This window comes from Eptesicus fuscus, chromosome 10 (genome assembly GCF_027574615.1).
Source record: "Eptesicus fuscus isolate TK198812 chromosome 10, DD_ASM_mEF_20220401, whole genome shotgun sequence".
Classification (NCBI taxonomy): Eukaryota; Metazoa; Chordata; class Mammalia; order Chiroptera; family Vespertilionidae; genus Eptesicus; species Eptesicus fuscus.
The window spans coordinates 29,723,639-29,795,727 of NC_072482.1; the positions used below are offsets into that span (position 1 = coordinate 29,723,639).

Sequence of the window (72,089 nt, forward strand, 5' to 3'; positions counted from 1 at the left end):
TGTGTATGGGAATCCCATAGGGTGATGATCTTTGTACTATACGTTAATTAAGAACCACCTCAGGCAAAGAGGGAGGAAATGAGAACATCTGTAATAGTGTCAGCAATAAGAATAAAATGAAAAAAGAAAAAAAAAAAGAATGATCATGGAAGATACACTAAACAACCAAGAAAACAGAACAACTCTACCAGCTAGCCTTTCTTATCAGTCTTCAGTTCAGGCACAAACAGAGCTAAATTGAAGCCAGCATGGTAGCAGAAATATAGATGTCACATAGACCTTATGTTTTTGGCTCTACTCAACAAAGTTTATTGAGTTATTGCTGCTGCAGGATATCCAACCTGCCCACCACACAGACCAACATTTATTCCCTGATATGGCACTGGGAGAACAACTGGACCCTATAAATCTGAATATCTTAACTAGAATCCAATATGTTCTTGCTATGAGTTGGCTTTTCTTGCTCTCAAACCTTTAGCCATCAGCAGAATCTGAGCGATTATTAAGTGTTGATTTTTCTGAGAGGATCTCATGTAACATCTCATCAGACCAAGAGATACAATTTATAGCAAAGGAAATGAGCACATGATAGTGAGAATCACTTGTCATATAAGACATGTGTCACCCAGAGGCTACTGGCTTGATAGAGAAAAGCATGGCCTCTCAAAGTGGAACTGAAGTGCCAACTTGGGGTTGATAATAAATCAATAGTTTTAACATTATGCTATGTACCCAGCAGGTAGAACACTTGAGTCTTGGAACCCAGTGGCATCATTATTAGTGTCATTGCTTACCAGCACACCTAGGTACCTGCTTAGGGAGTTTGTACTTTCCATGCCAACTCTTTGAATTTAGAAGTACTTACTGTTAAAGAGGAAGGATTTCACCAGAGGACTTAGCAATAGTTCTAATCACCAGGTTATGACTGCTGCTTGTTTAGTTAGGCTACCTGTGTCAAGAAACCATGAGGAGAGAAATTGAGTTATTCTCCTATCTAGGATAATTAAACACAATTTTCAACAAGAGGTTGGGCTATAGTTACAATTTGGGGACATGGAGGGAGTTATGTTACTCTTCAGGTAACCCTTTGGAGCATCTTTTTGTATTCCTCCATAAAATCTTGACAGTATGTGTATTATTATATTTACCATGACCTGAAAAAGGCATGGAACCATTAGAAATTAGGTTCTGGTTCATCCCTCAATAGATGTACTAGCTTAGGTTAAGAAAAATCTTGAATGAGATGTAGTTGACAGAATCAATGAATATCAGTTGAGATCAGTTGAGATCCTGGTCCATTGGCAATGGCATGGAGGAGTGGTGGGGGTGTAGTTCATCCCATTAACTTTCTTAGAAGTTTTCTCAAGAAAGGAGATCAATTAGAATATTGTGAAGCTGTTTAAACATTTTGTTATTTAAAAAAATATATATCAGGGAAGTAAAGATTGGGCTGAATAAACTATTTGTTGAGTCATACATATCTATCCTTTAGGATTAATGCATTCATTGCCCCAAATGCTGAGTATGCTGAGAAGCCTGAGAGGTCATACAGACAAGTTGCTCTCCAAAAAATGCTGCTTCCATTGAAGTGATAGGCTCTCTTCAAATGCACCTTAAATCCAATGAGTGGTTTATACAGTGGTACAAAGAATGAGCCCCTCTCTGAAAGGCAGGGTAACTTTGAAGGGACATCTTAGCTCCTGGGCTCTCCATAGTATTGGCTGAGGCCTTTGCATAATCCTTCTTCACTCTGGCACAGATGTTGGTTTCAACGGCACTCCCCTCCTATGTTGAATAAACCTCCTACATGGGCCCCTAAGCAGCTCAATCTAATTAAAGTGTCTATGAAGTCATTAAAGGTATTATGTCATCTGTAGTATATTTTTCTTTTATTGGGATCATGTAAGCATAAACTTAGTTAACTCCAAGAAATGTATTACAGATGGAGATTCTTGTATTAGATGGGAATTTGAATCTAAAGAATTAATTCATAATTTGAAAATTATTTAGAAGACATGAAATTCCAACTTTATCTAATATAAGAATCCCCATGTATAATACAGCTCTTGGAGTTAACTAAGTTTATGCTTATGTGCTTCCAGTAAAAGAAAATACATCATGACATATACCTCTAATGACTTTAACCCTTTGCACTCGCTTGCTTTTTTCTCGATTCCTTTATTCTAATGCTAACCATGTCGAGTCACACTCGACATCCGAGTGCATAAGGTTAACTTCATAGACATTTTTTATGTATGTATCCTACATAATAAAAGGCTAATATGCTAAGTGTCCAGTTGTCTGGTCAGCCATTCAACCAATCAAAGTGTAATATGCTAATGATATGCTAAGGCTGCTCAACTGCTTTCTATGACATGCACTGACCACCAGGGGGCAGACAGTCAACCAGTCGGCCAGTCGCTATGATGCTCACTGACTACCAGGGGGCAGATGCTCCAACCGGTAGATTAGCTTGCTGCTGGGGTCCATGTGATCAGAACTGAGTGAGATGGGTTGGACATGCCCTGGAGTCCTCCTGTGGATCCTCCCTGGCTGGCCAACCTCCCGTGTCTCTTCCCGGGCCCCATAGTGCACTGATGAGGTCCCTCCACCTGGCCTGCGCCCTCTAGCAATCCAGGCTGAGGGACACTCCCTGTCGCCCCGAGTGCACACATTTTGTGCACTGGGCCTCTAGTTTATATACATGACCAAATAAATGCATCTATTTTTCTGCGTGTTAAAATAAGATAACATCTCCCTATAGGCTGAGAATACCCTCTTTTTTGTTTCCAACAGTAAGGTTAAGCCTACTTATGTAAGATATATATATATATATAGTTGTGAGTTGTGAATCAGGGTTAAACAATAACTATATAATTAAAGAAAGAAATTCCAATTAAAGGCAAATTGATATGTTAGTAGACTAGTATTAAATTTTTGGTAAATCATAATCACACTAGAAGTCCGATGCACGAAATTCATGCAAGGGGCTCGGCCCTCGTAGCCCCAGCTTCATCCTGAAGGTCATCCAGACAGTCGTTCTACTATTCAGTCTAATTGGCATGTTAGCTCTTTATTATATAGGATACTTTTTTAGAAAAGTTTTTTATTAGCATTTTAAATACAGATTTACTTTTTTTTTTTATCCCTCTCTCATACTGGTGCTACTATCAGCACTTTTTTTTTTTCTCCCTAGATTGTCAGGCTTCTATAATATGGTTAACTGCTTGACTAAGAAAATAAATTAAACTTTGAAGATGGTAATTTAAACTTCAGTTTACTGGATAGAGGGGACTAAATGAAAGGAAGTGAATACGGACTTCACAGCCATGTGGTCTATTTGCTGACTCAAATCTTTTAGCTTTATGTTTTTCTAACTAAATAGTTTGTTTGTTTCCCCCCACACACATTGTGATAGGCTTGTGATTGAAAGAGCTGTAATATACAGCTCCAGAAATATTCTTACTTATAACAATCGTTTTTACTTTTCTAGCACTTACAAACACATATGTTTTGCAGAAATCATGTCCTTTAGTTCAAATCAATTTAAAAAAGTGCATGTCTGTTTATTTTCAAAACACATTTAAAATAAAGTTTAACTTTTTCTTTTTATATTTCATATTTTCATTTTGCCTTCCTTATTTTTCAAACCACTCAGCCCACATTTGATATACCACACACATGCATTATATATATGTCTATCAGAAACAAAGGAGAATTCATATTCTTCTTTGATAACCCTTCCCTTCCACTTATTTAAGAACATTTTTTGAGAGTGTACACTTGGGAATACATCCTTTGAATATAGAACTGTCTTTCCTTTCTTTTATGGAAATTAATTTAGTGAAGAACAAAGTATATAAAAAGAAAATTCAACAATATTGAAGGTATTCTGACTAGACAAATTGGTCTAATTAGTCTTTTTCTAAGATAAAATTGTTCCTTTGCATTGATGTTTTATCAGATGTGTTGAAAATATGATTCCAAGAGTTCACATGCATAAGTTTAAAAGAATTAGAAAGGTATTATCATATAATATCAGCTGTGTTAAATATAATAAATATCTCATTTCAAATTTATCCTCATTGGACATAAAGAAGACTCACTTTCTACCTATCTATACTTACGTAAAATTGTATACTAACTCTGGTCGATAATCAGTGAACTACAGTTATTTAGATTACATCTTGGCTGAGCCAGATAAATCTCTGGATTGTTTTCCAGTCTCTTTTTTCCTCTTTATGATAAGGTAAAAAGACTCATGTTACAAAGGGTGTATTTCATTCTGAAGCCCTGAATGGTTGTGGGGCACAGATGCCTATACCAACTTGGAGTGGACTTATGTGTTGAAGTGGTATCAATATTTATCACATTATACTATTGAGATTCAGGAGTTAATTGTTGCATTACCCCAAAATAACATAGTATGATTAATTATTTATCTGCACTAAGAGATATTGACCTGCAAAATTAACATTTGATTAAGATGACAAAAGCAAGCAATCAGTATAGTGAAATATTATTTCAGAAATCTTAAAAGATTTTTATTTTTGTTTCCTAGTTTCCTTTCCCTTTTGTTCTCTTCATTTAAACAGACTTGATATTTGAGTTTCTTTCTTTTGCAGAGAGATGTGGCAGGATATATCAATGCCTGCTCTTCTTTTGAGTTTATTTTGTATAGCCTACCATCTCTTAAAGGAGAAGACTACTGGGCATACATAAATGTACTATAAAATGGGATTTGAAAAATGCTTGGCTTTCTTTTGTACACTGAAAGGAGGCAGACAGAGTGGAAATGATAAGGCATTGGTATGCCTAGAAAAGGGTCTCTGTTCCTTATTCTCAGGCAGAGCCACAGGAGGCTAAAAGTAAATGAAAAAAGTTATAGAGTTAAAATAGATAAGTGGGGCCTACATACATTTCTCCACCACAGAGTATTATAGGAAGAGCAAGGTAAGCCACAAGTCCCCATGAATGGCCTTGAGATAGAAGTAAGATCCAATAGACATGAAAAGGATTAGAATATAGAATAACATCTCATGATGAATTGTCTAGACTACTATGAGCAAATGCCATATTGAATATTGGATAATCTTGGAATCACCTGTGGATTATTGACTAAAACCAGATGAAACAATTATCATTAGAAGAGAGAGTGGTCAACATCCGTAACCAGTCCTCCCAATATTTCTGTAGTTCAACTAGGCATAGAAATTGTGAAAAGAGGAAAATCCAAAAATTGACACACTGAGTTTAAAATTTTCCAACTCTAAAACTGTCATTATTTGCAGATGACATGATATTGTACATAGAAAATGCTAAAGACTCCATTAAAAAACTACTAGACTTAATAAATGAAATAGGCAATGTAGCAGGATACAAAATCAACACCCAGAAATCTATGACTTTTTTTTATATACCAATAATGCACTCACAGAAAGAGAAACTAAAAAAAAAAAAAAATCCCATTTACCATTACAACAAAAAATTAAGATATCTAGGAATAAACTTAGCGAAGGAGTTAAAAGACCTGCACTCTGAAAACTACAGGAAGTTGAAAAAAGAGATAGAGGAAGAAATAAACAAATGGGAGAATATACTCTGTTCATGGATTGGTAGAATCAAATCATTAAAATGTTTATATTACCCAAAGCAATCTATAGATTCAATGCAATCCCCATTAAAATATCAATGGCATATTTCACAGACCTAGAACAAACTCTCCAAAAATTCATATGGAATAAAAAATAAAACCTGAATAGACACAGCATTCCTGAGAAAGAAGAACAAAGTTGGAGGAATCACAATACCAGATATCAAGCTGTATTACAAAGCTACTGTTCTCAAAACTGCCTGGCACTGGCACAAGAACAAACATACAGACCAATAGAACAGAACAGAGAACCCAGAAATCGACCCAAACCACTATGCTCAATTAATATTTGATAAAAGAAGCAAGAGCATACAATGGAGTCAAGACAATCTCTTCAATAAATAATTTTGGGAAAATTGGACAGACACATGCAAAAAAAGGAAACTAGATCACCACCTTCCACCATAAACAAAAATAAACTCAAAATGGTTAAAGAACTTAAAGGTAAAATGGGAAACCATAAAAAAGAATCTTAGAAGAATCCATAGGCAGCAAAATATCAGACGTATTTCATAGCAATATCTTTACTGATACAGCTCCTAGGACACTGGAAACTAAGGATAAAATAAGCAAGTGGGACTACATCAAAATAAAAAGTTTCTGCACAGCAAAAGAAACCATCAACAAACAACAAGAAAGCCCACTGCATGGGAGAACATATTTTCCAATGCTATCTCAGATAAGGGTTTAATCTCCAAAATTTATAGGGAACTCATACAACTTAACAAAAGAAAGATAAACAATCCAATAAAAAAATGGGCAAAGGACCTAAATAGACATTTTTCAAAAGAAGACATACAGAAAACCAACAGAGATATGAAAACATGCTCAAAGTCACTAATCATCTGAGAACTGCAAATCAAAACAACAATGAGGTACTATCTCACACCTGTCAGAATGGCTATCAACAACAAATCAATAAATGACAAGTGCTGGCAAGGATGTGAAGAAAAAGAAACGATCTTGCACTGCTGGTGGGAATGCAGACTGGGGTGCAGCCACTGTGGAGAACAGTATGGAATTTCCTCAAAAAATTAAAAATGGAACTTCCATTTGACCCAGTAATCCCACTTCTGGGAATATATCCCAAGAAAACAGAAACACCAATCAGAAAGGATATATGCACCCCTATGTTCATAGCAGAACAATTTACAATAGCTAAGATTTAGAAACAGCCTAAGTGCCCATCAGCAAATGAGTGTATTAAAATAACAGTGGTACATCTACACAATGGAATACCACGCGGCTGTAAAAAGAAGGAACTCTTACCATTTGCAACATCATGAATGGAACTGGAGAACATTATGCTAAGCGAAATAAGCCAGTTGGAGAAAGATAAGTATCACATGATCTCACTCATTTGTGAAATATAATGAACAACATAAGCTGATGAACAAAAATAGATCTAGAGACATAGAAGCATCAAACAGACTGTCTAACCTATGAGGGAAGGTGTGGGGGTGGGATGGGGTGGAATAAGAGATCAACCAAAGAAATTGTATGGATGCATATAAGCATAACCAATGGACATAGACAGTAGAGGGGTGAAGGCATGTGCTGGGGAGTGGGTGCACCTGGGGAGAGGTCAATGGGGAAAAAGGAGACATATGTAATATTTTAAACAATAAAGAATTTAAATTAAAAAAAATTTCCAACTCTGGAAGACTATGGGTTCAAAATATTTTAAGATACACTTATATACTACAGTTATGGGCTGAAGTTCCAACCCTGTTATAATAACAAAGAAAGAAAGTGAAAACAAAAATTGCAACCTAAGATTACAAATCACTCTATGATTTATCTATAACTTACATATAGCTAAATATTTTAAAATGTCCAAAGTTCAGAGTTAAAGGTATTCTGTAAAAGATGTGTGGACTTTCCATCCAAAGAAATATTCTCCATTTTTATATATTATTTTGTAATTCAAATGGAATAAAAGTCAAGATAAATAAAACATTATTTCAATCTAACCAAAGTTTAGCAACAATAGTCAAAACTAAGTAATAAATAGTTTAGGCTTTATGAACCATATGATGTATTTGCAACTACTTCATTCTACTATTATTGCATGAAATCAGCTACAGGTAATTTAAAAATGAATGACTTTGGTGGTGCTCTGATATCTATCTATAGAAACAGGCAATAAGCTGGATTTGGCCAATGAGCCATAGTTTTCCTACCCCACCCCATCCATACTACTGTTAAATTATATAGAGTTAAAATCAGACTCAAAGCATAGATGTGTAGGGTTTTTTTTTAAACCTTGGGGTACTTCTTTCTTTATTAAAAAACATTTTAATAGACCATCCTTTCATGTATTTTTTAAAAATAAAAAGTGATTTGGCTTCTTTGTCTATTGACAAATAATTCTAAATACTAGCTAAAGTTTAGAGAAATGACTTTATAATTGGGAAACTGGAATGAATGATGAGTGCATGTGTTTTGAAGGGGATTGGAGACTGACAGGCAACTTCTATAAATTGGCAGTCAGAAAAAAAGTAACAGAAAAAGAAAATATGTCACATTGTGGTATCTTATAAAATATGTTGAAACGTATGGCATTTTTTGTCATTTTTAACCCTGTATGTCTGCTTTTTCATTATTGCTAGTCAGGAATATTTAGTCTTCCTGAAATGCTGAATCTGGCACAAACTTCAAATACATTTTATGAGTAAGGTTCTACTGTGCAAAAATATATTTCCTTTACACAGTAACAGCATTCCTAATGAACTGTTAATGAGCTGTCAATTTTCAATATATGCTAAAGAGCTAAAGCAGTCACTGAAATATGTTTTATCCAAAAAAAACATGATCAAATAAATCATTCCAAGATTTATATTACTCTTAAATTATACTGACTTTTTGCATCATTTCTAAATTGCTGGTTTTTGAAGATCAACTTGTGATTATAAGTATTTTTCATTGCAAAGTGTGACTATTTCTTATGATTTATTATTTAAAGTATTATTAAATAGTATTTATTAGGAAACTACTTTGTGTCAGCCATTGTATTCCCAGAAATTATAATCTATTAGAGAATATGCTGAGATATACAATTATTTTAATAATTAGAGGCCCAATGCACGAAATTCGTGCAAGGGGCTCGGCCCTCGCAGCCCCGGCTTCGTCCAGAAGGTCGTCCTGATGGTCGTTCCACTGTTCAGCTGTTTGGTCGATTTGCATATTATGCTTTTATTATTATACATAATAAATAATAACGTGATAACACTTAGGGTGATAGGCAAACCTATCTTAAGTAAACTACCCTGACTTACCTTAGGGATCCATAGAAAACTGTTTGAAACAAATCTATTATCATTTATTTTTTTCTAATTCAGACTTGCAAATAAAACACAATATATATTATTTACTAGAGGCCCGGTGCACAAAATTCGTACACTGGGGGGGGGGGTTGTCCCTCAGCCCAGCTTGCACCCTCTCCAATATGGGACCCCTCAGGGGATGTCCGACTGTCAGTTTAGGCCCGATCCCTATACCAGCAGTCGGACATCCCTCTCACAATCTGGGACTGCTGGCTCCCAACTGCTCGCCTGCCTACCAGCCTGATCACCCCCTAACCACTCCCCTGCCAGTCTGATCGATGCCTAACTACTCCCCTGCCAACCTGATAGCCCCCAACTGCCCTCCCCTGCTGGTCTGATTGCCCACAACTGTCTTCCCTGCTGGCCATCTTGTGGTTGCCATCTTTGACCACATGGGGGTGGCCATCTTTGACCACATGGGGGTGGCCATCTTGTGAGAGGGTGTGAGGGTCAATTTGCATATTACCTCTTTATTATATAGGATTTAATGTGGCAAGACCACATGATCACCCCCTAGTTTATATAATGGATGAAAGGAAGAGCATGATAGGAAGGCGAGTCTCTTTAAAAGAGCTGCTAATTCTTGAAATGGAGCTATTCACTAATCTCCCAGAGAGGGAGTAAAATTGTGGTTGACTGACACATTCTTCCAATACATAAAAGTTGAAACTTTTATTTATTTATTTACTTATTTTTTTATTGTTTTAAATATATTTTATTGATTTTTTTTTTTTTTTTTTTTTTTTTTTACAGAGAGGAAGGGAGAGGGATAGAGAGTTAGAAACATCAATGAGAGAGAAACATCTATCAGCTGCCTCATGCACACTCCCTACTGGGGATGTGCCCGTAACCAAGGTAAATGCCCTTGATCGGAATCAAACCTGGGACCTTTCAGTCCACAGGTTGATGCTCTATCCACTGAGCCAAACCAGTTAGGGCAAAAGTTGAAACTTTTAAAAGTAGAGCAAGAGGCAGGGGAGAAACTGTAGAGTTTTTCAGTGAGTGGACTTACCATTAAGTCTTGTTGCATTTCTGCAACAGGCCTGCATGTATAGGTAGATTTTCCTGAAACTTGAATCAAGAAGACACAAGATTGGCCTGGCTGGTGTTCCTCAGTGGTTGAGCATCAGCCCATGAACCTGGAGGTCATAGTTTGATTCTGTGATGACCAGTAGGGGGAGTGTGGGAGGCAGCTGGTCGATGTTTCTCTCTCATTGATGTTTTTATCTCTCTCTTCCTCTCTTCCTCTCTTTAAAATCAATATATATATATGAAAAAGAAGACACAAGATTTAAACTGTTTTTCCAATAACCCTTTTAAGAGATTTAGAAACCCCAACCTTTTATGTAGCTAGCCATGAGGTTTAGACCACTTTAGAGGAGGAAAAATGGGGCAGGAGAATAGCCTCACAGGACTCCTACAAAAGCCCTTGCATGACCATTCCCTTAAGCATTAAGTCCTCAGGAGATTGAGGTTCTGGTAGGCATCAAGTAATCTTAGGGAAAATGCCTGGGGTCTGTTGATCATAGAGAATATATGACAAACTAGAGTTTTGGACAAACTAGAGATGACAACTAGGCCTCAGTTGTGTTTCAGCTCCAGACTTAGAAAAGCAGCAAAATAAGATGAAACAACAACACAGCTGGCATCAGGACCAGCTGTGATGACTAATGACCCTACCAATCAGCAGAGACCATGACCCTGAAGGGACATACCTGGAAAACTTGATGAATATTCTATTGAGATCCTCCCTGTGACCTCTCCTAAAATCGCCACCTCTGGAAACCAGATAAAAACCCTCAAGACAAGGACCCAGTACCTGCTCTCTCTCTCTAGGACACCTTTCCCCATCCCCTTCTTTCCTCAGGTGGCTTATTCTCTCTAGAGCACACCCATGCCTTTCCTTCCCCCTTTCTTCCCCCAGGCTTATAACTTTGCTTTCTTTCTCCTAAGCTCTAAGGGCCCTTCTTTTGCCTCTGTAACTCATTTCCCAAGTCCACATAGCCCAGCTGGCTCACTTCTACCTTTGTGACTTTCTAAAGAATGTTTTGCTTGTATTTGAATTCTTGGCTCTGAATTATTTCTTAGCCAAACTCAAGGACTGAGGTCTGACTTCCCTGGTACCATCTGGTGCCATTTGCCATTAACAAAGCTACAAAAGTAGGTAACTCAGAGACTATCAAAGATAAGAAAGCCTGAGGATTAATTCACAATCTAAGTTACAAAGCCAAAAAATAAATAAACCCCATGAGATACAGTTGTAGACAAACCAAATATGGGATTTGACATTGAAGACACAGGTAAGTATAGCCCTATAGTTTGGCTCAGTGGCTAGAGCATCAACCTGCGGACTCAAGGGTCCCAAGTTCGATTCCAGTCAAGGGCATGTACCTTGGTTGCAGGCACATACCCAGTAGGGAGTGTGCAGGAGGCAGCTGACGGATGTTTCTCTCTCATTGATGTTTCTAACTCTCTATCCCTCTCCCTCCCTCTCTGTAAAAATTCAATAAAATATATATATATATTTTAAAAAATAGGTAGTATAATAACATAAGCGATACTTTAAAAAATGCATATTAATGTGCTCAAAGAGCTTAATTTAACAATAGCATTAATAAAACAAGAATACTGCATTTTGAAAAAGCACATGAATTTGAAAAAGAACAAAACAGCGATCCTTATAAAATTCTAACAATTGAAATACGTGTTAAACATTGATGGGGTAATTGTAGACAAAATAGAAAAGAAACTACCCAAAGGTGTCTCAGGAGCTAACATGCATGACCAAGTTACTTAATGATGGTTTTTAAATTCCAATATAAGTCTTAGAAGTTAAATGTAAAATACAGATACAGTTCCTGGCACACAAATGTACAAGAATTACAGGTGTTATTATTATGTGTTTTTAATATCAAAATGTACTGCAAAAGAAAAAAGGCTGATAATGAAAGATAGAATGAGAAGGTCCTGCATTAACCTATAATGAGTTCCATTAAGACACAATAGATAAAAAGAGGCACAAGGCAATATTTGAAGTAATTATGGCTGGTAATTTTTCAGAATAAATGATATATGTTCTAAGATTGAAGAAGCACTAAATTAGACAAATTATAGTGTTATTATAGAATATCAAAGAGAAAGAAAAAACTGTTCTAAAGTACAGGGATACTAAGTTCAAAGGAATTGTAACAGAGTTCGCATCTGCTTTTTGAATGCAAAAGGGCAGTGAGATTTTTTAATTGATAAAAAAATTAAATTACATTTTTTCTATTGTGTTTTAAATTTTACTTGTTTATCTTTTTAGACTCATAAAAGTGTCTGATTTTTAATCATCTAGGTCAATTATTATACTTTTCACTTCCCTGAGGAAAATATTTCAACCTTGGCTTAGTTATCTGTTTTGTAATTCCATTATTTGAGTTTTCTATGGATCTTTTTCTGTCATTTATTGTTTCTGCTAGCTTCTCTTCAGTCTTTCTTATCTCTTTTGTTATTTGAAAAATTATATGTAGAAAAAAATTGAACTCCAGGATTTTATCTTCTCTATTAGATGCTTTTTATTTGTTCCCTCCCAGGGGCTTAGAGGCACTAGCGATGCTGGATCAACTCAACAGTGTGTTTGTGTGTAGTTTACTTGGAGAAAGCACGATTTATATCTATTTTCCTCTATTCTATCGGGCTTAGTATTTGCACCATTTTAATTTTTTACAAATAAATAATTATAAAAAATGTTACATTAGAATAAGCCAGGATGGTTTGGGTAAACCGCTACTCTTATTGATGCTCCATAAGGGCCTGATGGTTTTAAATACTGAGAAGTTTAGGCAGATTCTCCTAAGAGTGCAATAGAGTTAAATGCAAATGACATGTTCCCATTCCTAAAATCTTTGTTGGAAGCACAGAAGGAGACTTAGGAACTATCTAGTTCAATACTACATGTATCTGTAGCTGGTAACAGCAGAGCTAAGTTAAATGTGAATCCAATGAATTTTTGATCCTGTAAGTTGCTAAGTTATGAATTACATAAGTAGAATTCACAGCATTGCTGGGACACATGTGCAAAATCTGGGGGCACTGAGCAGAAAGCATTGGGTCTGTGATAGTAGAAAGGATTGTCGTATGTGAAATGGAAACATGCGAGATGGAGGGGGACCTGGATGCATTGAGGCTCCTCGAAAGTTGGACCAGCTGCTCCTTCTTACATTGTGTCTGTTAATGCTTTCCCTGAACATCTCACTGGAGGAAGTTATCCAGGGAGGTGAAGCCAATTAAACTCAGACCTCACCCATGACTGATCTCAGTCTCTCAAATTTTTAATTAGAGTCAGTTCCCAGCACAGTGGACATTGCATGCTCTCACCTCGGGTGTATGCACACCAACTCTCTCTCTCTGCTATTATATGGGCCTCAGAGTTCTTGATCATCTGACGCTACAACAGAATAAGTTGCTGACCCATTGGAGTGACAAGCTTGTGCTGCCACGTCTCAAAGTGAAGGGCATACCAGATGCCTAATAAACGTGTGTGCCACGGTGTGGGACAAAAATCCCAGAAAAACAAAATGGCTTATTTTGTTAGTGAAATTTCTGAGGGCCTATGGCTTATTGAGATAGCTCTTGCAAAATGTAAGAGGAAAAAATACTACACTGTGCATAGTTCCACTTTAATGAGAATTGTTACGATCTATTTAGTTGGTGTCATTGAAGGCTGCTTTGTTGATAGGGACCTAAATTTATAAAAGTTCCTCTAGGCTGCAGGGCGAGGCATTCTGCAACTAGACAACTTGGAAACATGGCATTAAGACCCGCAGAACCAGTGCAGGGTGGTGTGCCTTCCTTACAGATGTCATGTGCTGAGCCAGTATAAAATGATGATAATGATTCCTTCATATGTTTTTTGTTGGGGGAGGATCCCATACACTCATGCACTCTTCAGCAAAGAACTATTTTTAGTGTGTATTTGAGTACATATGTAAAGATACTAATTAAAATCCTACCTTATAATAGAGAAACATGCAAATTGACCGCACCTCCGCTATGCCCATGATTGGGCCTGCGAGAGGCTGGGGGCGGGACTCCGGGTGGCCTATCCAGCCGTTGGGAAGACCAAGATGGCGGCGCACAATCCTCTTAGTTCAGGGGGTCCCAGGGTGATCGCCAACCGGGGGGGGCATTGCCGGGCCGAGCCAGGCGCTCCCGGGGGGTCCCAGGGGCGATTGCCACCCGTGGGGGCGTGGCCGGGCAAGCCAGGCGCTCCCGGGGGTCCCGGGGGTGATTGCCACCCTGGGGGGGCGTGGTCGGGCCCAGCCAGCTGCTCCCTGGGGGTCCCGGGGGCAATTGCCACCCTGGGGGGCATGGCCGGGCCGAGCCAGGTGCTCCCTGGGGGTCCCGGGGGAGATTGCCACCCAGGGGGGGCATGGCCGGGCCGAGTCAGGCGCTCCCCTGGGGTCACGGGGGCGATCGCCACCCTGGAGGGGCGTGGCGGGGCCCAGCCAGGCGCTCCCCGGGAGTCCTGGGGGCGATCGCCACCCTGGCCTAAATGGCTGGTGCTGAGAGGGATCAATGGGGCCGGGGGAAGGAGCGGGTGGTAGTTGACCACCAAGGGCATCTGCAGCAGCTGGATGCAGAGCTCGGGTCCGCGTTCTCCAGGTTGGCCTCCGTGGGGTCCGCGTCGCACCCATAGTGGCCGAGTGGGGACACTGGCATCGTAGCCCCGGCACGAGGCCAGCTTGCCAAGCCAGGCTGCGGAGGGAGGGAGGGCCTCTGGGCTGGGAGCACTCCCCCACCCCAGTGGACAGGGCACAGCGAGATCGCAGCAGAGAGCTACTAGAGGTGGTGGGTGTGGTAGCCTGGCTTCCAAGAGGCTAGCTTCAGCTGCTGTGGCCTGCGCTGAGGTGGCTGGTGGTGGGGGCAACTGCGGGGGTGCATCCGAGGCTGGGGCACTGGGAGACGTGGGACTGCAGCCCAGAAAGCGAGGCTCCGGAGGACCTGGTCACCGACCCCCGGCATTGAAGCCGCCTCCTACAAGATGGATCCTAGCCTAGGTGTGTGGGAAGCAGGTTCAGGAACCTCTCCCCTTGCGGCGCCAGAGCCCAGGCCTGCCAGCGCCCCAGAGGAGACCCCCGCCAGGATCAGGGGCTTGACCAGTCTCTAAACCAGGGCGGCCATTAACCCAGGCCTGCCAGCACCCCAGAGGAGACCCCCACCAGGATCGGGGGCGTGACCGGCCTCCAAACCGCCAGTGACCCTAACCCAGGCCTGCCAGCGCCCCAGAGGAGATCCCCACCAGGATCGGGGGCGTGACCAGCCTCCAAACCAGGGCGGCCATTAGCCCAGGCCTGCCAGCACCCCAGAGGAGACCCCTGCCAGTATTGGGGTCATGGCCAGCCTTCAAACTGTGGTGGCCCCTAGCCCAAGGAGGCCTACTGGCCGAGGACGCCTGAGTCTGTTCTTGACCTAGGGCTGGGCTCTCCCCGCAAGGGACTCAGAAGCCACCAGAGTCTAACTGCCAGTCTCTGGGAGTGCATCCACTGTCCACCAAAAAGTAGGGCCATCAAACCATTCAGTCTCAGTGCAGGCACAGGTCCGTGGCTGACGGGGTGGAGGCCAGACCAAAACAAAACAGCAGAAACACCCTGCCCACCTGGGCGGGTACTGCTGTAGTCCATGTGGCCTGGGCAGTGTAGAAAGCGCTACCTTCTCCCAGGTCCTGTGCTGGCACCGCCGCCTCGCTCACCCTCAAGCCCCCCTGAGTCCTGACAGCAAAGTGTGTGGGGCATTCTGCAGGAGTTGTACCGTTCTGAGTGCTTTTGCCCAAAGACACACTTTGGGATGAATTCAGAGTCACATCTCATTTCCCATGAGACTGGAAGAACCATGTAAAAGGATTTTGACAAAAGCTTTCCACATCTCTGTTTATTCTTTTGAATCCATAAAACGACCTTAAAAAAAGCATTCGGGCCACCTAAGAAAGAATGCACTTTCTGGCCAGAGCACGCAGGATTCTTTTGCCCAACAGGTTAAAGGGAGCAGAGTTGGCACAGTGGGAATGGCCCTGGTGCCCTATGAGGAGACCGGGGGGATGGGGTTGCCGAAATTCCATAAGCCTCTTGCCACCTTCTCCTTTGCAAACCACACCATCCAGATCCACCAGGACTGGAGGCAACTGGGAATCACAGCCATGATTTGGGATAAGCAAATCTTGAGGGGCCTCTGAAAACATCTGCAACTGATTATAAGACTGGTCTTTATTTAAAAAGAAATAAAAGAACAGCTTTGTTGAGATATAACCCATATACTGTACATGTCACCTAAAGTGTACAATGAACTGGTTTTTTAAAGTAAATTCAGAGTGGTACAACCATCACCATGCTCAATTTTTAAATATCTTCATGACCCATCCCCTCCAAAAAAAACTTCTACCCACTGGAATCACTTTCCTGATCATCTTCCCCAAAATAGATTGCACTTTAAAGGTGGGTAAAGGAAAGTTGAGGGAAGTTAAAACACTGCACAAAGGATATTGTAAGATGACAAAGCCCAAAGTGAAGATCATGTGTTTTCTTTAAAAAATATGTATTTTTAAAATTTCAGAAAGGGAGAGGGAGAGAGAGATAGAAACATCAATGATAATAATCACTGATCAGCCGAAACCGGTTTGGCTCAGTGGATAGAGCGTCAGTCTGCTGACTGGAAGGTCCCAGGTTCGATTCCGGTTAAGGGCATGTACATTGGTTGCTGGCACATACCCCGGTGGGGGGTGTGCAGGAAGCAGCTGGTCAATGTTTCTCTCTCATCGATGTTTCTAGCTCTGCATCCCTCTCCCTTCCTCTCTGTGAAAAATCAATAAAATATATTAAAAAAAAAAAAAGAGAATCACTGATCAGCTGCTGCCCACAGGCCCCCTACTGGGGATTGAGCCCGAAACCCAGGCATGTATGCCCCTGATCAGAATCAAACCTGGACTCTTCAGTCCACAGGCTGATGCTCTCTCCATTAAGCCAAACTGACCAGGGCCATGTGTTTTCTTCAAGTTCTGCGTGGTTGTAATGGTCCCCAAATCTATACTAATAAAAGGGTAATATGCTAATTAGAGTGGTTGTCTTCCGGACATCTTTCCAGACAAAGCCGCAGTGGCTACAAAGGCCAAGGCTCAGGCAGCCATAACCAGCTACAGTGGCAGCAGCATTGGGGTTATGGGGGTGGTGCCTCCAGAGGGAGGCCAGACTGGGGGCCAAGGCACAGGCAGTTTGGGGTGATCAGGCTGATAGGGGAGGGCAAGGTAAGGGCAATCAGGCTGGCAGGAGATCAAGGTAGGGGCGAGCAGGCAGGCAGGCAGTGGAGTTAGGGACAATCAGGCAGGCAGGCAGGTGAGTGGTTAGGAGCCAGCGGTTCCGGATTTTGAGAGGGATGTCCGACTGCTGGAAGTTGGACATCCCCTGAGGGGTCCCAGATTGAAGAGTGTGCAGATTGGGCTGAGGGGCACACCCCCCCACCCCCACTCCCCCCAGTGCACGAATTTCGTGCACTGGGCCTCTAGTTTATTAATAATATTCAAATTTGAAACATCCTAAGTATATAAAGTTTCTGTATCACTGTAGTATAGGATAATAATCTGAATACTTGTAATTTATGTATCTCTATGTATTCATCTTTCTATCACCAAATCTTATCAAATCACATAGGATAATAGTTCTGAATTTTAGGCAAAACATGCTACATAATGATATTCAATATAGAATGACATCAATTTTATAGAGTACCTGGCACATATTAGATATTCAATAATATTTACCTAATTGATGAATAAAACATCAACATTTTTATTGTACTAAAACAATCAAAAGATACATTCTTACTTAAATATAAATTTTCCTCACTGTCACCCTAGTTTTCCTTTTCCAGAGAACAAATTTTGGTGTGTGTGTGTGTGTGTGTGTGTGTGTGCATTTTTTTAAATATGAGAGCATATTTTCTGTCTTATGTTCCTCACATCATATTTGCTCTTTCCACCCACTGCAATCTGGTTTCACTCCTATATTCCACTGAAATATGCTGGAAAAGATGTAGAATGATCTTTCAGTGACTACATCCAAGGCATTCTTAGCAGTCTCCACAAATACTGCCTGTTCCATTTCTCTCTGTGGCTCCCCCCAGTCTCTCCCTTTGTTTTTTCAGACAGCACCAAATGTTTGTTTTCTTACCTCCAAGACCATCTCTGCTCCAACTTTTGTGTTTTTCCTTCTTTCTTAATGTTAGTAACTTTCTTCTTGTCTTCCTCCAAGGTTTTATCACTCCTATAGCTACCATTTCAAACACTGGGTAATCTTCAAATTACCCTCAATGGTGGGCTCACTCTTCAGAGTTCTGATATAATCTATTTACTTCATTATCTTTCTCTCTTCCCCTAATCTGGCTCCATCTTCTGCATTTATTTATTTACTAGAAGTCCTGCACGCAAAATCGTGCGGCCCTGCCCACCCGCATGGCCTTGCTGTGCTCACAGCCCCGCCCACCCGTGCCAGTCTTTGGTCATTATGGTGTTAGGGCCACGGGCTTTCTATATATATATAAAAATTTTTGGTACAGTAACAATATGTTTTATTTTTCAGTTTTTATAATTTAATATTTTTTTCAATTACAGTTGACATACAATGTTATATAGTTCCAGTAGTATAACTTAGTGATTAGACATTTATTTAATTCACAAAGTGATCACCCTGATAAGTCCAGGACACATCTGACATCATACATAGTTATTATGGTACATCTTCTGCATTCCTAATCTTAGTTCATGACGTCTTCTTCCCCTCACATGCCAATCAGAAACAAAAAAGTAATCTCACTCTCTCACCTTCTCTCTAATATCACACAAAGCATTTTTATTTCGCTTCATTAACACGTCTCCTTTTCTCTCCTCTTCTCCCCTGCCACAGTTGCTCCCTTACATTTAAATCCTGTCGTCTATAACCGGGGAACTTATATGCATATGGGCATAGCCCATGGACACAGACAGTGGTGAGGTGAAGGCCTGGGGGAGGAGATAAGGAGTGGAGGGGTTCAATGGGGGAAAAATCAGGGGACACCTATAGTACTTCAACAATAAAGATAATTTTTTTAAAAAAAAATCCTGTCATTCTTTCTCTGGATTATTGCAATGGCCTCCTGATTGGAAGAGTCACCTTCTATTTTACTAGTCTGGAATTTATGCTACAGTTACTACCATAGAAACATCCCAAATGTTCAATGACCTTGACATTAATCTGAGAATGCTGTTACTGATTTTTAAAAAGGCTTAACTTTCTTTTTAAACAGAATTCACAAGAATCTGTCTACCTTTCCAGGTTTAACTTCACAACGCCCTTTTCCAAACTGCTTATTTCTCACACAGAATTATTTTTCACACTGCCCTGTCTCTCTATGCTAAACCATCTGCTAAAAAACAACAAACAAACAAACAAACACTAACCTTCTCTTTTCTTTCTCTACATTGTCTTTATAGTGGCACTTTTCCTATCACAGGAAATTGTCTTTTTCATATTATTTTATATGTGCTTATTTTTGTTGATGTTAGGGGTTGAATGTTTCCTCATGATATTTAAAACTCATCTTAGCTTCCCAGAAAAATATCCCTGAATCACATACAGAATAAATTTTTAGGCTATTTCTCATCCATAATAACTATATTAGTTGATCTTAAGAAGTGGGCATGTTTTTCCTCGTGCCTCTTTACCTGTTTTTTGTTTGTTCATTAGTTTGTTTTGATTAATTCTGAATTCAACTTTAAATTAGTATCCTTTCCTCCTGAACTTATAGTAGAAATTCTGTGTTGCTGAAACCAGCTTATCATAGCCTAGTAATGAAAATGATCAACTATTTCCTCTTTGATATATACAAATACATATACACCAACAACCTAACACACACACACACACACACACACACACACACACACACACACACATTCAATAGAAAACTATGTGGTTTAAGATTTGTTGTAAAATTGAAAAGAGAAAATAATGCCTTTTGTTGTACTCAGTGAGAATAAAACAAAACAATTAGAGATCATTTTAAAGTATCCTGTAAGGAGTCCTGTTTTCTTATTTGTCAATGTTCCAAATTAGAAACTCAGATAAGATCTCTCCATCCTAGTCTATATGCATAGAGATCCTAGAAAGAATTTTTTAAATCCTAAATTTTATAGAGACATAATAAAACTTCTTGAAGATGACTGAAAACACCCTAAAATAAAATTACCTATCTTATACTAGTATAATAAAAGACTAATAAGCAAATAGACTGAATGGCAGAACAACCGGAACAACCGAACAACTGAACAACCGAACAACCAAACAACCTGTTGCTATGATGTGTGCTGACCACCAGGGAATATGCGCTGAACATGGTGGGCATCAGCAGCAGGTGGCAGAGAGCAGAACACGGTGGGCGTCAGCCGCAGCAGGATGGTGGAGCAGGTGAGCGGGGGCGCCAGACCAAGGCGGGGCACCAGTTGCTGTCATTGGAGCGAGCCTCTGGTGGTTACTGAAAATTCTTTGCTCACGCCTGCTGCCAGCGCCGGTCCTGCTTGCATCGGCTGCCAGCACTTGGTACCGGCCCCAATCACTCAGTTCTTTCAGTGGGTGAGAGTGGCAGCTGCTGCCCCCGATTGCCCCTGAGGGCTTCTCCACCTCCCTCTGCTCCTGAGGGGTGATCAGGGCAGCAGCCACCACTTGCACCTGCTGACGGCACCAGCCCCAATTGCTCCATGCCGTCAGTGGGTGTGAGTGGGGTCAGCGCCATCAGCGCATGGGGCTGCAGGCAGCGAGGGGACTAGGGGTCACGGTGGGAGGGTCCAGATGGGGGCATGGGGGATGAGCTGAGACCCGCCCCTGTGCCCACTGCAGCCTTGTGGCCCACAGTTCTTTCAAGGTGCAGGAATTCATGCACTGAACCCCTAGTTTTATTATATAAACTTGTGAGGTTAAAAGTCTCTAGAAGATGACAGCTTAAACTTAAATTATAGTATTCTGTACTGAACTTAATAAAACTTTCACAGAATGTCAAAAATATTTGGACACATTCTGAAACAAGGTTAATGTGGCCTCATTTCTAAACATAAGACAAGGAATAGGATGATGTGCCACCACAGAAATAATCCCATATACTCCTTTCTCTTGGCTCACTAAATGAGCCCATACATTTACAAAAGACACATGCAGTACTTCTATTTCTATTATCTTCTTGATAAAACGATTAAGGCCAGTCATAAAACTGCCCCTCCTTCCTGAGAGCACCCAATCCAGTTCACACCCTCTCTTCTTAAGCCCTCCCTCAATCACCCAGGACAATCTCAAATACTATAGCAAGCCTTTCACAGGTTCTTCCTCCTGAGAATCTCTAAAATTCCCCAGAGTGTGGTGTTCTCGATGAATCGATGCATAAATCCATATCATTAGGTGATAGGCAGGTTCTAGGTGTTTTGATTCACTGGGATTAATTAATAACAATATAATGTAGTATAACTGGATTTATTTTAAAATATTAAATATTAATATTAAATATTTCTAATGATAAAGTCTAGCCACTTTGTTGGCAGCAACTTTGATGGCCCATTAAAATCACCTGAGAGCCCTAGCCAGTTTGGCTCCGTGGATAGAATGAAGGGTCCCAGGTTTGATTCCGGTCAAGGGCATGTACCTTGGCTGCAGGCACATCCCTAGTGGGGGGTGTGCAGGAGGCATCTGATCGATGTTTCTCTCTCATAGATGTTTCTAACTCCCTATCTTTCTCCCTTCCTCTCTGTAAAAAATCAATAAAATATATTTTAAAAAATCACCTGGGAATTATAATTTGTGTTAGGTGAGGCTTAATTGTGGTCACTTTTGAATTTTTTTAGGTAATACAACTGTATAGAAAAGAACAATTACCTGGTTTAAAGACAATGATCCTAGTTTGGTTTATATCATTACTCTTTCAGGATTTGCCTTCCAATTCTGTATATCCCCTGACAACTTGCACTGGGATGTAAGGTTCTTGCTGTTCGGCTTCTTCACCAAAGGCACAAAGCTTCCTCTGTGCAATTGCCGAAAAGCTTTCAAAGGAGTCTTTGCACACTGCGTCTCCATCAGATGGTTTCTATAGAAGGCTTGGCTTCCCTTCAATATTGTCCTTAAAATTCTGAAGGCAAACTTTAATAGAATTACAAATGGTCTCTTCCTGTTAATCTGTCTCTTCATTGTTGGCTGCATTATTTCTGGTCCCCTCAGCATTCCTTGTGCCCTCTAGGCATAGGAGGAGTACTTTTACCACAATTTGTGTGAAGAGTAATTTCCTGAAAATATTTTTCTTCCTGTTTGGGCCCATTTAACTCTCCTATGTTCAGTCATTAAACATCCCCCAGTCCCAGTAATCTGGAGGCCTTTCTGTGTAATGAGCTGGTGCCTGATGAATTTTACTCTGTGGATGCTCTTCAGTTTGCCGTTACTGTCTGTGCTACAGCAGCTTCAGACTTTTGGCTTTCATGAACCAATATCATCTTATAGGGGCGGGGGGAGGCGCAGAATAGGGAACTGACAACTTACTACCTTTTAAAAATATAATTAGCTTTTTCATTAAAAACCTTCTCTATTTTATTTTGTCTCTTTCCTTGTCCCACCCCAGCCTGTAATATTTTACCAAAATTTAAGTGACTAATATATAGAACCCACATATATATTTGCTACTAGAACAGTCAAATTCCAGCTATAAACATTAAACATATGTATGGAAAATGATCTCATTAACTGAACTAAAACCACATACACACACTATCACAACTCTTTATATACTTTGAGTAATATTCGGGCAAAATTTAAGCCAGGGCTCAGATCTTCTGACTGTTTGTTTTTTTTAATATATATTTTTATTGATTTTATAGAGGAGAGGAGAGAGAGAGAGAGATAGAAACATCAATGATGAGAGGGAATCATTGATTGGCTGCCTCCTGCACGCCCCCTACTGGGGATTGAGCCTGAAACCCAGGCATGTGCCCTTGGCTGGAATCAAACCTAGGACCCTTCAGTCTGCAGGCTGATGTTCTGTCTACTGAGCCAAACAAGCTAGGGCTGTTTTTTATTTTTATTTTTATTATTCAAGATATATTTTCAGTCACTGTCACTCTTGTTTTCATTGGACACTCCTTAGGAGAGTACAGCAATCAGATATTCTTTCTTCCATTTATCTCAACATAAATCACATACATAGTCTTCAAGGTTGTATAAATAGGTTGAAATGACATAGTTTTAAAAATCAAAGTATGCATATGTGTGCTTATATGGGAGAAATGAATCTCACCTTTTCACTCTCTACACAACTCATTGTAGATCGACTATATATATAATAAATATAAATGTAAATGCAAAAACATTTGTATTTCTAAAACCATAGGAGGCTATAATTGCATTTTAAGCAAATAGCCAAAAATGCAAAAAATATTGCTCAATGTCCTACTAGGTATCAGAAAAATACCAATCGAATTCCATTGAAATATTTTAATATCACCAGAATAATTTTAAAGGATGGAAGTAGCAAAACAAAACACACACACACACACAGAGAATTCCAACATAATAACTCACCAAATATATAAAGAATACTTGAAAACATTTTACTTAGCATATTGTGATAACCATGTGGCCACACTAGAGCAAAATCACTTTTTTTTTATTACATAGTGGATAAACATGAAAATTTTGGGAGGAAATCAAAGAAGTAATTCTATCTAGTAGTCATGCATGGCTTTCAGTCTTCAGAGGCTTCTAATATGTTTAAAAGCTGCTAAATCTAGATTGTCCATGGGAAAATGAGAACTTTCAATGAAAAAAAAAAAAGGTGGAATGACTATACTATAAAATCTTCAGTTTTTTTTTTTTTGGCATAGCAGAGGGATAGAAGAGTAATTCTGTGAGTCATTGGGATTCCAAGTAGTACTCTTTTAAACTTAGAAGGGAGTAACTTAATAAGCATGAAGCTGTCATTCAAAAACTGCCAATGCAAATTATATAAGTAAAGGATTTTTCTCACTCATGTCAAGTCACATATGCATGCCTAAGGACAATGTATTTATAGACTAATTCTTGACATATATATTTGCAGAGATTACTCATAGGGAGAGAGGCAATTAAACTGTACCTATGCAATTTAAGATGGGGCAAATGAAGAAGTGAGTGAGGAAGAACTTTTTTTTCTAGATTTAGTAAACCCTACTGATAGTGAGTTTTGGTTTTCAAATATAAGAATAAAAATGTGAACACTATGCCCTTCCTGGATGTCCCAAATGGGTTGGAGCATTGTCCCATACAAGAAAAGGTTGTGGGTTCCATTCCCAGTGAAGGTACATATCTCGGTTGGGGGTTCAATCCCCAGTGGGATTTGTGTGGGAGGCAAGTGATCAATGTTTCTTTCTCACATATATGTTTCTTTCTCTCTCGCTCCCTGTCTAAAAATTCAATTAAGAAAAAAACCCACATCTCCTAAGGTGAAGATTAAAAAAAATTGCAAACAGTAATTCTCTGTTACGTGGAGCTAATGTCTTAATGAAAATTGCTTAATAAGTGCTATTATTTGTAGGGCAGAGATAGTAGTAACAATAGTATTGGTAGAAGTAGTAAATCACAGATTTGTGGCTGACTTAAACAGGCTAAATGTAAGTAAAGCACATGGCAAGGCAGCACCTCTGCTGTTTCTGCTAGCTGGCATATCATTGTAGCCATAAAAATGCAGACACTTAGAACACAAATATACAGGCAATCATTTTTAGTTGTTACTTTAAAGTGTTTTCTATGAAACTGGAAATTAAATGATGATAAATGGGTGTCATGAATGTTCTTTTTCCAGTATTTCTCTATATTCCTTTGCTTCTTTTCCAATACCAAAAAATTTTTTTTCTTCTTTGCCATTCTTAACTTTCACTCTACTTTTCTCTTCTTTCTTAGTATTTTAAACTATGTTTCTTTTTAACTACTTATTTTTCTCCTTATCTTTATTATTCATTTGTGTTTATTTGACACTACCTAAAATTCCTAGCACTTTATTCAAGAGGAACTGATTTCAATTATGAACATGTAGCCTAGAGAATAACATATTCAAGTGCAGTGCACAATCTGTATAGAGGATTGCCCAAGATTTGACAAAGTTTGGGATTCTGCATCTCCAAAGCCCATACTCTTATAAAGGCATCAGGAGCAAAATCAAATATTCATGAATCTAATTATTTCATCTAGTTAGGAAAACAAAGTAGCTACTAATATTTTGAAGTGCAAGTGAGCATGATTTGCCTCTAATAAGCATAGTTTTATTGTGAATCTTAGTTCTGTTATTTCATAGAAATTTTACTTCAGAGAGTTTTCTTAATCTCTCTGAACTTAAAAAAATATTATCTATAAAACTGGGAATATGATATTTCCCTATTCACCACTTAAAATTGTTTTGGAAGATAGGAGAGGTAATGCATGGGAAAGTACTTTATAATCTGAAAAGCACTCTACCAATAGACAAAGTAGGTAAAAAGAAATGAAATTGTAAGAAATTCTTTGGTGCTCTATACATATTTTCAAGGTAAGTATAAAGTAATATATTACTCTAACTGCAAAATATTTTGTTGGACTTATGATTTTAAAGCTATGTCAATTCTACATTCAATAAAGTGAAGAGTTTTGAACTAGATAACAGCATTCTATTGGCCTTTTGGTGTATTTTACTTAATGTAAAGTTTTCGCTTACCATCATTGAATTTGTTTTAAAATTGAGAATCTATCTTTTTGATAGCAGATATTTTGAAAGTTCAAATTATGTATGTATACATATGTATATACTTATATATACACACATATGTATATACACACATGCATACACAATTTATACAATATCTTCTTAATAATAAAACTAGATATATAAATGTTTTATATAATATGTAGGTATACTGGAAAGAATGCGTTATTAGTATGTAGTTTTATTTTTGTTGTTCAGTAGTAGTAATGGGTTGAAAAAAAGCCATTCATGTTTGTGTTATCCAATCCTTTACACATCTGCAAGGTGACAAACTAGTCTGTGGATTGAAATAGAATTTTTCTCTTCTTGATGCTTATTGTTTTGTTCATGCATTGAAATAATGAACTATGATGCACAAAGTTCCCTGTGTTATTATAAACAAGTAAGTGAAGTAAATGACCACTTTGTAATTGTGAATAAGGGATTTGTATACATACATATGTAATATTGTATAATATTATATACACAAATATGGTGGTTTTTCAAAGTTTTAGCCTTTTCCATGTTGGCTATCCCCCTCCCATGCCAGTGAAGAGGACGGATCACTTGTCCTTTAGAAGGTTGCACAATTGCAATCTTCATTTGCTCCTTCTCAGTGGCTCGTCTCATTATCCTTTGCTGTGACTTACTGTCTCCTTAGAACATGTGATGCAGTAATGGCCTCTTTATTCATGAGAATGATACAATGCAATGCTAGGCAATGACATCTAGAAGGAAAGGCAATTTCACAGATTTTTTTAAAAATTAAAAATGTGAAAATTGTCAAAATTAAACCTTGTTTCTACTAGTTTTATACAGAAAACCTTTCCATGGCTTGATCTTGAAAATCCTTGGTATACCCCGTGAGAAAGTCCTAACCTCCTTTTCTATACTACAAATACTAATACTAAGTGACAAGGATAATAATTATATTATTATCAGGATGTTCAGCTCAATACAGCACCAGTTCCAGACCAGTGTAATTTTCTTTATAAATCTACTCATTTATGAGGGTATGTATAATGGCTTTCTTCCAAGGAATACAAAATCCCACATTTAACTCCTCATTTATTTCCAAAAATGTGCCTTCAAAATTATGTCATGACCAGAAGTGAAAACAAAAATAGAAAGTTTATTTATTTATCAGCTAAGTGAAATGTATTGTTTTGACATGCTGGTGTCTGCAGCCACCAGATTACCTTTCTGTGGTAGGAATAAAAGAAGCAATGCAGTGTATTTGTCCTCTAAGCTGTTATTGCTGATTTTTGCATTGCTACACAATTATATATATTTAAATGTTGCCCACTAAATATATGATGATAATAAGGAATAACACAACACAAGTAATCTCTGTAAGATTAAAAATGCTATTTGGATATTTTAATACAGGTAAGCAGTTTGGTGCTGCTCCTGTTAGTTCTGCTGGTTTCAAATTATATAATTCAGAGCCATTATTATATAAAACCACTAAATTTTCAAAAAACGTATGCCTTTTAATAATATTTAATGTCTTCACTATATTAATGATGAGGAGTCTTTAGAGGACTGATCAAGGACAAAGTGGGTAGAAGAGTTTTATCTGACAAGGAGGTTTTGAATTTTTTTTCTGTCAGCATTCAATAAAAAATAGATTAAGCTGAACTTCCAGAAGCTTTTATATAGAATTGAAATAAGTTCCCAACTCCCTCCCAGATCTTTTTGTGGTCAGTAGAGTTTCCCCTGCTAATATATCTAGATATTGGCTGATATCTGCCAGGAGGGTAGTTAAACTCCTGGAGCAGCTTCTCAGTGGGGCTATGATTTTTAAGTTACTGTGTAATGGAGTGTGTTACCATTTACCATATGATGAGATAGCCTGTCTGTCAGCCAGGGAGCTATTTAAAGTTATATATAGGTCAAATGAGCCAAAGAGAGCAAAGGAAGATCAAGAATATTGAATATCTCAAAAACAGGATGATCAAAATATTTTAGGAACCAGTGTTTGTACTTAATTAACTGATTAAAGGGATTGTAAATAATTAAATGCCTTAATAAAAATGTATTTCAAGGTCAGGCATTTTCCCTCTTGAATCAACCATCTGGCGTACAGATCCTATTTCTACAAATGGTTTTATATATTACTATTCCTGCTTACTGGTGAAAGGTGTCTTAACATTTCCAATTCCACTTCTGGGATCAAATTATGTTTTCATCTCATTAAGAATTACTAACTGCTGTTTTCTGAGTTATTTTTTTGTAGCTGAAACTATAAGTCATTTACCATTTGCTGTTTAAAGATGCTAAATAAATTATATTAAATCATGAAAAACAACATATTTCATCTGTCTTTCCAAAGGCACCTTTACTACTAGGAGATTTGCTGTAGCTTGCAAAACATGGTAGTGTTTGAAGGATTTAAAACAAAAAGTACATGTTTTAAAATTCTATAATTAATTAATATTAAAGTGAGAAACAGGATTGTGCATTTAAAAAATTATTTAAATAACTCTAACTCCAAATCTTATGAACATTGGTATTTAAGATATTATAAATATGTCTTTAATCAGATATTTTCTATTTACCTTGTTATACTTTACCAAAATAAATATTATTCAATGTTATTTTCATATTTGTTTATACAGCTTATTTTATTATTAATCATTCTATCAAAACTATTTATAACAGTGAATGTTTTATAGGAGGCCAACTAGTAAATATTTAAAATGAAAAAAATATTAGAAGAGTCTACATATGAAAAACAGAATACTTAGCAAGTTTCAGGTAAAATCTGATGTTTTAAGGATAAGACTGTTTTCCAGCAGGGGGTGAGAAATCCTGTGTCAGGGAAATAACAGACTGGTGACCAGCATTTTGAAGACCAGTTTTAAACCAGCTGTATGTATACTCTTTTAACTTCAACTTATTGCTATCTCTATTTCCAACTAAAATGCTTCAAATTTTTACTACGCAAACAATACAGCCTATGAAAACTATTCCTATCTTACACAACTTAAGTTCTTACTGCATCTACAAAAACAGCATTCCTAGTGACCCCTATGTCCCTGGCATATATTCTGCATAATCTCGTTCTGGAGAAGCAGTAGTATAAACAGTGGATTAACAAATGGATTATATCAATTATTCAACAATTATCAAACATACTTAATTCCTCCCTATCAAATACTTTACCTATTTTTTGTCTGCTATATTCCCGTGAGTCTGGAATATAAATTTAATGAGGGAAGAGACTACTATACCTAGAAATGTAGAACCAAAGAGGAGTTGCTTAATAAATATGTATGGATGAGTGTATACCTACCCATAATCCTCAGGATAAAATCCCATCTGGATAGCTCTAAGGCCCTTAGCGAGATGGCCATTAATTATGCTGATGCCTAATCTCTCACATTTGTTTTTGTATGTTCCAAACACAAGGAAATATTCCCAGGTCACATCAGTTCTATGTATATGCCCTTTGCCTATCCTTAAACACTCCTCAACTCTGCACTCATACATACTAGGTGTACCAGTTAATAATGCGGAGTTTTTTCAATAGATGGAGTTACACATATGTTGATATATATGCGATTTGATATGTATGCTATTTTGTTGTATTGACAACAAGCTTCAAAACTTCATGTGTCAAATTTGCTGAAGTTGTTAACATCATAGGAATTTTTGCACTTAAAAATTTCAAATTTTGTGCCAAAAAAGACCATTTGCGGGAAGTTTTAATTCATTATTTTGAAGAAAAGTGCTGCTGAATACTTTGGGAAGCTTATGGTGAACATGCTCCATCTCAAGATACTTGTGAACGCTGGTTGAAATGCTTTAAAAATGATGATTTCGATGTGAAAGACAAAGAACGTCCAGGTCAACCGAAAAAGTTTGAAGACAATTGCAAGCATTATTGGATGAAGATATGTGACAAACTCAAAAATAACTTGCAGAAAGATTAAACGTTGCTCAGCAAACAATTTATGATCATTTACAAGCAATGGGAAATATTTTAAAGGAAGGAAAATGGATGCCACATCAACTGAACGAAAGACGAATGGAAAACCGAAAAGTCATAAGTAAAATGTTGTTTCAAAGGCACGAAAGAAAGTCTTTTTTGCATAGAATTGTGACTGGCGATGAAAAGTGGATTTATTTTGAGAATCCCAAATGCACAAAATCATGGGTTGATCCAGGCCAACCATCAACATCGACTGCAAGGCCAAATCGCTTCAGAAAGAAGACTATGCTCTGTGTTTGGTGGGATCAGGAAGGTGTGGTGTATTACGAGCCTCTAAAACCAGGTGAAACCATTAACACTGATTACTACTGACAACAAATAATCAATTTGAACCATGCTTTGATCGTGAAATGACCAGAATATGCCAGAAGACACGGCAAAGTAATTTTGCTTCATGATGACACACCATCACACACTTCAAAACCAGTTAAAGACAGGTTAAAAGATCTTGCCTGGGAAGTATTAACCCACCGCCTTATTCACCAGACCTTGCTCCTTCAGATTACCACTTGTTCTGCTCGATGGCACATGCACTTTCTGAGCAGCACTTCAAAACGTACAAAGAGCCCTAACTGATTTGGCTCAGTGGATAGAGCGTCGGCCTGCAGACTGTAAGGGTCCCAGGTTCAATTCTGGTCAAGGGCAGGTACCTTGGTTGCGGGCACATACACAGTAGGGGATGTGCAGGAGGCAGCTGATCAATGTTTCTCTCTCATGGATGTTTCAAGCTCTCTATCCCTCTCCCTTCCTCTCTGTAAGAAAATAAATAAAATATATTAAAAAAACAAAACAAACAAACAAAAAAGTACGAAGAAGTGGAAAATTGGGTATCTGAATGGTTTGCCTCAAAAGAAGAACAGTTCTATTGGGACGGTATCCACAAATTACCTGAAAGATGGGGGAAATGTGTAGCTAGCGATGGACATTACTTTGAATAAAGCACTTTTGATGTTTCTCTTGAAATTATTATGCTTTCTTTGCTTACAAAATCCGCCATTATTAACCAGTAGTACACAGCCAAGGCAATCCATCTGTAATACTATGAGTAAACTCATTCATCTACCTACTTATTTCTTGACTCTCCAAACTTAAGTTAGGGACTCCTTCTTTATGTAGCTATAGCAAGCACCCTGTGCTCATTGCCTTAAGTATTTACACAATGAATAGAAATTGCCTGTTTGATTATCTTCCCGCTAAATTGAGCTTGTCTGTGCCAGGGCCTATATTTTTTGTTCACTCTTATATTCCAAGGACATAGCACAGTGACTTGAATAGTAAATATTTAACACCTATATGATGAATAAATGAAAATAAATGTTTATTGAGTACCCAGTAGATTTGGTGAGAAAAAAATGACCAATTATCCTGCACTTAAGAAATTTATAATGTAACCTAATTTTTTAGACTTAATATATGAAATCTATATTGTATCTATATTACATTTTATTATAAAAATTAAGCCAATGTCATTCCAAGAGGTTAGAAGTGATTGGATTTTTTGTAATATAGAAATGAGGTGTTAATTCTTGGTCACTTAGTTGGTGATTAGATTATCTAAATTTATAAAATGCACAAATTTAAAGAGTCAGCTTTTATGAGGAACTATAAGTTGATTTGTCTACTTTAACAGTTTGTAGATGTTATTTTACACCTGAGATATATCCTTCCTGTTTAATATTTTATTACTCATCTTTATTGCCCTCTCACATAACATTACAGACAATTTTCATCTGTTAGGATGATTTTTATGTGACATTCTGAGTCTAACTGGTCTCTTGCTCTTCAGATATATGAAAATAAAGCAACCTGCTAAAATACCAAATAAATTGGTATTGATATTTATTTTTATTACCTTTTACAACAGCATCTCTTCTCTTTGTCATGATTATGTGGAGATCAGTTTGCTTAACTCAGACTGTCTGTTGAGGCAAGGAGCTTACTAGAATTTAATAGAGATAAAAATGTCCCATTTGTATATATTTTTTAAATATGTTTTTTATTGATTTTTTTAAGAGTGAGAGGAAGGATGAAGTATAGAGAGACAGAAACATCAATGAGAGAGAAACATCATAGATTGGCTGACTTTTGTACCCACCCCCCACTGGGGATCAAGCCTGCAACCCTGGCATGTGCCCTGACCAGGAATCAAACCTGCAATCTCTTGGGTCCTGGGTTGGTGTTCAACCACTGAACCACACTGGCCAGGCAGATTTGTATTTTTTTAATGAAGTTTTCCTTTAGTTATATAGCAAAACAAAGCATATTCTATATTTCTAATAATATAGCAAAGTATCGATGAATAAAATCTTTTGCTCAGTCCTATAATATGTATAAAATTGTTTCATATTTCTTTGCCTAGAGCACTACAAAAGATAAACCTACTAAATATATTCCAACATTTATATGCAACTTCCAGCACCACTAAAGCCTTAGCGTATATTATGAAATATTATATTCCTAATTTACTTTCATTCTTTTCTTTCTTCTTCCACTGTTACCTTTTCCTTCCCTTCCTCCCTACCTCCCCCTCTTTCTTTCACTCCCTCCCTCCATTCTTCCCTGGCCCTCTCCTCCTCTTCTCTCCTTTCTTTTTTCTCCCTTCAGTATGATTATGGTATTCATTTGAAATTCATCTGGATACATTTATTTGTTTGCTTTCATTTCTACATGTTTGTCCTTTGGATTTTTATTGCATTAATTTAATTTTTATTAAAAATTTAGAACATTAACATGCTTATATAAGTCAATGCCAAATAAAAATAAGGTATTTCTTTTACCTAATTTCTCCCAACCTTGTAGTGAACCAATTTAAGGCCTGTTTTGTCCCTCCTGTATTTCTTTTTTGTTTTATTTATTTATTTATTTTGTTAATCCTCATCCGAGCATATTTTTCTATTAAATTTTAGAGAGGGTGGAAGGGATGGAGAGAGACAGGAAGAGAGAAACATCAATGTGAGAGAGGCACATAGATTGGTTGCCTCCTGTCTGAATGAAACTTGCAACTGAGGTTCTTGCCCTTGACCTGAATTGAACCCAGGACCTTTTAGTCTGCATGCTGATGCTCTATCCACTGAGCCAAACCGGCTAGTGCCCTCCTGTATTTCTTTAATAAAAATAGCATATATGTGTATGCTACCTTATTATTCTTGCCTTTTTATACAAAGGAGACTTTATATATATATCAAACATATAGTAATTGTTCATTTCAAATTGTGTGTATATACCATAGTATATTCACCCAATCTCCTATGATTATTTTAAAATATTTTTCTGCTACAAATAATGCTTTATTGAATAACCTTATGCATGTTAATATTTGTATTGTTGTTGTGTTATCAAAATGCTTTCCTAGGAGTGGGGTTGCTGAGTAGAAAGGTAAATGCTTACGTAGTTTTGCTAGATATTGCAAAATGGTCTCCAAAGGGATTGTATCAATTTCTATTCCCATCACACAAAGTTCATGAGTGCCTGATTTCTCAGAGCTTTCCCAGTTCTCAAGCTTCTGCTCACCTGGTGGATAAGAAATAGAATTGCAATGTCCTTTTCATTGCATTTTTTTTCTTTATGGGTGAAGCTGAATTTCATTTCAAATATTTAAAGACATATTTTATGTTTGTTTTTGTGGGTTGTCTATTTATGTCTTTTTCATATTTTTAGATTTTGGGACCTTTAATCCCAATTTTTAAATGTCATTTATATAATAGCTATAGTAATCCTGTATCTGTGATATACCTTGAAAACATTTTCTTTTGATTTGTTATTTGTCTTTTGATTTTGTTTCTTATACTTTATGCCATGGGTTTGTTGTTTGTTTTTTGACTTTTTTTGTTTGTTTGTTTTTCGATAATCCTTTTTTTTCTGGAATTTTAGCAATAATTATAAAGCCTTTTCCTATACCCAGGTTACCTAAACAAAAATATGCTTATATAACTGATCCATTGGTTTGTTTATTCTTGTGTGTGGTGTGAAAATTTTTAAGTTTTTCCAAAAATATTCAATGGTTTCAACATTATTAATTTTCCAAAGAATTACCTTTGTCCCAGTGATTTGAGATATAACCAGTTAGCATATAGCAGATTTTTAAAAATCTGCTGTTGGCTTTACTTCTAGATTGTATTTTCAATTGACTTTTCTGTCTATTGATGCATCTGTTTTAGTTGTAGTAATTTATAACATACTTTAATACCTGGCAGAACTGATTATCCCTCATAGTTGTTTCTAATTATTTTTCTAGGTATTACTATTTTCCTAGTTATTCTGAAATCACAATCTTTAAACTTGCACATAAATAAATGTTACTTTCATTTATGATAATATTTCCTAATGGCTATATGTCACATGGTCAATGTTAATTTTTTAAACATTTCTTCAGCCCTTCAATCTAGACGATGCCTAAAAGGTGTGCTATTTTATTATGTCTTGTTATTTCCATTCATAATATATATCCACATACATAACTATATGCTTATTTTTGAGACCATATGGTTAGCTTCCAACTTCTTGTAGGCAGAAGGGCCTTGGTGATGGTTGTCATGCTGCAGGAGAGACAGAGTACAAAAGGCAGGACAGGAAAGGGGCCACACACAGCTGAAAAGCCCTGCTTATGAGCACATACGGAGAACCCCTATGACACTTCCATAAATGATTTATGGACTTTGTGGGGGAATAAGGGTTTTGCAATAGCCAGTAAGGGAAAGAGTCAATGAAACATGCAGTAAGATTTACAGAACTGAACTTTCTGTCACTTATATGCAATAAAATATTCATAAGGGAAGAGTAGAGAATGGGTCCCAAGTCCCTACTGAGTTGATGAATATCCAGGAAGTTAGATGGCGAATAGTATGGAGAGTGAAATGAGGTGTGAATTTTTGAGTTATTGCCAGCACCAGAAATATCCAATGCAGCTCTATACACTGCATCCTTTCCAACTTTAACTTGGTCACTGCCTCTGATATATTTTAAGAGTGCAATACTATAAAACAAAACCACAGTTATAATATCATTAAAAATCTTAATGACAAAAACATAATGTCTCTAAGAAAAAATAAGTCCAATAGAAAAATAAATGATTTGGAAAAAATATTAATATCAATATAAGCACTAATGTGTCTGGTGGTCATTGCAGGACACAGGTGTCAGATTTGAATTGTATAAAATAGGCTTTACAGCGGTGCTTATATTTATATCTCAGATATTAACATTTTTCTTTGAAAAATATTAAGGGTATTCTCTTTTGAAATATATCAGAACTCATTCCCCAGAATTAGCTGAATGGATAGAATACATCTATTCTACTTGGTGTTTCTAACATAGCAAACTCGAAATGTCTGTTTAATTACTTGATACAGTAATCCACAAAGTAGCATGATTGATTTGACTGTCTTGCACAGAGGAAGTCATTTAGTACTTGGCAGATTAAAAGATTTAGAAATTTCCTAAAGAGTAGTATAACAAGTATATGTCTATCTATTAGTTCCATATGACTGAAAGAATTTGAACAAGGCCAATTAAATAGATTGGTGTGGACATCCATGAGTAGCTTTAAAACAATCAAAATAAAGTTCTGCATTGACCAAGAACAAGGTATAAGTCAAATAGACTGTGATTAAGTACACTGGAAAAATGATTTAATGCATCTGATAAACTCTACAGTTATTTCAGCTGTGTATATCTGACATTTGTTCTAGGCAGTAGATTTTGCTTTGGGAGGACCAGGCTCATTAACTGCTAAACACTTTGGGGTAAAATTCCAATGCTTCATTACTTATGACAAAATTAATAAAAGATATAAATTAACACAGCATTAATCTATTCTAGTGACAAGGATTGAAATATAAATGAGAACTGAAAAAGGCTCCCTACTTGTTACTGCCTTCCAATTATAATTCAATACTACTTTATTTTTACATGTCTAAATGTAAAATCACACATCCTGTGGATTTTTATGACATATTATATTCATATATTTACTCTTAAATGAATTTGTTACTTTCTTGGAGCTAATTTTCTTTATATAACCACATGGCTCCATTTGCAACACATTAGATATCAAACCAATAGGAACATAGAATTGGCAATGAGGGAAGGAGGAAGCGGAAGCAGTAGAAGGAGAGTAAAGGTTAACATGGTTGCAGGATAAGTGAATAAATTAGGATGAGTTTAGGAAGGTGTGAGAATAAGTGTCTCTGACTGATTCCATAGTGTCCTAATAATATAACTGTGTTTTATCTAGAATTTTTTTTTTTTTAGATATTTTCAGTTTATATAAAAAAAAAATAGTATAAGGATCTTCTGGGATTTTTTTCATCTTGTGTTCTAAACATATCAAATGGCATTTAAATACACGTAAGAATCTTAAAGTCTGTAATCCAGCAGGGAGAGGTGGGTTTGGATGAGCAATATTGAAAATAAAGAAATATTGATATAGAAATACTTTTAATAATTATAAGTAAACTTATGAAGCATTATGTCCTGCCAATATGAACAAAGTCTAAATCAATACTTGTTTAGTATTACAAATTATTACATTTACCCTTCAAAAATTATTTGATTTAAAGCTCAATTATATTTCTTAGATTGCCATATGCTATCATAAATTTAAATGTTCAATTAATTATGACCCTTTTTATGCAAACATTACAGTTTCCTTATACTGTAATTCATTCAAAACATAATTATGTTAGATTTTTCTTGAATGATTAACATTGAATGCATATCATAAAACCAAAAATGTCAAGGTTATTCTAGTTCAGAACTCACATAAATCTATGTTTTAAAATATTTTAATTCAATTTTATCAGTGCCAGGTATGCCTCTGAAGTTTTCCATTAACTAAATCAGACATGGATTGCTACCTCTAAGTTTCTAATGCCTTTATAAGTTCCCTAAAACTCTATGTAGTATTATGGAGGTCTTTTACATACACAAGCAAAGATAGATGATTTAATCTAATTCTCTTATTCTAAGGACAAGAAACAAAATAATGTCAGTATGTAAAGTACAGCATAGAAAATATAGTCAATAATATAATAACTATGTATGATACCAGGTAGGTACTAGACCTATCAGTGGATAATTTCTTAAGTTATATATATGCCTAACCAATATGGTGCCTAAATGAAACTAATATAATATCGGATGGCAGCTATAATTGAAAAATTAAAAAAATATAGGCTCATTAAGAACATTTCTTATCCTCTGAATAATAGTGGTTCATAAATGCTTTTATCATAATAAGAAGCAAAAAAATAAAGGCAAAAGTAATAGAATAATAAGAAAAATTGGGACTAATATGAAATATCCAATGCTTCTGATTATAACTCAATATTACTGTATTTTTACATGTCTAAATATAAAATCATATATCCTGTGGATTTTTACAATGTATTTAGTTAGTGAAGGAAAATACATTTTTGTAATGTATTTAGTTAGTGAACTAAAATAAGCATAGTACTCATAGTTGTTTTTGATAGATCCTCCCTTCCCCCAACTGATGGACCGAGTATGACGTAAACTCCACCTGCAGCCTGATATTCCTGAACACCTTATATGGACTGTACATTGAACCACCAATCAGCACCTGCCATATACCCTAAGCCCCCAATTCCTAAATCCCTAGGGGGGGAGGAGGTTGGGAAAATCCCTGAAGCCTACCGGTTAGAAGGAAGCGAAGAGATTCCCACGTGTCCTGGTATGGCAGGGTTTGAGAAGTGTTCTGAGCAGGCCAATCGACTCAGAACCATGCCACCGAGCAGAGCCAGAGCAGGAGTTAGAAGCTCGGGGCTAGGTTACCACCCAGCAGAGCCAGATCAGGAGTCAGAAGCTTGGGGCTAGGTTCGAGGATAGTCCATGCTCACCCAGTTTCAGCACCATGATGAAAGATGAAACAGAGGGCCGGAGACCATGAGATACCAGGACACAGGCTTTATTGGCGATCACCCTGCCGGCCGCCTTCCAGAGGGGAAAAGGGAAGAGAGAGAGAGAGAGTGCCGGGGTGAGAGTGCCTTTTAAGGGGAGGAAAAGAGAGGACTGGGCTTAGGGCACTCAGCACATGCTGATTGGTGGTTTCATGTAAGGTACATGGTTAGGGGCCTAGGGATTTAGGAATTGGGGGCTTAGGGTATATGGCAGGTGCTGATTGGTGGTTCAATGTACAGTCCATATAAGGTGTTCAGGAATGTCCGGCTGCAGGTGGAGTTACATCATACTCCGTCCATCAGTTGGGGGAAGGGAGGATCTATCAGTTTTGGCCTTTTGGTATATAGGAAAAATCCAGGGAGATTTAATAGCATATGTTTAAACACACGGGGAAAGGAAAATGTGAAAATTTGAGCTTTTCTTAGAGAACTTTTTGGTCTATATAATTCCAAAGTACAGTAAAATTATTTGACTAAACAAGAGACTTAATAGCAGAGGAAATCATTTAAAAACTTTTGTATATTTTCAATGATATGAAATGAATTCCTTAGTTGGCATCCTGGCTTAACTCTGCATGACAATATTTTAGCGGCTTTTCTAGCACATCTCTCAATCCCCCACCCACCTCAAGCCAAATAATTGGATATTTTGATTCTATCATTATTCACACTATTTTGTCAACCTAACATATTCTTCTTTTGATTTATTATTTTTTGTTTTCCTTTCCTACAAAGTTAGAATTAGACCTTTTTAATCAATCTTCTTTTCCCCTAAATTTCAAAGGGAAAATTAGCCTTTCTTTAATCTAGAATCTCATATTTTGCATTTTTATTATAGTATCTATTTCATTCTGCCTTGATTTATAGCTAGTTATATACAGAATTTTCTTCTCCATTTGTCTTTAAAATTAGCGACATTAAAATTTCCATTTAAAAAACTCAGGCATCTTGTCTTTATATTGCTCACAACACTTAGCAACAGTTATGAGGATTATGACAATGACAATGGTATCTAACTCTTACATAATACTCCACAGTTCCAGGCACTGTGCCAAGGATCTTACATATATCATCTAATTTAAAACTCATTTAATTCCATTTAACATCATTAGTAGTTGGCTTTAGATAAATCATATTAGCCATCTGACTTAAAATATAAACTAAAGTTGAGGTTGTATTTGTCAGTCATGAAAATCTAACCTTTAATCTATAATAATAAAAGGGTAATATGCTAAATTAGACTGGATGTCTTCCGGACCGGAGGGAAGCCAGCCCGGGTCCTGGGTGCCTGCAGGCAGCTGGAGAAGGGAAGCCTGGGTCCTGGGTGCCAGAGGGAACCCGGTACCAGCAGCGGGGGGAAGGAAGGCCTACTCTTGCACAAATTTTCGTGCATCGGGCCTCTAGTCTATAATGATAAAATGTAATATGCTAATTAGACCAGATGTCCTTCCAGACTTCCTTCCAAATGACCTTCCAGGTGAAACTGGGGCTGTGAGGGCCGAGGCAAGCCACTGCAGTGGTGAGGGCTGAGCCCCTTGCACGAATTTCGTGCATCGGGCCTCTAGTCAGATATATTAGAGGAGACCATATTCCTGGTGGATTAGAATATAGCCTTTTGGGAGAGTCAGGGAACATCTTACCCAATAATAAACCAAAGTTCTTTAAATGCTAAGAAGTTATTTAATTTACAGTTTCCTAATCTGTTAAATGTGAAAAAATACTTTCCTTATGTGCCTATAAAGAAGAGAAAGTTTATATATGTGAGTCTCTTTAAATATGTTGTGAAAAAGTTATATATTCTAAAAGTTACATCTGTTTGTACCGTTAAAGCTGTTATTTTTATTGTTGTTAATTCTCACCTGAGGATATTTTTCCATTGATTTTTAGAGAGTGGAAGGGAGGGAGAGAGACAAAGAGAGAAACGGCCATGTGAGAAAGATACATTGATTGGTTGCCTCCTGCATGCCCCTGGACCTGGGCTAAGGATCCAGCCTGCAACTGTGACATGACCTTGACCAGAATTGAACCTCAGACCCTGCAGTCTGCGGGCCACTTTATCCACTGAGCCATCCAGGTAGGGCAAAGCTTTTATTTTTAATAATTCCTTTTTCTAGAGAGACCTGAGGAAAACGTTAAGGACAATAATGAATACGAGGAAAAAAGGAAGCCTTTAATTTGTCTATGTTTTTCATATAGAACCACTCTTTAAAATATATTATGTATTAAGATATTTATATTTTTAAATTGTGAAATTTCAAACATTGAGACTAGTAGAGATAATAATACTTCATCCAGATTACTCAGTTTGCCATATTTAATTCCAGGTAACTATTAGTAAGTAGATATTGCATCTTATAGACAGCCTCACCCAAGCAATCCCTACCCCTTTTCAGAAGTAACCCTATACAAAAATTGGCATCTGTTCTCTATTGATGTTTTTATATTCTGACTAAATATGTAAATACATGCAATGTATTTAAATATGTACATTATAAAATTCAGTTTACTTATGATTTTCAAATATCCCTTCAAGACCAGAAGAGAAATGTGTATATCACAACACAGTCTTGATATTTTCAATTGGTTTTTCAAAATGAAAGGAAAAACATATACTCTTCTCTCAATGTATGAAGGCTCTAGATTTCCCATATATTCCAAAACATTTGACCATGGACAGCTTTAATTTTGCCAGTCTATTGGATGTGAAATGTTATGCTGTGCTCAAAATGAGAATTAACCAAATTGCCTTCTGCATTTCTGTCATTATTGATATATTTTGGTGATATTTCTATCTAGTTGTTTTACTTTTCACTTATTTTGATAATTTTATACATTTATTAATATACTAATCTTTTGTCAGTTTTATATGAGCACCATCTTAGTATTTAACTTGTCTTTTTAACTTCATTTAAAATACAAGTTGCCTTATATTTATTTTTGTTTGATGAACTCAAAATCATCAGTAATTTTTTTTGTGCTTTTGTTTCTTCATGGCTAACTTAGGAGAACTTAATTCGGGACTTAGCACCCTCCAGAACTCCCACTACCTTTCTCCAACTCAATTTACTTTCCCAATCTTTAAATGATTTTAGATGGTCTTCCCACTCATCACACCTCAACTCCCAAACTTGCATTCTTAGATGTTGATTTTTTCATTTCAATAAATAAATGCTAACTTTATTTACGAACCAATGCATTAGCTTACCTTACCTACCTGCCTCAATATCCCATCAAAAGCCAACAATTTCACTTGTGCACTGGATTTCATTCCATCTCCTTCTCCTCAAGGGTTACCCCTGAGTTTGTTCCTTTTATCTTCTTTGTCGTTTGTCTTTCTGGTTTTGGCTCATTCTACTGGACTATTCCCATCAGCACCAAAACATTGTTAAAAGGATTCTCCCTTAATTGTGTATCTTTTTTTCCAGCAACTGCTTTATCTCACAGCCCCCCTTTGTACCAAAATGCCTTGCACATTATCTATACTTAGCATTGCAACTTCTGTATGTGATTTCTTTTTCTCAACAGACTAAAAATATCCCACTAAAACAGTATCTGCCATTGTCACATAAGCTCTTAATCTTGACAAGCTGATGGCCAAGCCCATCTTCATTTCACTTCACCTCTAAGCACTGTTTGATACTGTTGAAGCTTAAGCTCCTTGAAATATAAGTTTTATTTTTTTATGTAATCATTACATTTCACTAGGTGTTTCTTAGTTAATAAGCAGACTCATATATTTTTTAAAATGGAATGATTTCTCTTTTATCTTGTAACTACACCTCTGACATATGGTTAAGTACCAAAACACTTAGATGATTTCAAATTTATATATTGGTCTTTGTGTCTAGATTCATCCAACCCTATTTGTTACATCGCCACTTGGATGTCTAATAAGCATTTCAAATGCAAAACATCCAAGAATAAACCTTACATTTTCCTCTCTCAAACGTACTCCTTCCTTTCCCAATCTGTATTAACCCAGTAAATTCACCACTATCTTTCCCAACTGTTTAGGTTCCATATCTGATTTAAACACTAATGTTTTCTTATTCTCATATCACCAGAAATTCATTTATATAAACAAATTTAATTGGCTTTATGTGAAAATTTATCCTAAATCTAACCATTTACTATTTCCACATCCTAGTCAAGCCACTGTATTCTCTAGTCTTGACAGCTGCAGTGATCTCTAAACTAGTCTTCCTGATACCATACTTTGCCTCTGTTGTTGGTTCTCCAACCAGAGTAATGTTTTGAAATGGAAATCAGATCATGATTCATTTGCACAGAACTTTCCAAACTTTTCTCATGACAAATAGGATAAAATCCAGGCTCATTACCATGATCTTCAAAAGCTTCCAAGATAACCCATGCTTAACCTAATGTTTTAATTACTATAGCTGCAAAATAAATCTTGATATATGGGTGGGTGCTCATGCATATTGTTCTTATTCAAATTCTCCTGAATATTCTCCAATGTATGCAGGCATTTGGATCATATTGTTCAGTTACACAAAACTCATCTTGGGATTTTGATTGCAACTTAATTGAATTTCAGACATCTTAGATAGTTTTCCAGTGGATATGCTTCAAATTTTTCAGTATAGTAAGAAATAAAAAATCATTCATTCATGAATAAAGAGCTACATTAACAAAAAATAAGAATAATTTATTAAGAATAACATAAAACTCTGATAAAGCATGCAAATACCTTTTTAAATAAGTAAAATTTAACTCTAACAGAGAAAAAATATTATAAGCAATGCAGATAAAAGAGATAATCTATTTTAAACAAGACAAATATAAGCACCATGATGTAAAACCAAGAACACAGTAAATCATTGTGTACAGATAAACTAAGATTTAAAAAATAATGTTAAGATTTTAATGATAAGGACCATTTTAACTTAACATTTGAAATAAAAACTTTTTAAAAAATATATTTTTGTTAATTTTTAGAGAGAGAGGAAGGGAGAGGGAGAGAAAGATAGAAACATCAATGATGATAGAGAATCATTGATCAGCTGCCCCCTGCACACCCCCTACTGGTAATTGAGACAGCAACCTGGGCATGTGCCCTTGACTGGAATCAAACCCAGAACCCTTCAGTCTGCAAGCTGACGCTCTATCCACTGGGCAAACCAGCTAGGTCAAGATATATAAACAATTATGTAATGAAAGTCAGTGGTGAAAGAATATATATTTATAATAATAATAATACAAGTGTAATATGCTAATTAGACCAGACATCCTTCCAGACGTGCTTCTGGACAAAGCCAGGGCTGCCAGGGAAGCCCAAGTCCCGGGTGCCTGCCAGCGGCCGGAGAGAAGCCCAGGTCTCGGGTGGCAGAGGGAAGCCACTGCCAGCAGCTGGGGAATGGAAGGCCTACTCTTGCACGAATTTCATGCATCAGGCCTCTAAAATATATATATATATACATATATATATATATATATATATATATATATGTATATATATATATATTTTAGAGGCCTGATGCATGAAATATATGTGTGTGTGTGTGTGTGTGTGTGTGTGTGTGTGTGTGTGTGTCTTATAAGGAGAAATTTTTTAAATTTCTGATTGCAATAGAATGGGCATCAAATCACTTCAGAAAATTAAATAATACTAAATTTTTGTAATAGTTTTTGAATAAAGATATTTTCTTGAACATAATTTCATGTAGGTTCATCCCTAATTTCCTGAAGTTAGGCTTAAGATGGAGAGCCAGATGCAGCCCTTCAGTTCTGCACTCATTTTACAGTCTCCATGTTCAGCAGGCCATTCAGGGACACTCCCTTGCTCTTAGGTACCCAGAGCCTGCAGAGAGCTCCCCTACTAGCAGTCAATTGGTTATTCTACAATTAGCATGATTTTAGATTGTGAATAAACTCATTGTTAAGAAAAACATTTCTCTGAAATGAGTAGCATTTTTTATTAGTATAATAATGAATTTCAATTGTAATTTTAATGAGAAAAATAGAGATAATAAGATTTGTTAGAAACAGGAAGTGAAATTGAAGCTGTAAGATCATGAAATAGAGTTGGGTCCATGAAGATCTATGACTAGAATGAAAAGATACTAGTAAATAGAAGACACATGGAAATGAAGTGACCAGTAAATACCAAGAAAGGCAGGCATCAGAGAAACAGATATATGGATAGTAATTGAGACAAGATTAAGGACAAAGTAACTGCTTTTGAGATTGCTAGCATTTCTAGCAGTTGCTGTTCTACATAATGTCTCTGCAACACAATAGTTTTTATTTTATTTCTTTGAGGTTATGTGTGGGGTTTTTTCTATTTGTATATTTATGCCAAACTTTAATTACTTAAACTAGCTCAAAGGAGTTTATCTTTATAAATTACCATGCCAGGCAAAAAAAAAAAAATACTTGCAAAGAATTGGAGTAAAATTGTCTTTGAAGAAAGTAAGAAGCCAATAAAGAATTATAAATGGACTTATTTGAATGATTATTAGAATTAATAATCAGAATTAAGATTAATTATTAGAATTAGTGTGATTACAATGCATTTATGGTGAAAGTGTAAAGGGAAAATATATGCTCTTAAAAGCATATGGATAAAAATATTTTTGGCCATTTGCTTTACACTTTTAATTTTTTAAATAATTTTTATTGTACAAGTTTAATGCAATTTTACACACCATACAAGGCAAATAATAATGAAGCTGTTATTATCAAACAAAACATGATTTATACTATAATAAGGATAACAGCATATGAAATTTCATTTAAAAAGTAAAGGACAGGCCATTGGTGTTTTGAGATGCAGAAAATCTACAGAAAATGCATATGGTTGTGGCATTAGCTTTTATAAATATAAATCCCTTTTAATAAAAAAACAATATCTTTTAGGTTGCACTTGGTTTTTCTAGTTATTAAGTTTAACTTCTTTTTATAATTATTGCTAATAATTTTCTTTTCATGGTCTAAATTTCTTTTCATGGTCTTCTTTACAACAATCATAAATTATTTGAGTTAATTTCTGATTTTTCTTTTGCTCAAATTAGACTTGACTTTTAATATTTCCAACCCACATTGTGTTTGGAAATTTCATTATGTTTTATCTCCAGTAATAGCCATCTTTTCCTCTATTGTTTAAATTCTAACATTTTTATTTTTAATTAGCTAGAAAACATCGACAAATTATACTCTTTCACTGCAAAAAACACACAAAATAGTAGAAATAAATATAAAGTTATGATCATAGTAGAAATGAGTAGCAATACAATTAATAGTAAAATTAATAGCAAACAAATAAATACAATTATAATCATGCATGTTTTTTTAATTGGTAGAACACTTTGGCTATTCCTGTCTAAGAGTAGTTCTTATATTTAAAAATGCACCCTTGTTGTTTGCATATTTTAAAAAATGTGCCATGGTAGTTTTTACATTTTTTGAGAACAGAGACTGATTGTGTCATAGTGTTTCATTATAGCAGCATGCAAAAGTTCAGAAAAATAAATTTGAATCATTTGAACACATTTTGTTATTGATGTTATACATATTTATTTTGTAATTTTATGTATATTGTGTGTGAAAAGAGCAATGCTATCAATAAATGCCATTATCTTAATAACTTTCAAATGTGTCCATGCCATTTTCACATTTAGACTGCTTGCTCTACCCCCATATTATAATTCGGGTCCCTAAGCAGAGGCCGGAGCTCCTTTTAGAAAGAATGTTCTCAGTAATATGTTTTAGAGTTCTGTAGTTTTTTCCCCCCTTAGAATTTTAGCAGACATTAAAGAATAAGAAATAGTCCCACTGAAAATGTTAGCCATTGATACCATCTTTAAAGGTTGGAGAAGAAAAATTTAATCTTTATTTTAATATTTTATCTGAACCACATCATTCTCTGAACACTCTTTACTCCCTCTAGGCACCAACCTGATTTATGTGACATAGGATGGAAGTCTTCACTCACTAATGGAAACTTTTATTGATTTTCACCTCCCTTGGCTAGAGTCTGTATTATGCAATTTCCTCTTCCCAATTGCAGCAGGTATTTGCACTGAAACATACAAGTTGTTACTAGAATCACCTTAATTCCACACCTCAAATGTAACTCCTGTTAATCTATTTAACAAAACTATTATTGTGTTGATAAAGCTTTGAGAAATTTTAACAGAATTTCTGCCTTAATTATTTTATTTTTATGAAAATACTATGCCTCATAGCAAGGCTTTCAATGTAGATACCGTGCACACCTGCACAACTGTCAAGTTATGGAAGAATCGCTCTTCTTGTATTTTTAATCAACTTGCTTTGAAGAAAGTAAGAAATTAGGAGAAGAATCATACAATATAATAGTGCTGATACTGATTAGAATTAAGAACATAATAATAAAATGGTCAAGGTACATTTCATTTTAGTCAAATTGCAAGGTGAAAACATTTATATGTTCTCAAAAACAAATGAACAAAATATGTTTGACCATTTAATTTATAATTTTAAGTGATAATTTATGTCTGTATATGCCATATACAATAATTGATATATCATTAATATATGTTTTATATTTATATATAGCATATACATCTATGCTCACACATATTTTAACACAGAAGTAAATTTTCTATCCCTTCACTATACTTAGTAAAAATATTTGCTTTCAGTTCCTCTCATCTCTGCAATTTCTCACTAAACTAACTTATATCTTTTATTCCCTAGACATTATGTAAGCCAGTTCTTGGAGCAATGATACTTTTACCCTTGTCGATGTCCCTTTCCCCAACCTTCATGCTTAGCTGTCTGGAATCTTTATCATTCACCTCTGCTCTCTCCACAAAGCTCCTTGCTGCTTCTTCCCCTTAATTGAGCTCTGTCACATAGAGCTTCTGTAGCCCCGTGACTTTGCACCACATAAAGCTTCTAGGCTGCTTCCAATGTTTTTGTGAGCCTAGAAAGTATACAAAAAAGTACATTTGTTTAAACATAATAATAGTCAATGTAAGACAGTTTTCTAGATTTTTTTGAGCAGTAGAGATCAGTTTTCTATATTCCAAGTGGTTTTCCTTGCGTATGTTTACTTCCTCATGTTCACATAATTCCATCTTTGCTCTTGTACTTTACTTAGCTTTCAAATAGAAAGAAATAAGTAACAACAACAAAGAAATATCTCTCAGTTAGTATTCAAAATCAGTTTGTTATTCAAGGTAAATTTGATATATTTTTTATTTGGTAGAAAGTATTAATGCTTAAGTTATGAAAGAAAGAATTGAAAAGAGTAATTTAAGATCCCATAGTAATTTAAACAGTTAAATGCAGTTTAAAGGTGGTTATTTAAATAGTTAAAATTGTGAATAAACATATGTTGATAACAAAGGTGTGGGTGCTTTTTTTTCTTTACAGATTTGAAATCAATTTTCCCAGAATCTGTTTATCTTGGCCCTTTTTGGCCTCTATAATATGAGTATGTGTGTTTTTTCCTCAAATTTGACAATTCTATTCAGCCAACAGCTTGATTTGAACATTGTTTTGCCCTGCATTTGAAAATAGTGGACAAGGGAGTTTGTACTCAGGATGCTGCCTCCACATTGCGTGACTGTATTATCACTATTTCCCAGTTACCATTAATCATGTTAACATTACTCATTACTGATTATGTGACAGGTCTCCATGTAAATTATCTAATTTAATCTCTGCACTATTCAGGTGGCTATTATTAATTTACTTAATTCAGAAGAATTAATTTAATATTTATAAAAGTTAAATAACATGCCTGACCTCGACAACTGGAGCCTTAAAGTTTGGGATTTGAACCCAGATCCTGGGACCTTAGATCTTCTGATTTTAATCATTATGCCATGGAGTCACACACATAATGAATATTTTATTAATCAATAATTCAAAATAAAAACGTTCTTTATTCAACATCTATACTATTTTCCTCCCCAGCTTTTTAGTATTGATTTGTTGATCTATTGTAGCAATCCAAGTTGTGTTAGAAGGTAGTATGGACTGGTATGGCATTAAGCAATATTTTCTGAAAATAAATTAACAAAAAAAGCACACATCTGAGTCCTAAATATTTTTTTTGTTAATTATAGTAAGGACTAGATGAGTCTTAAATATTTTTTGTTAATTATATTAAGAACTAGATGAATGTCAATGAGAGTTGTTGCTAATTTTAAAATTATTATTATTGCTTTTTTACTTCCCATCTCAAATTGCATTTTTTGTTGTTGTTTCAAGTAGGGAAGGGCATGTAAAGGTAATCCAGAGTCCAAAAAATCACTCTTTATTGCTCTATTTGAAAGAAACATGACTTTGAAATCATTCAGAGGTGAATTAAACTAATTTCTCTGGTAGATTTTAACTGATTTACAAAACAAAGAGAAATAACATTGAGTTTATACTTTAGGCATTCATGATATACATAAAAATAGTGTAGATTCTGACATTATGCCACATGATCAATGAATAATTTTTTCAATAGGTATTTCTTCTCTGTTCCCTTCTCCCAAATAAAATATACAAAGGCTAAGATTTCTGATCAGTCCAAAATATTTTCTATGTATATATTCATTTGTTGATAAAATTACTAATTCAACATATTTATTAAAAATATCTCCCTGTTGCCCTAGCCAGCTTGGCTCAGTAGATAGAGTGTCGGCCTGAGGACTGAAAGGTTGCAGGCTCAATTCCCATCAAGGGCACATGTCTGGGTTGCGGGCTCGATCCCTGGTCGGGGACATGCAGGAGGCAGCTGATCAATGATTCTCTCTCATCATTGATGTTTCTCTCTCTCTCTCTCCCTTTCCCTTCTTCTCTGAAATCAATAAAAATATGTTTAAATAAATATATATATGCATATATATATATATATACACACACACATATGTATGTTTAAATATATATATCACTGTATATTGAAGCTGTATTCATGGGACATAGGCAGATGAACACTTGATGATAACAAATCTCTGAATGAGATTTTTTTTTAATTGGATAAAGTTGTTATTCAAGTTGTTGATGGAAACATTAAACCGCAAATATAAAACTTCCTCAATGTTTTATTAAAACAAAATTTCAGTAAATTTAATTTTAATAAAAGTCAGGCAACTTTTAGAAAACCCTTTTGAAAAAAAAAATGGAAGATTTAACTTAAGAACTTTTTAAAAAATAATATAAAAATATGGAAACAGGAGGAACCAAGATGGCAGCAAAGTTAAACAACTAAACTGCCACCTTGCACAACAATTTCAAAAATACAACTAAAAAACAAAACGTCTACCACCCAGAACCACAGGAAAGCTGGCTGAGTGGTAGATTTACAACTAAGAAGAGAAGGGAGCGCAAATGCTGGAGAGCTGAGGCACGGAGGCGCGCGCGAAGCGGGCTGGCGGCGGGCGACTGGGCATGCGGCTTTTCTTCAAACTGAAGGGAGACAAACTCCCGATCACTCTGAACTCCAGTTTCTGGAGACACGTGGGGACCCAGACACCTACGGGGAGAAGCTGGACTCCCGGCCATCGGTCGGAGAGTGACAGTGACTTTTCTGCAGAGGTGCGCCCAGCAATCAGGGTTTGCTGCACTGGAGCGCAGGACGCGGAGACTTGGAAACGTGGAAAGGCAGAGACTGCTGACGGCAGCCATCGCCGTTGGCCACGCCCCAGCCTAGTGATGCCCTGAGACCCCCACCCTGCCCTGAGACCCCACCCCGCACATTCTACAAACCCGCCCAGGCTCCACACAGCGCCTTTTACATATAAATGGCCTGTTCTGTGGCAGCTCAACCAAATTAACTGCAGCTCCAGTCAGACTGCTCCAAAACTGCCCAAGCAAAGAGGAGAAAACTGTAGCTCTTGCTGTAGCTCCTGCTGGGAGGCCTCATACCTGCACCCCATTGGAGATACAGACACTAGGGTACTAATGGTTGGTGTGGACGACACCAGATTTCAACCACTCTCATAAGGGACACATTCAAGAGGCAGACTCAGTGAGCACCAAAGCCCTACTGTGTCTCCAGCACAGCAATTCTTCCGTTATAGACACAGCAGGTCCTCACAGCCAATTAGCCTGGTGGTCAATTCCTCCCAGTGTACCAACAGCAATCAAGGCTTTTAACTACACCAAGACTTTCCACTCAGCCCACAAAGGGGTGTACCAAGAGCGACCACCTAGAGTGATTGGGGAAGCTGAGCTACCGGCCCCTATAGGTCACTGACCACACAAAGCCACTCAATCAACATAGGGAGGCAGCCAAAATGCGGAGACACTGAAGTATGTCACGAGTAGGAGAGATGGAGGAAAGCAAACTAATGGATGACACAGTGTTCAGAACCACATTTATAAGGTTACTCAAGAATCTTCTAAAAACCGCTGAGAAACTTGAAGAGACCTTCAAGGACCTTAATGAGAATACCAAAAAAATGGAAAAGGACCAGTCAGAAATTATGCATACACTGTCTGAAATAAAGAATATACAGACACTCAACTGTAGACCACCGTACCCGAAGAGTCAAACCAAAGATCTGGAATATGAGGAAGAAAAAAACACCCAACAAGAGAGGCGGAAAGAAAGAAGAATCCAAAAGTGTGAGGATAGCGTAAGGAGTCTCTGGGATGGCTTTAAGCATACCAATATCCGAATTGTTGGGGTGCCAGAAGAAGAGAGAGAGCAAGATACTGAAAACCTATTTGAAGAAATAATGACAGAAAACTTCCCCCACCTGGTGAAAGAAATAGACTTACAAGTTCAGGAAGTGCACAGAACCCCAAACAAGAGGAATCCAAAGAGGACCACACCAAGACACATCATAATTAACATGCCAAGGCCAAAAGACAAAGAGAGAATCTTACAAGCAGCAAGAGAAAAAACAGTTAGTTACTTACAAGGGAGCACCCATACGACTGTCAGCTGATTTCTCAACAGAAACTTACAGGCCAGACGGGAATGGCAAGAAATATTCAAAGTGATGAATAGCAAGAACCTACAACCAAGACTACTCTACCCAGCAAAGTTATCATTCAGAATTGAAGGGCAGATAAAGAGCTTCACAGATAAGAAAAAGCTAAAGGACTTCATCACCACCAAACCAGTATTATATGAAATGCCGAAAGGTATTCTTTAAAAAGAGGAAAAAGAAGAAAAAGGTAAAGATAAAAATTATGAACAACAAATACATATCTATTAACAAGTGATCCTAAAAATCAAGTGAATTAAACATCTGAGGAACAGAATAAACTGGTGAACATAACAGAATCAGAGGCATAGAATGGGAGTGGATTGATAATTATCAGGGGGAAAGGGGTGTCTATGTGGGGGGTACGGGAAGAGCCTGGACAAAAATCATACACTTATGGATAAGGACAACGGCGGGGAGGTAACAGCAGAGGGGGGGTGGGAACCGGGTGGTGGGGATATATGGGGGGAAAAAAGGAGAAACAATTGTAATAATCTGAACAATAAAGATTTATTTAAAAAATAAATAAATAAAAATATGTAAACAATAAAAACTACAATAGTGAATAAAGTGAACATTTGATATGTAAAAGGCATTTCTAAACTTTAAACCTAGGTCAGAAACCACTCAAAAAAATATTGATTCAAAGTCTAAATGGTAGTCCAACCAAAAAACCACTATAAACAAAATTTAAAGGTAGGAAAAAATTAAAAAATATATAATATATATGTATATATATATGTGTGTGTGTATAATTAATATATACATATGTGCTTACTTAAATGAAAAATATTTGACTGCTAAAATAGAGCACAATATTGGAACAGACAATTATCGAAGGAATCTATGAATCAATAAACATGTAAAGCCTTTAAACATGCTGTTAATATTTACAAAGACTTCATAGCATTACCAGGAAAACAAGGTTCATTATTAAATGAACAAACATACAAATGGAATACATAGGGAAACCTGAAAACACCCTTCCCTTTTCCCCTTATGTCAGTTCACAGAGCATGCTGAGGGGCTCTCTCTTCTTTATCTTCCTCATGTTTCTGTGGCAAAATTAACTCCTTCTCCAGTCTTACTGGATGCATTTCCAGGATGTGGCACTAAACACGGCATTTCCAACAGAAATTAAGGCAGAAATACAAGATTACATATGCAATGAAAAAGGAAACTGTGGGCCCTAAAGGTCAGGACAAATACAACTTGGATGCAAAGGTTTTAATGGTGAAGTTTCTACAGTTCTACTTGAGCCCTTGGCAAATGAACAATTAGCAGTTTACAAGACAGAAAGGAGTTAAAGCTAGATATAGGATATGGGAAATGGGTTAGACTGGGACTGAGAAATGCATTCTCTTATTTTGCCAACTGTTTCTTAAGACTGGACTGAAAAAAGAATAAGAACAGAGAGAGAAAGATCATTCATGTAGGAACAAAGGAAGACAAAGTGAAGAAATAGCTACGGAATTTCCTATCCCTTCACCATACTTAATAAAAGATTTAAAAGGTATTTGTGGGTTGTGAAATTGACAATATTGAGTAAAGGGTAACTTGTTAAATGAAGGAAAATATCAATGACTTATCAACATCTGTATCTTCTGATTCTTGAAGCAGCTGATAAGGTCCTCTTGGGAAGACTTGCTGGGACTAGGAATCTGGGAGGCCTGATCCCTCCTGAATCCCTACACAATCCTAGTTCTGATTCAGAAGTTTTAAAAAGCAAATATGTTGGTAACAGAGAAGTCTGAAAAAAAAAAAAAAACCTTCAAAGAATAAGCAGTATTCACAGCTACCACAGAATAATAAAAATCAAAAGACTGAAAGAGGAGAAAACAGGATTCTGTGAGGAATTTCTAGATTGCTTAGTGAAGGCTGTAGAAAATAAATTGACTTCCATTAACAAGCAAACTTGAAATAAGGTTACATATTTGAAGAGACCAAAAGTGTTTTGTATAAATGATGGTAGAATGATTTGAGAATGGTATCAAATAGAGTCTTCAAGTAGCATTGTTTACCCTGACTGAATGAAGATGTTAATTACAAGTCAAGAAATACCCTGGCCCCAAAACAAATCTCTGGTATGAAAATTCATCTTAATTTTATTTATTAGGGAGAAGAACGGATGTATGCTGAATAAATATTTGACCATGTTTACAACAGATCCAAACAAAAACCCCAATATAAAAACAACTTTTTATTTTGTCATAACTCTGTTTCATGCCTGTAAAGCATACTGGATCATATCTGCAGAATCACCCATAAGTACATCTCTCTGTTACTTCTCTGTGGTTATCATTGCAATTAACACCAAACAAGAAATCAGGCATGGCATGATTTCACCTAGGCATTAATTTGGATATCTCAAAAAATGTAGATTTATTAGTAGCTATATTTCTGTGTTAATTTTTAGGAATAAAATCTTCTAGATTTAAGACCAACATGTTTGGAAATTATTCATAAACATATAATAGTGATCTAAATATAAGCCTAATGTTTTGTAAGACCTGTAGAAGCATGTGGAAGCAACTCTATATAATAATATAAATGTCGTATGAACTACTTAAATTGACCAATTAAATTGTTTTATTGAGCACTTTGGGTAGAAGTTTACAATTTGGTTGCATTCCCTGGCATTGTTTATTGGTAGTTGATAGCAAGACAGATACAATTCTAGGATAACTGCATATCTATACTTCACCTAAAGAACTTTTAAAATTGAGAGTTTAACACTGAATGCGCCTGGGATAAAAGGTAAATTATGAAACTAAGGCCCCCTGGATATACAAAACTTTAGAGAATTTTAGTTAAAACATCAATATTACACATTCATTGATACCAGTTTTATCTAAGATATGAGACATCATGGCATGTGTATTTTAATGGTAATTTGGAAAGGGGACTGAGACTTTTCATTCTTTCCAGAAAGTTGGTGCTAAAATTAACATGACAAGGAAGAAGATCAAAGTGGAAAGTTAGAAGCCAATTTCTGAATATTAAACCTAAAGGACAATGCAATGAAACAAATTTGAGAAAACATTGCAATTTGAACTCGTTCTTGGTTCTATTATATATATCAGGGATATCAAAGCTAGTAAAAAGAGGGGAATTTAGAGGAGCACACTCTCTTCTGAGACTAAAGATCAAAGACATGTTTGGGAATAATAGTAGATTCCCTTACAATTTCAAGGGCAAACAAAGACTTTTCTATCACATAGCTGTAGTAATAAAAGCTCCCACTCTGAAAGGAAGTGTTTCATATAGAAGTTTATTAGGCAGTCCTGCGTGGTGGGGTGTACCTTTGAGGAGGTGTGGGAGGCAGGATTGGGAAGAGCAAAAAGCTGACTACTAATGTGGTTGCATGCAAGTCCTCAGCCAATTGTACAGGGAACCTTGGAGCCAGGTAGCCATTCAGTTCCTGGCCTTTGAATTCCTGCATCACTGGACTTTTGGTTTAGTGCTGGGTGGAGCTGTAACTTTAAGTTAGGTAGATCCCTAAGGCCAAAGCAATAAATTCCCATTGACATTTGAAATTATATTCCATCAGCAGCCCAGCTTCCTATCAGATAGGGGATGAGTGTCTGCCCTGAAGAGGGGATTGGGCAGTACACCTGCAGTATCCTCTGCAGAACATATGTGTGCTGACGGTGATAAATCTTTCAGAGAGAAATGAAGTGGGGCAAGAAGTCTCTTGTGATAGCAACAGTCAGGTTGTGGTGGAACAAGATTTAATTGCAAAATAGTTTTATGACTACATTTACTCTTTGAATGCTAGACATAGCATAATACGTTTTCAAGAAGAGACTACCATAAGGTTACATGGCACAGGATAGTTCCCAGCATACAAGTTGATGCTTATTCTATAATTTTTATCAAAATGCGCAGGAGAATTGGAAATATGACCCAAAGAAATACCCAGGGCACAGCTTTTAAAAATGGGCATGGCATTTTCTTTTTGCTAACAAACTTTCTTTCTTTCTTTCTTTCTTTCTTTCTTTCTTTCTTTCTTTCTTTCTTTCTTTCTTTCTTTCTTTCCTTCCTTCCTTCCTTCCTTGCTTGCTTGCTTCCTTGCTTCCTTCCTTCTTTCTTTCTTTCTTTCTTTCTTTCTTTCTTTCTTTCTTTCCTTCTTCCTTTTTTTTTCTTTTTTTCAAAATATATTTTATTGATTTTTTTACAGAGAGAAAGGGAGAGGGATAGAGAGTTAGAAACATCTATCAGTTGCCTCCTGCACACCTGCTACTGGGTATGTGCCTGCAACCAAGGTACATGCTCATGACTGGAATCAAACCTGGGACTCTTGAGTCCTCAGGCCAACACTCTACCAGTGATGGCGAACCTATGACACGCCTGTCAGCACTGACACGCATAGCCATTTCTGATGACACGCGGCCGCTAAGGTGGCCGCATGCCGAGGATGAAACATTTGCTGCTCCTGAGGATGAAACATTTGCGAAATGTTTTTTCCTCAAAGTGACACACTTCCCGAGTTATGCTCAGTTTTTTTGGTGAAGTTTGACACACCAAGCTCAAAAGGTAGCCCATCACTGCGGCACTGAGCCAAACCGGTTAGGGCTGTACCAACATTTCTGAGCGGTCTGCCTCCTGGTGCCTAACTCAATTCTTGCCTTTTGCTTTCTGGTGAGTTTTCATAAGAATCGTTCTAACAAAGTCTAACAAAGTCTAGCACACTTTTTGGAATTAGGCTTCTTTTGGATCTCAAATCCCCAGTGTGATATTGGGAAGGATCTTAAACCTTTAATCCTCAATTGTTTTCTTTGTAAATAATGACAACGCTCATCACACAGGGTAGTTTTACTGATAAAACAAGCACAGGTATGTCAAGTACTTAGCACTGTACATCACATATACTAAGTATTGAATAAACCATGTATTTGTTTTAATAGTGATGATTAGGTAAGAACAGCTATATTGATCAGACCGTCAAACCTCAGAGGAAAGGTAGGGGAGGGTGGGGGTAAGGGGGAGAGATCAACCAGAGGACTTGTATGTATACATATAAGCCTAACCAGTGGACTCAGACACCAGGGGGGTGAGAGCATGAGTCAGGGGATGGGGGGCAATGGGGGGATAAGGACACATATGTAATACCTTAATCAATAAAGAAAAAACAAAGGAGAAAAAGAAAAAAAAAAGAGCAGCTATATCAGTAGCAATGATTGCCCAGATTCACTGGTAAGCAAGGTCTTCCAGCAGACCTACTTGTTCTACTAACTTTATGTGATAAGTTCACCATTACAGGACTGAATTAAACTGATGAGCATATATGTCTTTAACATTTTGCCGGATGCTAAACTACACAACACTAGCAATTGTCTTTTTTTTTTTTCTAACACACACATTACTATGAGCTCAGTAATCTTATGCATGCATGTGAGCAAATCAGTAATTCAATTATTGAATTTAGTTTTAATCTGAACTTGATGAATTTTACCAAATGTACCACAGGTGATATAAAGTTTTTTAAAAGCAAATATACATATGGAAGATATTAAGGAACACATTTTAAATATGAGCAAGACAGGTGATGCATGCCTGTTACCATGACAACCCTGTAAGAAGACTTTATTTCAGTGCTTAGCACCACACCAAGGAAAAGTTTCTTGCTAAGTCAATGCTTCTCTGATAGAGGCACCCACAGAGCCTATCATTTGAATTTAAGGAATGAGAAAAAATTTGATTTTGCTTTCTCGAGTGAAATTCTTACCTTATTACCTGAAGAGAAATAAAGTGGTTCTTATGAATAATTTATTTTGAACAAGTCATTGCAATATAAATGGGATCATCTTTGGGAAATGAAGGGAACCTGGGCAATAATCTGTTGAAGTGAAAAAGAACAAATGTAAGTAGGCCCTTTTTCTCTAGTCATTTAGAGTCAAGGGAAATAATCATTGCCTCTAAAAGGAAACTTTACATTTTATTTAATGTATTTATTTATTTATTAAGGAATTACATATGTGTCCTTATCCCCCTATTGCCCCCCCCCCCCCCCACTCATGCCCTCACCTCCCTCATGTCTGTGTCCATTGGTTAGGCTTGTATGCATGCATACTAGTCCTTTGGTTGATCTCTCCCCCTTACCCTCAGCCTCCCTTACCTTCCCTCTGAGGTTTGATGGTCTGATTGATGATTCTCTGGCTCTGGATCTGTTTTTGTTCATCAGATTATGTTGTTAATTATATTCCACAAATAAGTGATATTTATCTTTCTCTGACTGGCTTATTTCACTTAGCATAATGCTCTCCATTTCCATCCATGCTGTTGCAAATGGTAAGAATTCCTTCTTTTTTTACCACAGCATAGTATTCCATTGTGTAGATGCACCACCGTTTTGAATCCACTCATCTACTGATGGGCATTTAGGCTGTTTCCAAATCTTAGCTATTGGTGAATTGTGCTGCTATGAAATAGGGGTGCATATATCCTTTATGACTGGTGTTTCTAGTTTCTTGGGATATATTCCTAGAAGTGGGATCACTGGGTCAAATTTTCCCAACACCATTTATTGAAGAGACTATCTTAACTCCATTGTATGTTCATGCCTCCTTTGTCAAATATTAATTGAGCATAGTGGTTTGGGTTGATTTCTGGGTTCTCTATTCTATTCCATTGGTCTATATGTCAGTTCTTGTGCCAGTGCCAGGCTGTTTTGAGAACTGTGGTTTTGTAATACAGCTGGTATTGAGATCCCACCTACTTTGTTCTTCTTTCTCAGGATTGCTGCAGCTATTTAGGGTCTTTTTTTATTCCAGATGAATAAAATAATTTTTAATCATCCAAATCAATAAAAGTTTCAGTAAATTCTATTGAACAAAATAATTGTACGAATGCAACATACTTATTATAAAACATTTTGCCTAATAAGAGAAACCAGAGCAAAATAAAATAGATCTTATTTAGAGAGCAAAACATTAAAAAGTTTATACCTACATGTTTTTTTTAATGCAGCACAGTTATAATTTAATTTTACAATAATGACAAAATCTCTTACTTTTTCAACTTGAAAGACATCAAAGAGCATAATTTACATATGTATCTAGGTGATGTTTAATGACTAGTTTCAGTAATTGAGTAAAATAAATAATAAATAATAAATAAATAAATAAATAATCTAGACTATAAATAATCTACAGACCAACTATTGCTCTATTTGTCTTCAGTAATCCACTTCATTTTTGTTTCTATGAGCTTTTCCCAACACTAAATTAAAGCCACTTCATGGTGGTAACCATCTGGATAGCAGCTTTATAGCTATTTCATTTTCCCAGTTCAGTTTTCTACTCTTACCATCACCTCTATCAGTTTGACTGTAATCTCTGCTAAAATTTTTGTTCTATTTTTTTTTTCATTTTGGGCATCAACAATGGAATAGATTAATAAGTACAAAGATTATGCTCTCTCTTTTTAATCCTCCACAATACCTAGTTTTTCCCCATCAAATAAGACCCTGAATTTCTTTTTTTTTAAATATTTTTTTATTGATTGATTTCAGAAAAAAAGAAGGGAGAGGGAAAGAGGGATTAAAACATTAGTGATGAGAGAGAATCATTGATTGACTGCCTCCTGGACACCCACTACTGGGATCAAGCCCACAAACTGGGCATGTGCCCTGACCAGGAATCAAACCCTGACATCTTGGTTCATGAGTCAATGCTCAACCACTGAAGCACAGTGGCCAGGCAAGACCCTTCATTTCTATAACTATTGAGAATAAGTGTCCTGCAAAAGTTGCCTGTTTTCAGATGCAGGTAACTCAACCATCAAACTTGTTAGGCAGTCTCAGAAGCTCATGCTGACAGTTCTCATATTGTTTCCTTTAATATATTTCTCTCTACAGTCCTTCATATTTATATCTGAATTCATGAGTACACTAATTGCAGTAGATAGACAAAACACCAGCATAACCTATTTCTTGAGACTGTATATTATTGTGTTGAAGTCTAAAGAAAGGGGGTGGGGGATACTGATGCTCATCCACTTGACCTATTTGTGAAAGTCATTTAGAGATTACTTTTGCCCCATGAAATAAAATCATGTAATTTTTTCCCTGGTAAGCAAATAAGCCTGTGCGTCTGTGTAAGATTGATTTGTCCAACATGCCCTAGATTCCAAGTTCAGTTTTCATGGTATTTGTTAGCTCAAGCTCCAAAAGTACATTGTAGGCAGGGTAGCCCATAAAAGGAAATATATATTCATCAATATTGAATGTGCTATCAAAATGGGATTTGATGCCTGAGGTCAGCAGAAGAGTTATACTTCATATCTCTTGCTGTTAATAATAGTTTCTGGTCTTCCCAGATATTCTGTGTCATCTTTTCTATAGATATCTTCTTTCTGTGCTCAGGATGACATTTTGAAGTTGAGTGAATTCACAGCTACTCTTTCCTGTTTTTATTCTTCAAGTCATCATATTATATATGTGATTTTCTCCATCTCAGAAACTCTAAGCACTTCGACTGTTTCTCAGAAAAAGATACTAGTCAGTGCTCATTCTATTCTTGCTTTTATGTGCCCATTCTGTTCTTTTTTATGGGAATAATAACATATTTTTTAGACTTGTTTTCTTAGTATTTCTATTTGTACTGTAGCTTCCCTGGTGCAAAGATTATTATTTATATAATAAAATAGGGTTGTAGCAAGTTTAAATTGATAAGAAATAATGGATTATTTTATGGTTCCAGTGTTGTCTGTATCCAAACTTAGGCCACAGACAATTACTTATTTTTCCCTTTCTTTTTCCCTTTCAAAAACATATATTTCTGGGCCACTCTTGTCATGGACTAACCACGTACATAGTTATATATTTTCAAAGTTTGTTATATTCTCTATGACATTTTCCATGATAATAGCTATCATTTCCATGATAATAGCTATCATTTAATAGCTATTCAGTACATTTTAGTTGTGCTTAAATAAATATGTTAAATTTTATCTTGATAGACATAATTGAAACATCTACAATTTTTTCCACCTTAAGAGAAATTTGCAATTTCACATACAGAAAATGCAAATTCATATTGTTCTTCCTTTGCCCATTGGTAACTTTTGTGGAATTGGCATTGCCTCCTCCTATCAGCCTAGTATTAAGAAAATCAACCGGGAGAAAATATTGCACAGAAACAGACAACTGTATTTCCTTGAACACTAAGTTAAAAAAAAAAAAAAAAGCTGGCATGTTTTGCTTTTTGTTTTTTGGTGTGTGTGTGTTTTTTTTTCTTCAGTCCACCCACAAAGCAGGCATATTTCTACTTAAGAAACTTTGCCTCAGCAGGTCAGAGATGAAAACCTGACTTTCCATTATAGGGCGTGAGACTCAATGTCATCTCCTTGGAAAGTCCTGCCTGCTTGTTGTCAAATCTCTCTCTCTCTCTCTCTCTCTCTCTCTCCCACACAACAAGGTTTAATTTTAATTCTATTGTTTTGTTTCCTCCCAAGAAGGTCAGCCTGTATAGCTTCAACAAATAGAGTATTGTGTGCACCCAGGAGGCAACCAATAAAAGCGTGTTTAATGAATAAATGAGTGAGGCTGATCTTCATGTATGAAATGTAGATAAGATGCTCTCCTATAAGCATTAATAAATATTGGATGAAAATGATATTTCTGTGATATGTATAATATCTGTGTACACATTTGCATTGTATAGTGTATATACAGCATGTCCTCAAATAATGTCATTTTATTATAATGTTGATGAGAAAAATAAAATAGAATTCTGGCCAGAGCCACTGTTTTTGTGGAGCTTGCACATTTCCCCCATGTCTACATGGCTTTTCTCTGGGACTCGGGTTTCCTCCCGCATCCCAAAGATGTGCACCTGTCGTGGATTGGCGGGCGTGTCTGAATTGTCCAAGTCTGAGTGGGTGTGGGGTAGGTGTGAATGGCCCTGCCATGGAAGGGCCAGGGTGTCCTGACCAGTGAGGAGAGGTTCTGGCCACCCATCATCCTGAACTGGAATAAGCAGGTTGGAAAATCATTATTTTACTTGTTTTTATTACTCTTTCTTAAATGTGTACATAGCTCATATTTATTTCAATGTTTAATATTAGAAGTGATTGGCTGATGTTTTTGTGACCAGAAATATGCTGTTGGAACTTAACTCCTGTTTAGGGCAATTAGCCTGTGGTAAAATTGGTTTTGTTACAGGTCGTTTCACTTAAAGTTGCAGTTTCCAAGAACCTATTGAAGATGTTAAGTTAGGACTTACTGTATATATACACATTTATAAATAGACACATATTATACATCTTACACATCTTTCTATATATCTATCTACTAAAGGCCCAGTGCATGAAATTTGTGCCCTCAGCGTGGTCCCTCAGCCCAGCCTGCAGGGAATGGGCCTAAGCTGGCAGTTGGACATCCTTAGGACTGCTGCGGAGGTGGGAGAGGCTACTGCCACCACCGCCGTGCTCCCCAGCCATGAGCCCGGCTTCTGGCTGAGTGATGCTTCCCCTGTGGGAGCGCACTGACCACCAGGTGGCAGCTCCTGCATTGAGTGCCTGCCCCCTAGTGGTCAGTGCACATCATAGCAACAGGTTGTTCCACCATTCAGTTGATTAGCATATTAGCCTTTTATTATATAGGATAGATCTATCATTTAGATAGTTTATTTTAGAAGGATTGTTTTTTTATTTTCAAAAAAATACTTTTTATTTTTCAAAGATCTGAAAATTATTTGTGCTTGGGAAGTCACTTTCTGAGTCTTGATACATCCAACTCTAAATAATACCTACTTGCTTTTCTTATGAGGCTTTTATTAGATAATGCATATAAAATGTTTTCCTTATAGAATATGATAAAATAATTTCAACCTGCAGTTAACTATAATTGTTTTACCAATAAACAATTACTATACAGTAATAAAAAATACATGACACTCCCTTTGTATTAAATTATGTCTTCAGACAAGCTACTGAATAATATGATCATTTTCTTGTATGAACATTCATTGGACATTAAATACTTTACATATCCAGAATCAGACATTAAAAGAAATCTCAAATAGGGTTCTCAAAATTGAAATTTTTAAATTAATGAGTAAGATTTATTGTCGTTTTTCTTTAGAATTTTCTCTGATTTAATGAATATAGGCACTATTAAAAGTGAGAAATATTTTAGGCCAAATTCTCAGATATATTTATTTTCTCAGAGTCAGACAGTCTCTTAAGAATATTGATTGTAGTAAACACCTAATTTTCATAAACTAGCTATTTGGGTTGGTTATATATGAATGTGGTTTATATTGCTAAGAAGTAGTGGTTTCTACAGATGATTAGCTAAAAGACTAAAGAGGTGTGTTTGTTTTTCCTGTGAGTGTCTGAAACTTTATGACTTTCATTTGTTCCATGATAACTTTGATCACATTTTCACATTTCAGGTATTATAATGTACTATCTGTCACCTATCATTCATATAATTTATTTATGCACTAGAAGAAATATCATTTTATATATAAGATCAGACTATAGTTAGATTTAAAAACTATATGATCTTTGGCAAGTTACTTCATGCTTTCTAATTTTCTCCCTCCATCTGTAAAATGTGGGTAAAAATAGAAACCACTTCCGTGAATTATTGTGAAGTTTCAATTAGTTAATATATATAAGCATTGTATTGGATACATAGTAAAAGCTACACATGATGACTACTATTATTTAGAAATAAAATTTGAACTATATCTTTGGCTATATTAAATATGGTACATAAATCACCAAAGAGATGGGCCATTGGCTTGAGCACTGATTATAAAATCCAGTGTGCCAAACAATATACAAAGATGGTGATTAAAATCCAGATCCCCACAATCCTCTTTAGAGAGGTTAATAGCCTGGGGTGAGGTCAAGGCTTCAGTAATTTAAACAAGACTAACAGATAATTCCAATGGACATCACATGGAGCAAAGAGAGAATAATTGATTTAACCATAAATAAACAAAATTATGGACTCCTGTAAGATCATGATCTTCATGGATCTCAAAATTTACTGAGGAATATAGCCAGTATCACACTGTAATTCAAATAGGATTCTCATACCTGTTATATGAAGACTTTTAAATAGTCCTGTGTATTTATAGAGGAGAAAGAGATACATTTTAGCGGCATTGGAAAAGACTTCTAATTAATTGGAGGTGAAACTTGAAGAATAAATGAGATTTCAATAAGTCAATGAAGTAATCAGTGAAGGAGAGAAGATGAGACTATAGAGAGGATGAAAATAAAAAGACATAGTGTGAAGTAGTTTATCACTGTGGCTTAAATTAGCATTTTCCTCATGACTCGGAATCTTGCTATCTTTTCATGTAGTCATTAGCCACTTTTATATCTTCATTCATGAAATGTGTGTTCAAAATTTACCTATTTTTATTGCTTTATTTTCTCCTTTGTTTATATAATTTTATATATTCTAGATACAGTGACAGCTATTTAAATATTTCCTTTAGCAGCAAATCAAATATTATACTGATGTATTGGATTTTTTTAAACATCCAAAAGTTTATGGCTATGCATGTAAAACAAAGTGGAAAATCACAATGAAAAATTCAAAAAGAATAAAATAATAGGGAGACTGTAAAATACTAAACTAATTCTTATGTGAGATGTACACCAAATCTTATTAAAAATAGAAGATTTAAGAGTTACTTCTGGTGGCATTTTCATAAGTTTTTGTTTTGATGATACAACATTTGTTGGATGGCATAATATCCATTCAAATGTGACATACTAGTCTGACAGGAAAGTCAGTTGAATTTTGTTTTGTTGTGTGTACTAGAGGCCCAGTGCACGAAATTTGTGCATGGAGGGAGGTTGTCCCTCAGCCCAGCCTATACCCTCTCCAATCTGGGACCCCTCGAGAGATGTCCAACTGCCCATTTAGGCCCGATCCTGGTGGGATCAGGCTTAAACGGGCAATCGGACATCCCTCTCACAATCCAGGACTGCTGGCTCCCAACTGCTTGCCTGCCTGCCTTCCTGATTGCCCCTAACCGCTTCTGTCTGCCAGCCTGATCACCCCCTAACCACTTCACTGCCAGCCTGTTTGCCCCCAAATTCCCTCCTCTGCCAGCCTGGTCACCCCTAATTGCCCTCTCCTGCAGGGTTGATCACCTCCAACTGCCCTCCTTTGCAGGCCCGGTCCCTCCCAACTGCCCTCTCCTGCTGACCATCTTGTGGTGGCCATTTGTGTCCACATGGGGGCAGGATCTTTGACCACATGGGGGCAGCTATATTGTGTGTTGCAGTGATGATCAATCTGCATAGTACTCTTTTATTAGATAGGATAGAGGCCTGGTACAGGGGTGGGGGCCAGCTGGTTTGCCCTGAAGGGCGTCCCGGATCAGGTAGGGGTTCCCTTGGGGCATGGGGCGGCCTGAGCGAGGGGCCTGTGGTGGTTTGCAGGCAGGCCACGCCCCCTGGCAACCCAAGTGGTGGCCCTGGTATCTGGAATTTATTTTCCTTCTACAATTGAAACTTTGTAGCCTGGAGCGGAGCCAAGCCTGGGACTCCCTCCGCAGCCGGCAGCCATTTGTGTTGGCGTTATAATTGAAACTTTGTAGCCTTAAGCGGGTGGGCCAGGCCAGGGTGTGCGGAAAGCTTCCCCTGTTGCCGGCGGCAACCCTGGCCTGCTCTCTCAAGCTCCATTCTGCCGCCATTTGTTTGAATTTGTTTACCTTCTATAATTGAAACTTTGTAGCTTGAGTGGAGGCTTAGGCCTGGCGGGCAGGCGGAAAGCTTGGCTTCCTCTGTTACCTAGGAAACCTTGCTCTTTGTGGCTGTAGCCATCTTGGTTGGGTTAATTTGCATACTTGCTCTGATTGGATGGTGGGCGTGGCTTGTGGGCGTAGCGGAGGTATGGTCAATTTGCATATTTGTCTGTTATTAGGTAGGATTTTTATTTTTTCCTTCTTAGAATTATCTAGATATTTTAATAGACTTCATTTTTTTAGAGCAATTTGAAGTTCAAAGTAAAATTAAGCAGGAAGTAAAGAGATTTCCCATATACCCACTGCCGCCCCTCACACACAGAGCCTCCTCACCATCACATCCTCCACCAGAGCGGTACATTTGTTACAACTGATGAACCTACTTGCACATCATTATCATTCAAAGTAATTTACAATAGGGGTCACTCTTGATGTTGTGCATTCTGTGTTTTGACAAATATAATGACATGCATCCACCATTATAGTATCATACGGAATAGTTTCACTGTCCTAAGAATCCCAAGTATTTTACCAGTTCATCCCTACCTCCCCCCAACCCCTGGCAGTGACAGCTATTTTTACTTTCTCCATGGGTTTGCCTTTTCCATAATGCTATATAGTTGGAGTCATTTAGTATGTAGCCTTTTCAGATTGTTTTCTTTCACTTAGTAATATGCATATAAAGTTCCTACATGTCTTTTGTGGCTTGATAGCTTGTTTCCTTTTTGTGCTGAATAATATTTCATTGTCTGGATGTACCACAGTTTATTTAGACACTCGCAGACTGAAGAACATCTTAGTTATTTTCAAATTTTGACAATTTTGAATGAAGCTGCTATACACATCCATGTGCAAGTTTTTGCATGGAAATACGTTTTCAACTCATTTGGATAAATACCAAGGAATGCATTTGTTAAATCATATGGCAAGAGTACATTTAATTTTGTAAGCAACTGCCAAACTGCCTTCCAAAGTGGCTGTACCATTTTACTTTCTCACAATCGATGAATGCAAGTTTCTGTTACTCCAAACCTTAACAGCATTTGGTGTTATTAGTGTCTCAGATTTTAGTCATTCTAATAAGTGTATAGTTGTATCTCATGCTGTTTTAACTTGCAATTTTCTTATCATGTATGGTGCAGAGATTCTTTTTATATGTTTATTTGCCACCTATATATCTTCTTTGGTGAGGTGTCTGTTAAGAAATTTTGTTCATTTTTTAATCAGGTTGTTTTTTTTTTATTGTTGAGTTTTTTATGTAATGTATTATTATCCTTTTTATGTCATATTTACCAATAAAATGGAATATGTTAATGGTTTCTAAGCTAAAAAGTGTTGGCTGTTAGAGCCATGCCACTATTGTAGGAGTCTCTTAAATTCTACCAGTTTTCTTATATGTAACTGGGAAAAGAATTGTCCAATAGATTAGTGATTCCTCAAACACACTGATCATCAAAATCATTTGGAATTATTTAAAGTGATAAAAAATATTTTTCACAGAGCATTCTACTTCATAAAGTTTATGTTTACAATGACATTTTCTATTAAAAAAAATTCAGGTAATTTTATAACTGTTGGATTGGGGCAATCACTATGATAACCAAGACCTTAAAGCTCTACTAGAATTCACCTGGGTAACCAAAACTTACTGGGTCCCTGTCAAGCACCAGTCACTATGCTGGTACAAACACGACCTTTTAGTCAATGATGTCATATAGTAAAAGTGGAAAATAAACAAGTAAGCATATGAGAAAAGTAAGTTATAGCATTTCATTTAATAGCCATAAATTTTGGAACTAAGGAAAGATAAAAGAGTAGGCATTCAGGTTAGAAAGATGAGCAACTTCCCAGAGAACATTATCACTAAGTTGTGTTTTTAAAGAAAAATAAGATTAACTATATAAAGAAAGAAAAGTACGTATACTCAGATATTCTTGCAAAGACACAGAGAGATAAGAAAGTATTCTGCTAGGAACAGCAACAATTCCCTCTAGACTCAGGGTTGGGTATAAGTGGGGAGTGATAATAATTCAGGGTCCTCCATAAGTAGTGCCCATATAAAAGGTAGAAATAGGCACACGGCCCCACACCTATGTTGTTCTTGTTCCGTTTTTTGTTTTTGTTTTTGCTGTGTGTGTGTGTGTGTGTGTGTGTGTGTGTGTTTCATTCTACTGCCCTTTCCTTCCCCAAAAAACTTCCCTCCAAAATTTGTATACTGCATGAAAGCAGAAAACTTTTTGTTTTTTTTCTCAGTGTATCTTATGAGATTAGCACTTGGTAGGTGATGAGTATTTATTAAATAAATGAAAGATCAGATATCTGCTATATATAACTTCTGTGACATTGTAAAAAAAAAAAAAAGACCATAAACAAAGTATTTTTAGAGCCATGCCACTATTGCACCAGTCTCTTAAATTCTACCCATCTTCTTACATGTAACTGGGAAAGGAATGCAGCCCTTGTAGCATCATAAGTAGATTTAACAATTATGATGGACGTGAAAGGGCTCTATAAACTACATGTAGAAAATAAGAATTTTTGTTTATGTCAATGATTTGAATGGCAGCATGGTGTTGTGGAAAGAATAGCAAGTAATTTGGAGCAAAAAACAAAAGTTTTTTTTTTTTAATTGATGCCATTCATTTTATCATTCAATTTTTATATCTGCAAAATTGCACCATTTGAGTGCACGTTGATATATTAATTGATTTCAAACTTCATTTTTCAAAACTTGCTCTACTTGTCACAATGAGCAATGATAGTTTTGTAAAATCATGGATTTGAGGTGATTTTATGGTTTTATTTCTATCAATCCTTTGAAGTGTTTCTCCTAATAAACTTCAGCAACTCAAAATTCAATATAATCATAAGTACGTCTCCTGTATAGCTTCTTCATTTTGGATGTTGTTACGTTATGTGCAGGTCATGACTGATTCAGCTGTGACGATTTGCAGTAGTGAGGAAGAGGACTCATGACTGTATCCTTCAAATTTCTTACCAATAAAACTTGTTGCTTGATGTGTGTTCACAAAAGGAGATTATCATATAATATTAATGAAATTGAGTAGAAAATGGAAAAGATTAGAGAGAGTCTTGCTCTTCCTCAGGATTCTATCTGCCTATGTTTTTGTTTGGATTTGGTTTGGTTTGATATGTGGCAGAATTTATTGAAGGACCATGTGTACTGAAGCAGGTTACATTGCCATATCATCTAATGGATGATTTTCACAAAATCAGAAAATATTGGCCTTTATCTTTTTTTAATTTTTTAAATCTTTATTGTTGAAAGCATTACAGATGCCCCTTATTTTCCCCATTGATCCTTTCTAGCCCGCATCTGCCCCCGCTCCCAGCCCAGGCCTTCACCACACTCTTGTCTGTGTTCATGGGTTATGCATACATGCACATAAGTTCTTTGATTGATCTCTTCCCACCTACCCACCCCCATGTTCCCTCTGAGATTCAACAGTCTGTTCCAGGCTTCTATGTCTCTGGATCTATTTTGGATTTTAGGCATCACTGTTAGAACTTTCTCATTTTCACTGGCTCTGCTCACCATCATGTTAGTATTGATCTTGCACTGTCTTTCTCCCTTTTCCCATGTCTCTTTTCCTTCTCCACAATTACTGTACCCTTCCCTTCAGGATTTCCTTTGGAAACTGATCCCCAGAGGGAAGACACTGAGCTGAGTCAGCCCCAGTTATTCTTCTGAAATGTACCTATCATGAGGAACATTTGGAAGAATAACTCCTCATTCCTATTTGTCTGTATTTTGAGGAAAAAGCTGACATGGATTCTACAGTTTTGAAACAGTATGATATTAATTTCAGAGAAAATGTTTTTCAAACTTGGTCTGGTGAAACAACAACAACAACAAGGCACTAAGCAGTAAAATAAATATTTACTGAGCAATAATCATTTTGAGGGCTCTTTCAGAGATATTTCCAAAGCAATGAATTGCCTACCTGGAGTGCAATGATATTTGCAGTAGCTAAGCTTGCTTTTGTGTCACTAGCAGCAGCTTGTATTTAGCTAGGGTATGTCTATTTATGCCAATAATTTTGTGTGGAGTAGTTTTACTGGTGTGGTACTTACCAGGATGCTTTTAAAATGTCTTCCCCCAAATGAAGCCACAAGGCCAGACTGTAGAAAATAGATAATAATAGGAAAATAAGGTACAGGAGGAGAGTATGATACTAATGAAATACTTTATTAGAAAAAATAAATAAACTGGCAGTGTTTGAAAAAGGATAAATATTTTCATAGGGGAACTAAAGCTCCCTGAATGGTACAAAAAGTTAAATGTCAAACTCTGCTCCATGAATAAAAAATAAATCTATTACCAGGACATTTAATGGTCATGATTTCAGATAAAATGGATAAAGAACATTGAATGGCTATTAATTTCACAATGGAAATTTCAGGAAAAAAACAACAACTTTAAATACAAGATCTTAGATTAAAAATACAAAAACATAAAGTAGTTAAATCAGATCAAATTATATAGACTATACATTCTATACCACAAATCAAGATGAACTTATACTAATATATCCAATTAATTGTTAAAAATTGTAAAATAAAACCTAAACATGTTGCAAATATTCTGTTTTGTCCTTGTTCTCTCTTCTTTTCCTCTAGAGCAATAGTTTTGATTTGCATTCAGTTTATTAGTATGCTAAATTATGTTCCTCTGGCTTGAATAAATTAATATAATTTTCTCTTTAGGAACAGATTATTCTTGATAGAATTTAGAGGATATTATATAATTGTGTATTCTTTCAAATGTATTTTAATATCAAACTTTCTAGGTTTCATTCCTGCTGTATTTGTAGCACATTTGACATTCTTAATTATGTAGTGATTATGGCACATCAGGTGGTCTATTATAATGCAGTTTCCTTTCATATTAAAACTTTCCAAAAGAAAGTTAGTATGGCTTTGTAGCACATATAAAGAAGTTAGGTTTTTTAGTTTCTTACCATATTTATGTTTTATGTATATCTTTTTTTTTTTAATCCTCACCAAAGGATATTTTTCCATTGATTTTTAGAGAGAGTGGAAGAGAGAGAGAAAAACAAAGAAAAATATCAATGTGAGAGAAACACATCCACTGGTTGCTTCCTGCACATGCCCCTACCAGGGCTGGGGCCAGGGAGGAGCCTGCAACAGAGGTACATGCCCCTGACCAGAATTGAACCTGGGAGCCTTCAGTCTGCAGGCTGATGCTCTATCCACTGAGCCAAACCTGCCAGGGCTGTTTTACTTGAATCTCAGTCATATAATTGTTATTCTTTCTTTTAAAATTATTTGTAATTACAGACTCTCCCAATTTGTCAGATGCTTCTGGGACTCTTACAAGTTATATTCATTGTTTCATCAGTCCAATGGTTTTAAAGGAAAGGGTGAAATGGTGTTAACTGATTTTGCCAAATGCAGTAATCAGGAAAGATTCCTGAACTGCTTCTAGCTGAGCCAGAATACCAGTTCTTGTTTTATCTTGTAAAAACAAAAGCATACATGAATATTTCCCCATTGTACTCAACAAGCATGCTGAACCTACACAGAATGTAATACTTGGTTAGAATCATTCCTAATGATTTCCTCCTCAGCCAGACAGGAAACCTAAAGCTCTTTAATATTCTAGGCTCATTATTCTCATTTTCTATAATTTAACAACTCCTCATATTATTCTTAATGGAAAGTCATGCAATATTGAGCAGTAACTGCTGTTAATTTCCTCCTGTATATCATTTGCATTTTTGTTGCTGGTGGTAATTAACATGCTCTAATTATCATACTGATTGTCTTTTTTAGCTTATGAGAATAGAGTAATCTCAAACCTCGTGGATCTTACGATAGTATACTTTATTATTTCCAATAATAGTATCTTGAGATATATAAGACTTAAATTCTTAGAGAAAAATTGTGTGATTCTGCAGTAGCAGGTTTTCTAAATGGTTCAATTTAGAACAGAGTAATGTAAGTTTTTATAGTTTCTATCAAAAAACATGGAGTCTTATTTCTGGGCAGGACAATGCTATATTTTTTGTGTGAAGCGAATTACAGTTATATTACACTATTATAACACAAAAAAAATGTTTTCTTGTATTCTATTTAGATTGTATCTTTTATCCCTTCATATTTCAAAGGTTTATGTTAAAAATGTTCTATGAATGTACTTGTAAGTAATAATACAAAGTTACCTTGGAGAATTTTTTTTGGGGGGTGTTTTTTATTTGAAGAATTTTTTAATACAACAGAGTCTTCCAAAAATATTTTTCTCAATTTAAAATATTTAATTTGTAATTTCTAAAATTATCAACTAAATAGTGTAAAGACCAAAAGCTCAAAGAAAGCACATTGCATTTTTGAAATAGTACAAAAAAAAACTATTAATAGTACAAAACTATTAATATTACAAAAATTGTCAACAATTTTTAACTCATATTTTTTTGCTCCCCCAAAAACTGCATTATTATAGGCTACTTTATGTGTTCCTTTGGTTGAGGGCAGATTTCTGGATAGAGTTATTATTTATAATAGGTGTATTAATTCTAATAAATGCTATTCCCCAAAACTTGTGGACAATGAGGAATATAACTCATTGTTATAAAAACTACCCTTTGGTTTTAATCATCAATGCATTCTGTAATAAAAAGTATATAATAAGTAAAAATCACAAAAATGACCTAAATGTTAAATGGCAAATGTGCTTTTTTATTCTTATTGACTTTTAGAAAAGGATATAAATGAAAATAAAGTATCACAAAAATAGATTAAAAAGGAAAGTGATAATTCTTTCTTATATTTGTAAGGACATTGTAGTCATAAGAGCAGCAATAGTTATCACCCTTGCTCAAAAAAGGGTGCAGTGAGTAATGTTGGACTCTGCATTTTAACTGACTAAACTTTAATTATGACTCCACCAATTATTTGAATTTTGACATATTATAAGTTATATAAAACCTTTGGGCCTTATTTTCCTTATCTCGTAAATGGAGATAACAGTAACATCTATCTCATCAGGCAATTTTGAGCAATTAAAAAAAAATCACTACTCCAGGTAAAACACTTACTATTGACTGGCTCAGAGAAGAAGCTCAATTAATAATTGGCTGTTAATAGATTATTTTAAAAAGAATGTTTAGAAAGACATAAGTGGCTTTGAGAATGATTGAATTCTGGACTCTATCCATGTAATCCGATGAGGTTTTGTTTTTGACTCTTGGTTCAGCTCTTCTCTACTCAGTTGGCTCCTAGTCATAGAATATTTGCAGCACCCTCAGCTTCAGATTTGTCTTAAAGTTTCTCAAAAAACATCCACACATACATTTAAATAAGCCTGGTCAATATGACTTAAATCATATGCCAACCACACAATCACTATGACCTAAGAGATAAATCCATTATTTGGGTTAAAACTAGATCACAAACTTACCTATTTGCAGAGGTGAAGTCTCACCCAAACCACAACCCAGAAGGATGGTTGAGATTTGGATCTCCAAATGAAAAGTGTGGATCTTTGCCACAAATACATCACATGGATAATGGAAACTAAAACAATAAGGCAAGAAAGCAAAGGATAGCTATGTATAAGAATCATTTTATGTAAATGTTATTGAAATAGTTTGATTTTTATTTAAGCTTTCTAAAAAAGTTATAACTTAGTGTGTGAGCTTAAGAAAACTTTCTAAACTCTCACAATTTCAAGTACTTTATGAGTAAAATGGACAATGGGCCCGAACAGACACGC

At 36.3% G+C, this 72,089-nt stretch overlaps 1 non-coding gene across 1 annotated transcript; it reads right to left on the reverse strand.

Moving 5' to 3' along the window:
• Positions 1-49,633: 49,633 nt before the first annotated feature.
• On the reverse strand, positions 49,634-49,730 carry MIR9228-2 (microRNA mir-9228-2). Its single transcript, NR_128934.2, has one exon. It is a non-coding gene; the product is annotated as a microRNA mir-9228-2 (primary transcript).
• Between the last annotated feature and the right edge of the window lie 22,359 nt (positions 49,731-72,089).